Source organism: Hevea brasiliensis, chromosome 15 (genome assembly GCF_030052815.1).
Source record: "Hevea brasiliensis isolate MT/VB/25A 57/8 chromosome 15, ASM3005281v1, whole genome shotgun sequence".
In the NCBI taxonomy this organism is placed as follows: Eukaryota; Viridiplantae; Streptophyta; class Magnoliopsida; order Malpighiales; family Euphorbiaceae; genus Hevea; species Hevea brasiliensis.
In genome coordinates, this window is record NC_079507.1 from 19,976,148 (window position 1) to 20,048,236 (window position 72,089).

Here is a 72,089-nt window from a genome sequence, read left to right on the forward strand (position 1 = left end):
TTTAAATACTAGTAAAAATTTTTGTCCATTTTAATTTTGCCGCAATTTTTATAAAAATTTTGACAGAGTTCCATTTGTAATTAGAGAAAACAGTTCTTCAAATACCTAAGAAAGACACTTCCAAAGATTTTTCTCAACTCCCAACCTTCAATAAATCTCAATCAACTCAATTCAACGCACTTCAAAATAATTTCACAATACAAATCAAGATTTATCATCTCAAAATATTTAATATCTCCAATCACAAAGCATAGAGTAAGAAATTCATAAGTACAAATATTAATTTACAGAAGGAAATCCAAAAAATAATATTATTACAATTTATTTACAACTGCTCAACTTTATATTGATACATACAACATTTCAATATTTACATCAAAATTATCTACAAGGGTATAAAATAATACCCGTACAAAATGATCGATGTGGTCCACAATTCGATAGCAGCTCACTCTGCTGCTTTCTCCTTGCTCTTATCTGCGACAGCAAAATGAGCTATTGCTGAGTATAAAAATACTCAGTGGTGAATAATAAAAATTTAAAATGCAATACATAAATCATCCATTGATGAACACAATTTGAATAATTCTCAATCACATTTCACAAATATCAAAGCTCATAACAATTCCATTTAGTCAAATAATTTATTAAACATAGTGCCAAAATCATATACACAACTTAAGCCATGACACAAAATTTTCGATCAATGCCGTGTTGTACACCACGACAAAGCAATCTCAACCCCATTAATCGAAATCAATGAGGGAGGTGGCTAGCTAGCTAATGAGTACTCATCCGATCTCAACCTCAACTGGCAAGCCAGAGAGGGAGGAAAATAAACGATCTCAACCCCATAAATGGAGGAGGAATAATGTGATACTGTCATGCTAAGTGTGAACATAAAATCAATTCAAAACAATTTATTCAAACAATTTATGAGAAATCTGATCAATTTTCAAAGTCACATTTACGATTATAAAATGGCAACACAGTACATAATTAATCAAAGAAGTCAAATTTTTTAGATTAAAAAATTTAAACAATTACTATTGTGCACAAACCTGACGTGAGTCGCCTTTAGGCCTTGACTCAGTCTCTTCGAGTTTCCAAGTCTTTTTCAGCTGAAATACACAATTTCACAGTATTTCAGTACCATAACTTAGCATAAATCCAAAAATAAAATTCACTTCATTTTTACCTAGCTTTAATGTACTAATTTCGACGTTCTCGAAGTTTTTGTGTTTCGCGGTTACTATTCACTACACTATTCAAGTCAAATTGTTGACTTTTTAAGGCTTAATAGGTATGGGAACTCCAACTTCACCCACATACCACATTTTGGTCATTAAATTTGTTGGTTTTGGTCATTTTCTCAAAGCTTAAGTCCTTTTGGCTAAATTGTCAAATTTTTAGTTTTGGTGCTCCTAGTTGCATTGTTCCATTGGCAATTTAACTGTTGGAATTTGGTAAAACTTCCTTCATAGAAAATGTTCCTTAATGTCTTAAGTTTATTCTCATTTTTTGATCACCTCAATTGGAGTTTTGTAGCTCAAGTTATGGCCATTTGAACTAGGGCTGCCGGATTGGAAACAACCCAGATTTTCTGGGTAAATTTGGTGCTGGCAGATTTGAGTCACCAACTTGGGGTGGCCAAATGACTTGGTTGCTAGCAGAATTTGGACTTGTGTTCTTCATGAAAGTTTTAGGTCTATATCTCATCTAACCACTGGTAAAAGTTCAGGTCATTTTGACCTGCCTAGCTCGAGTTATGACCAAATGAACAAACACTGTTCATTTGGTCAGTTTGTACAGTGGCAGCCTGCTCTTATGCAACTTTGGTCAATTGGTTCACTAAGTTTTGGTCACTTTTTGGGCATGGTTCCTAAATAAATTGTGTCATTTTATGTCTATTTTCATCCCCAATTGGTACCATATCAATTGGACTTGTAAAATTTCAGTTTTGGTCCTTCAAAGTTGACTTGGTCATGCTGCCAGCAGCATGACCATTCAACCTCCGAATTTGGCTTCACTTCCAACAATTCAAACACAACTCATTTGGTCACAAATTGACCATTTTTCACTTCACAATAGGTCAAATATGCCATTTACTCATTTCTTGCATTTTTTGTTCATAAACCCTAAGTCCCAAAACCCTAACTCACTTAATTGTTACAATTAATCGCATTTATGCATTTCCATCTTACTACCATACTCATGTAAGTTTACTAACACCTTTAATTCATTCTAAACACATCAAACCACACAAAATCATACTCCCCTTCAACAGGCCAAAATTTCAGTTTGGTCCTTCCCCCCCGCCCCATATTTGTTTTCATTTCATTAGTTCCAAGCTCATTTCAACAACCAATTAGGCATTTAAAATGGAAAAATGACAAGTTAACATACTAACCTCAACTTAAACACCAAATCTTCAATTATTCTCCTTCTTTCTTCTTTCTTTCTTGTTCTTAAATTGAGATTGCAAGCTCTAGTAAGGTTTTTGAGGGAGTTATGAAGGTTGGGTAAGGAAAAATTAAGCTTAGTGTAAGCTTAAAGAAAGAGCTTTCATGGAGGATTTATGGAGGAAGTGGGGCGGCACAAAGGAAGAAGAAAATGAGGTTTTTAATTTTTTTTTTCTTTTCTTTTATCTTTATCTTATGGAAGACCACAAAAAAAAAATCAAATTAATTAATTTATTAATTAACACTTATGGCATCATGCATGATGTCATGCATGATGTAATCACCTTTTTACTTTTTGATTTTCCTCTCTTTTTTTTTCTATTAGTTCTTTAATTTAATTCTCGATTCGGAAATTTTCTTTTCTCAGATTTTATTTGACAGTTAGGTCAGGAGTCAGCTCTCGGGGTCAATTGACCAAATTACCCCCCACCGGTTCATCCCGGTTTGCAAATAATTCCATATATCTTCCGGCTCCCTGACCTAATTATTTGACTGGCTTAACAGTTCTTTTTCGTGATTTTCTCTTTTCCACTATGTTCGTAATGGTCCTAAGGACCGCAGCATCACATTTTACGGTTTGAACTTTGAGTTTAAAATGACTTCGCAGTCATTCCCGAGGAGGTCACCCATCGCTGTGACTCTCGGCTCGTTTAACTTCTTATGTTCTGTTTTTCTTATTTATACTTAACTAATTGAACATTACTAATTATTTGTGTTTATGGTTTCTCTAGTTGTCTTAAGTATGGTTCTAATCCCCTTAATTGTCCGGACCGACACTCCACCGAATAATGAAATATACCAGGCTATACAAATAGGGGTGTTACAATTCTCCCCCCCTTAAATAAATTTCGTCTCGAAATTTTACCTGGTATCAATCTCTGAACAGCTGTGGGTGTTGTCTCCTCATGTCCTCCTCTCGTTCCCAAGTAGCTTCTTGGCCCGAATGATGGTTCCACAGCACTTTTACCAATGGTATCTGCTTGTTCCGTAGCTGCTTCACCTCATAAGCCAGAATCTTTATGGGTTCTTCTTCATATGTGAGGTCTAGATTTACTTCAATTTCTTCCACTGGTAGTACATGAGATGGGTCTGATCGATACCTCCTCAACATAGACACATGAAAGATATTATGTATCTTCTCCAACTCTGGAGGTAGTGCCAAACGATAAGCTAAAGGACCCACTCTTTCCAACACCTCATATGGCCCGATAAAACGAGAACTTAGTTTCCCCTTCCTGCCAAATCTCATAATCCTCTTCCAAGGAGAAACTTTGAGGAACACTTTCTCACCCACTGCATACTCAATATCCCTTCTTTTCAAATCAATATAGGACTTCTGATAGTCTGATGCAGCTTTAAGTCGACCTCTGATCACCCTGATTTTCTCTTCAGTCTGTTGAACAATTTTGGGTCCAATCATTTTTCTTTCACCCACGTCATCCTAACACAACGAGGTTCTACATTTTCTGCCATACAAAGCTTCATATGGAGGCATCCCAATGCTTGATTGGTAGCTGTTGTTATAAGCAAACTCAATCAAAGGAAAGCGTGTATCCCAACTACCCTCAAACTCAATCACACAAGCCCGTAGCATGTTCTCCAAGATCTGAATTACCCTCTCAGACTGGCCATCTATTTGTGGGTGGAATGCAGTACTGAAGTTCAATCTAGTTCCTAGGGCTCTCTGAAGACTACCCCAGAATCTAGAAGTGAACCTAGGATCTCTGTATGATACGATGGATACTGGCACTCCATGAAGTCTCACAATCTCATCAATGTATAACCTGGCCAATCTGTCTAGACTATAGTCCATTCGGACTGGCAGAAAATGAGCAGACTTAGTTAGTCTGTCGATAATGACCCATACTGCATCATGACTCTTCTGTGTCCTCGGAAGTCCCATTACAAAATCCATAGTTATTCTTTCCCATTTCCATTCTGGCACTGACAGTGGATGTAATAACCCAGTTGGTACTTGATGCTCTGCCTTTACTTGCTAACAAGTTAGTCATTTGGATACAAACTTTGCCACGTCTCTTTTTAAACCCATCCACCAGTAATGCTCCTTTAGCCCTCTATACATTTTTGTACCACTAGGGTGCATAGCAAAAGGAGACTCATGTGCTTCCTTCAAAATGATCTGCCTCAAATCAACATCATTAGGAACACACATTCTACCCTGGTGTAGCAATAAACCATCATTTCTGATTGAGAACTCTGGTTTCTTGCCCTGTCGAACTTCTTCCAACAGCTTCTGATACTTTTCATCATTCTGAGCAGCCATTTTGATCTGATCAATTAACACTGGCTGTACATGCCATGCAACTGCTGTCTGCCCCTCATCATTAATCTCTAAGCTGGCATGCAGTGACCTTAACTCACGCACCAAAGACAAGGGAGTAACTTATAGACTTGCCATAGTCTTGCAACTCAGGGCGTCAGCCACAACATTAGCTTTCCCTGGCTGATAGTCTATCAGACAATCATAGTCTTTTATTAACTCTAACCATCTCCTCTATCTCAAATTCAACTCTTTTTGGGTGCCCAAATACTTCAAACTTTTATGATCTGTGTAGATGTAACACTTCTCCCCATACAAATAATGTCTCCAAATCTTAAGAGCAAACACAATAGCTGCAAGCTCCAAGTCATGTGTCGGATAATTCCTCTCATGCGGTTTTAGCTGGCGTGATGCATAGGCAATGACATTTCGATCTTGCATCAACACACAACCTAACCCATTGTGAGAAGCATCGCTGTAAACTGTATACTCTTTACCTGGTGTAGGTAAAGTCAGGACTGGAGCCTCTGTCAAACATCTCTTCAATTCATCAAAACTTTGCTGGCATTTGTCCGTCCACTGAAATGTCACATCTTTTCTAAGCAGCTTGGTCAATGGAGATGCCAACATGGAGAATCCCTTCACAAATAGACGGTAGTATCCAGCTAACCCCAGAAAACTACGAATCTCCGTGACATTTCTGGGTGGCTTCCAATTAAGGACAGCTTTAATCTTGCTAGGATCTACCTTAATACCCTCTGCTGATACTACATGCCCCAAGAAAGATATCTCCTTCAGCCAAAATTCACACTTCGACAATTTGGCATATAGTTGTTTCTCTCTCAAAGTCTACAGTACAATCCGCAGATGTCTATCATGCTCTTCTGTATTCCTCGAATAGACCAATATATCATCAATAAATACCACAACAAACTGATCGAGGTATGGTCTGAAGATAGTGTTCATCAGATCCATAAAAGTAGCCGGAGCATTAGTTAACCCGAATGGCATGACCAAGAACTCGTAATGGCCATAGCGGGTCCTGAAGGCAGTTTTAGGAATACTCTGCTCTTGTACTTTCAGCTGATAATAACCTGATCTGAGGTCAATTTTGGAGAACACAGCTGCACCTCTCAACTGATTAAATAAGTCATCAATGCGGGGCAATGGGTTTCTATTCTTTATTGTCACCTTATTCAACTACCGATAGTCAGTGCATAACAGGAGAGTGCCATCCTTCTTCTTTACAAACAACACCGGCACTCCCCAAGGTGAAACACTAGGGCGAATGAAGCCCTTATCAAGCAGCTCTTGCAACTGTATTTTCAATTCTTTTAGTTCTGTTGGTGCCATTCTGTATGGTGTTATGGAGATTGGGTCCACACCAGGCATAACATCAATTTCAAACTGCACTTCTCTTTCTGGAGGTAATCCTGGCAATTCATCAGGAAACACATCCGGAAAGTCACATACAGTAGGAATGTCCCTCAGTGTTGGACTCCCCACTTGGGTGTTTATCACATGTGCCAAGTATGCCTCACACCCTTTCTTAATCATTTTCTTGGCCAGTGCAGCTGAAATGATGTTTGAAGGTAATAACTGTCTCTCCCCATGTATTACTACATCACCATACTGAGGAAGACCAAAAGTGATTGTTTTCGCCATACCAATCATCGCATGATGCCTGGCTAACCAATCCATGCCCAAGATAATGTCATAATCTCTAAAGGGCATTTCAATTAAATCAGATAGAAAAAGTATGTCCTTGGATCACCAAAGGACAGTCCCTATACAGCCTATTTACCCTGACCTCTTGGCCTAATGGGCTAGTTACTAGCACATCATAATCCATTGGTACACACTGAATAGCAGTAGAACACATCACCCTAGCACTAACATACGAATGTGTGGAGCCAGGATCAAATAACACATACACATCTTGGTCAAGGATGGAAAAAATACCAGCTACTACATCTGATGTTTCAGCTTCCTCCCTCTGACGCATAGTATACACTCTGACTGGTGCGCTACTGGATACTGGCTGGTTAACAGTGCTTTGACTTCCAGGAGTGCTACTAGGACCCCTACCTCGGCCTTTACCTCTAAGTGCAGAGACTTGGGCTGATCCTTCGGATGTAGCAAAAGATCCAGACCGACGCGGACTAGTGCAATCTTAGCAAAATGTCCGCTCCCTCCACAGTTAAAACATGCTCCGGTGGCCTTGAAGCAAACCCTACTATGAGTTTTACCACAAGTTTCACACTGCCGGACTGATAGAACTCCTCGAGAAGCTTGTTGGCCTACCGACTGCATCGGGTGGTCTTTAGCCAGAAAATTTGCCTCTGCCGGATTTACGGGAGTTGGATCCCCCAAACTGTTTCCTCTTGCCAGAACCACTTTCAGATGCTTGTCCAGTAGTCTTTTCAGTCTTATCTTTTTCTTGTGTACCTTTCTTCACTGCCCCTTCAGATTCTATCCTTTCCAGTTCCAGGGCCTGTGAGATCAATTTAGCAAAATTCTGATGTCGAAAATCCATGACTTGCATTCTCAGATTCGGCCTTAACCCGGACTCAAACCTCTTGCATCTGTCTCTGGGGGTGGAGACTAAGCTTCCAACATAGTGGCTTAGCCTTGAGAAGTCTCTCTCATATTCTGCTATGGTTCTGTCCCCTTGTTTCAAACTCAAGAATTCTTGCAATTTCTTATCTACATATGCATCAGGAACCCATTTCTGCCTGAATTCCCTCAGGAAGTCTGTCCATGTCAGCACAGGTGGCTCAACCAGGCTGTGAGGGATGGTCTTCCACCATCCATATGCATCCCCTTGTAACAAGGAAACAGAATACTCGAACTTCATCTCTTCCGTACACTGCAGTTTTTTGAAAACTCGTTCCATTCTTTCCAACCACTGTTCTGCCTCCAGTGGATCCACAGTGCCTTTAAACTCGGTGGCCCCAAATTTCATCAACTTTTCATATTGCCGAGCTGAGGGCTGTGGTTGTGCTACAGGTACTGGCATTTGAGCTTGGGGTGGCACATTACCCGCCATTTGCTGGAAGAATGCAGCCATCTGCTGTACAAATTGAGCAGGAATCGCGGTCTTTGGCAGGAGCTGGAGTGGCTGACCCACTCACGTTCTGGAGTGCTGGGGCTTCCCCTTGAACCTCAGCCTCAACAGATTGTTCTTCAGAATGATCTCCTCCTTCCATTCCGTTTTCTCAAAATTTGTACTTCCTGAGATTAAACACAAGGAGGTTGACCTCCGTTAGTGCATATTCATGATGTAAATACGTCATATGTATCAATTTAAAGACACTTGAGCAGTTGTACTTATCAAAGAAATATTCACATGCATAGTCAAAATTTATTGCAAAACCATGCTCTGATACCACTAAAACTTGTCACACCTTACCCCTCCGTAAGGCATAACATGATCCCGTAGAATACTTAATGAACTACCGAACTTCACCTACCGATAACTCATTAAGTACCTCACAAGGGATTTTAAAACAATTTTCTTACATTTTGGAGGTGATGAGCATTTTGGTAGAAATTAAAAACCATTTATTCAAAGTTTAAATACTATTAAAAATTTTTGTCCATTTTAATTTTGCCGCAATTTTTATAAAAATTTTGACAGAGTTCCGTTTGTAATTAGAGAAAACAGTTCTTCAAATACCTGAGAAATACACTTCCAAAGATTTTTCTCAACTCCTAACCTTCAATAAATCTCAATCAACTCAATTCCACGCACTTTAAAATAATTTCACAATACAAATCAAGATTTATCATCTCAAAATATTTAATATCTCCAATCACAAAGCATAGAGTAAGAAATTCATAAGTACAAATATTAATTTACAGAAGGAAATCCAAAAAATAATATTATTACAATTTATTTACAACTGCTCAACTTATATTGATACATACAACATTTCTATATTTACATCAAAATTATCTACAAGGGTATAAAATAATACCCGTACAAAATGATCGATGTGGTCCACAATTCGATAGCAGCTCACTCTACTGCTTTCTCCCTGCTCTTATCTGCGACAGCAAAATGAGCTATTGCTGAGTATAAAAATACTCAGTGGTGCACAATAAAAATTTAAAATGCAATACATAAATCATTCATTGATGAACACAATTTGAATACTTCTCAATCACATTTCACAAATATCAAAGCTCATAACAATTCCATTTAGTCAAATAATTTATTAAACACAGTGTTGCCAAAATCATATACACAACTTAAGCCATGACACAAAATTTCCGATCAATGCCGTGTTGTACACCACGACAAAGCAATCTCAACCCCATTAATCGAAATCAATGAGGGAGGTGGCTAGCTAGCTAATGAGTACTCATCCGATCTCAACCTCAACTGGCAAGCCAGAGAGGGAGGAAAATAAATGATCTCAACCCCATAAATGTGAAGGAACGGAAGCGTGAAAAACACAAGTTTATACCATTGAATTCAAAAATTTTCACTTAGGGTCACATGCATCATTCAAGATTTATTTTTATCTATTTGATTTCAATGATAAAAAACATATTAAAACTCTTTTAATATGTTTTTGGATCTGTATTTGCCATTTAAGATTTTTAAAATTAATCAGATTAATTTTAGAACCCTAGATTAAATCAAGAACGATTACACTAACCTCTTGATGCACTGCAGCGTGTCTGCGCCTTTGAGATTCGTCTTCAGGACACCAGATGTTGTGCCTCTAGCTTGTCCACACCAAGAACACCTATGGCAGCCCTTGAACAGCTTCTAAAGCCTTTTCTATTAATTAGAAATTCAAGTTCTGCCTTTTAAGAGATTAGAGATGTAAACATGACACTAGAAACAATTTCTAGTGTTCTTAATTCAAGAGATTGATGGCTAATCTCTTTGAATTGATGAGAGATGAAGAAGAATAGAGGGAGGGCTGCAAAATGGCGTGACCAAGGAGTGTGGCTGCTGGTTGTATTTTGTTTTCTCATAACAACACTTAAATAGCTAGGTTAACACATTAAACCCTTGCCACATGTCACCCTTTGATTAGCTCTAGGTTTAAGTGACCCAATCACATTGTGCCAAGTGTCAAACCTATATTTAATCTTGATTTTAATCATCTTACATGATTAAAAACATTTGGCAAGCTTATGTGTTATGCCATGTGTCACCATCTCACGGTGCCACGTGTCACCGCAAAATGACCAAAATGCCCCTATGTCTTAATTTTGAGTTCTCAACCCAAAATAATTATTTTCTTCTTCTAATTAATTTATATCAAATATAAATTAATTAATTAATCTCTATTAATTAATTTCTCATTAATTAAATTCATATTTAAACACTTTAAATATAAATTTAACTTATATTATACATCCAATAATCTAGATTTGGTTTCAAGTCATGCTAGGGACTTTGCAATCTAATTGCAAACCAAACCTATTTAATTAATCAATTAAACTCTTTAATTAATTAATTAAATCATATTTAATTAGGTGATAACTTGTGTATGTGTGTGACTTACTAGGCTCATCACTAATTGGCAATGAGACATGATATCAACTCTTAATATCATCAGAACTCTTTCTTACCATAAATGATTTCTCTAAATTATTTTATGAACCTCATAGACCATGGTTAACACCTAGCATAGCATGCCATGGTCACCCAATTAGTAATAAGGTTTACCTTAAATGAACCTATAATCATATGTTACCATGCACTAGAATCTCTCTGTTACAAAATCCCAACTCAAGCTGGAGTCATGGTTTATGTCAAACTCCATTTGCTATGAATATTATGTTCTATTTTAATTCCAGTTCTTGATTAAAAGATTTTCTCATCAGAAACTCTTTTCTGAATAAATCTATCTGTCCTGGCCAGGAACTTGAAACATCAAGAACAATTAAATGAACATAGGATTTTATCTCTATTTACTTAGAGGAACAGATTCTGTGACACCCCTTACCCGTGTACAGTATACCCGAGTAAGTAATGCCACCTGGTGTACCGGCACACTCTAATATTCCTCAATTAATTTAGACAATGCTTTTGCATATAATTTATGAAATACAATTTATTTAAACCATTTATCAAAAGTATCATTCATTTAAGGTTCCGAAAATTTTAAAGAAAATCCATGAGTACCGGCTAAAAATGGAGAAAACCATTCTTCGGAACCTGTTAAAAACACTTCCAATATACAATTTCATTCATTCTCAACTCCAATATCATCACAAAACTCAATATCAAGATATCAACAATTTTTCAATTTCAGGTCTCAACAACCTTTTCATTGCTCAAAACATCCCTTTCTCAGGGTTCTCATATATAAACAACCATTAAATACTCAAATTAACACCATACATGACCATAAATCTTTATTATTTACAATAAGCTCAAAATACATTACATAAATCCCAAATACATATGAGAAATAAAAATTTAATTACAAAATGACAAAATGACATCTAGTGTCCTACCAATGCAATCGCAGTGACGAGGTGACACGGACATCGAGCGAATCGCCGGATGGACTCACCCGATCACGTGGTCTACTGGGCTCGCGATCGGGATCTATAGTACCTACGTGTGGCAAAAGCAACGCGCTAAGCAATAATGCTTAGTGGTGCAATAATATAATAAAAGAAAATAGCAAGAAAATAAATGTGTATAGAATGTGTATGCTTTCTTTGTTTGGTATTGATATATTCATTGTTTCATTTACGTTGTTCACTTTTATTCATTTGGTTGCCCCAAGTAACCTACACTAGATGACTGGACTGGATAACGGGTAAACTGGCACTGGGTACCTAGTACCTCGGGCCGTCACACCATCAGTCACATACGTATCTCCCGGTGTGCAACAGAACAGCTAACAAGCTGTAAATAATATCCGGCACAAGGCCAAGTCCCAATACAAAGTCAGAATGGCTAAAAGCCATGAAATCATAGAATGGCATTTTTGCCATGTGTAGTACTGCTAACTGAACCCTATTGGCATGCCAAACTATCCAAACCAATCTTGTTAGGTATACTAGGCCATTTGAAACTCTTAAATTTGTCAATTTGTGAATTTCAACTTTTTTTGGTGTCACTATTCATCATTGGTCAACAAAAATGTTGACTTTTAGAATAAAAATGTGTACATCAACTTTGGCACTCCCAACATACCACATTTGGTGTTTAAAGCTTGTTGGCATTAAGTGTTTTTGCCATTCCAAAGTGTAACTCAACACAAACAGATTTTTCAATTTTGGTGAGTCAACTTCACTGTTCCATTGGACATGTTACTGTTGGAATTTGAGGAAATGTAAAACATGAAAGTTGTTCCTTATTTTGTCTAGTTGAATTTCCTTTTTTGAATCACTCCATTTGGAGTTTTGTAGCTCCAGATATGGCTCAAAAACCCAAGCTGTCCGGATATGCATTCTGCAGAAATTTACCATATCTACAGTGTATGAACAGTAACTTGAGTCACTTGGTTGAATGGGTTCTGGCCATAATTTGGGGTAGGTTCCTTCATGAAAGTTGTTTGTCTATGTCTTAACTTGTTGCTGTAAAACTTTCAGGCCAATTGACCAAATCTACAGTGAGTTATGGCCAAATGAACAGTTACTGTTCATTTGGCAAATTCTGCAGAATTCAGTGCAGGGCATCCGGATTGTGGCTGAGTTTTGACCCTTTTGCTTTGGTCTTTTGGGCATGGTTTCTTCAGCAAAAATGTGCCATTATAAGCCTAGTTTCATGTCCAATTGGCCAAACTTCAATTGGACTACCACTGCCCAAGTTATGGCAGTGCAAAGGGACTGAAATTTCAGTCCCTATGCTGCTGTCCATAGGGCAGCCTGCAACCTCACCTTGCCATAGTGTTTTTCAGTCCCATTTATGGTCAACACATCTAAAATGGTCACTAATTGACCATTACAATGTGCCCTAACAATTTCCTAAGCCAAGTCACACTTTCACCTTTCCAAACCCTAATTTCCATATGAATTTTTACAACATGCTTTAATTAACTATCTCATTCCATAATCACATGCATACATGGTTTAATCTTGATCTCTAGTCCACTTTAAGTCCATCAAAACACTCATTCCTTTTTATTCAATAGGGCTGCCAAAACCTAGGGCATGGATAGACATAGATTTCATTCATTTTAGTCACAAATTCCTACTTATTCCAAGTCTCTAACATAGAATTTAAAAAGCTTTAGATGTATATATGCACTAACCTTGTTTGGGCAGAATTTTCCCAAGCAATTCCTTCACTTTCTTGGCTTTTCTTGGCTGCCAAAGGCTTTAGCAAGGTGCTAGGGCAAGTTTTAGTGAAGCTAGGCTAGGATTTTATGGTGAGACAAGGTAGGAAATCAAGCTTGCTTGGTTGAGCTCCAATGGAGGGTGGAAGGGAAGGGTTCACGTTTTGGTGGAGAAGAAGGAGAAGAAGAGCAGCTGGTTTTTAATTCCTTTAGCCCATTTTTAGTCTCTTTTATTGGTTAACTAATTGGTTATTTTATTGTGATTGGAGGGAATTTTTAAATGACATCATAATTTGTCATAATTTGCTTTTTATTTCATTTTTCTTTTCTTTTCTTTTCTACCACATTTCAATTTAATTTTTAGCAATATTTATTCATATTTTGAGTCATAATAATTATTTACTTAACTGGACAAGTCGGCCAAAATTCACCTCTGAAGGCGAAATGACCAAAATGCCCTCCGTTTGGCTTAACGGGTCAAAATTAATTGGTCAGATTGAAAAATTTTTCTAGGTATTTTCTTGGAATTCTAATGCCATGGGAACCTCAATTACCCTTCTCTGGAGTCCCAAAAATTATTTTATAAATTTTCCCCCGGGTTTAGGGCTCCTCGTTGGGAGAACCGCAACTTCCCTCCGGTTACCCATCGCTAGGGCACCGGCTCGTTTAACTTGATTGTATTTTATTTCTAAAATTTTTACTAAATTTTTCTTGTTAATATTTGAGTTAATTATGGTTCCTGACTTTAGTTTGAATATTTTTCCGGACATTCTAGCTGTCCGGACCGACACCGGTCACCGGAACAGTAGGATGTACTGAGTGGTTATCGGGAGGGTGTTACAACTCTTCCCCTCTAATTTAAATTTCGTCCTCGAAATTTACCTGATGCAAACAGTTGAGGGAACTGTTGCCTCATCGTCTCTTCACTTTCCCAAGTTGCCTCCTCGGTGTTGTGGTGCCTCCATAGCACTTTCACCAATGGAATTTGGTTGTTTCTCAACTCTCTCACTTCCCGAGCCAAGATCCGTAGAGGTTCTTCTTCGTATGTCAAATCCGGCTGTATTTCAATTTCTTCTCTGGAGATGACATGTGAAGGATCTGAGCGGTATCTTCTGAGCATGGACACGTGGAACACATTATGGAGCTCAATTGGTAAGAGGCAAAGCAAACCCGTGAGGTGATATGGGTTCGAATCCTAGCTCTGCAGGGCGAAGGGATTGAACTCCACCAAAGCGGACAGTACCTTGTGAGTCGCACCGCCGGCCTCTAGGGGGGTACGCCGGCAAGATGGCCACCCAGAGAGGGGCTTGAGCTGGGGCCCGCTAAGTCAGGATGTGACAGATTCCATCTTGATCAACACCTACCTCCATATATAACTAGTAGGAGCCAACACATGCCCATATACCCATACACAGTACAAGTATGAAATCAGTATCAAACTCAAACTACCTATATACAAGATAAATGTGCTATCTCAGGTCTAAAGATTATATGCACTGATATGATTTATGACAAAACATTGACAAGAGTAAACTCCATGTGCTTGTCATAAGTGTCACTGGTTCAGCCTACTTATCATTTATAAGTGCCTATCATGTTTGTTATATGGCATGAGACTCACCATTCCATCTTATTTATATCTCATATAAATAACTTGGGAACAAACATTAATACAATCTTTCTGCATAAGTCATGTCCTTATTATGAAGTATCCTTGATTGTGAACCTATTTATGATACTTCGTGCTAGAAATATTGTCACTCATATTCTTAACAACTTAAGAATAATATTTCTAACAAAATATCAATGGACCTTTTCTATTACACATAAATATATTATGTAAACGGAAAAGTGAAAATGCCTTTTATTAATAAAAATATGTACAAGATACATACTAAATGATATGCTCTAGGGCATACTACTAACAATCTCCCACTAGCACTAGAGCCATTCATTACAATACCTTAGACCTATCTTCTCAAGATGTCAGTCTAATCGAAGTGCGTGACAAAGGCTTAGTGAATGGATCAGCTGGATTTTCAGCTGATGCTATTTTCTGCATGGCTACATCGCCTCGCCCAACTATTTCTCTGATAATGTGGTAGCGCCTTTCTATGTGTTTGGATTTTGGGTGAGACCTTAGTTCCTTAGCCTGTATGACTGCTCCATTATTGTCACAATGTATTGGAACTGCTGACTCAATGGAAGGAACTACTGTAAGTTCTGTCACGAACTTCTTTATCCAAACAGCTTTCTTTGCGATCGATGCAAAGAATATACTCGACCTCTGTAGTGGAATCTGCGATCGTGCTCTGTTTGGAACTCTTCCAATCGATCGCACCTCCATTACAAATGAACACATATCCAGAGGTAGACTTTCTATCATCGATATCTGATTGGAAATCAGAATCAGTATAACCATCCAATTGCAAGTCTCCACCTCCATAAATCAAGAATAAATCCTTAGTTCTTCTCAAGTACTTAAGAATATTCTTGACAGCTATCCAGTGTTCCAAACTTGGATTGGATTGATACCTGCTAGTCAAACTAACAGCATATGCGATATCCGGCCTAGCATACAACATTGCATACATTAAACTTCCAATAGCCGAAGCATATGGAATCCTGGCCATCTTATCTCTTTCTTCAGGTGTCTTTGGAGACATCTCTTTAGAAAGATGAATACCATGTCTCACTGGTAACAATCCTCTCTTGGAATCAAGCATGTTAAACCTCTTTAACACCTTTTCCAAGTATAGACTTTGGGATAAATCAATTATTCTTTTCGCTCTATCTCTATAGATGCGAATTCCAAGAATATAGGTTGCCTCCCCTAAGTCTTTCATGGAGAATGTATTTGACAACCATATCTTTATAGTCGTCAACATACCTGTGTCATTACCCATCAACAGTATGTCATCCACATATAAGACAAGGAAAGTGATAGCATTGTCACTAACCTTTTTATATACACATGGCTCATCCTCATTTTTAATAAAACCAAAGGATTTAATGGCTTCATCAAAACGGATGTTCCAACTTCTCGAAGCTTGTTTCAACCCATAAATGGATCGCTTTAGCTTGCATACCTTGAAACCATCTTGGGATTCAAATCCCCTAGGTTGTTCCATGAAAATGTTTTCTTCAATGTATCCATTGAGAAAAGCTGTTTTGACATCCATCTGCCAAATCTCATAATCATAGTATGCAGCTATCGCTAATAAAATCCTAATTGATTTAAGCATGGCAACAGGCGAGAAAGTCTCCTCATAGTCGATTCCTTGCCTTTGGCGAAACCCTTTCGCTACTAGCCTTCCCTTATAGGTCTCTACCTTTCCATCAGAACCAATTTTCTTCTTGAAAACCCATTTGTTCCCTATTGGTATAATACCTTCAGGTGGGTCAACAAGATCCCAAACTTGATTCTTATACATGGAATCAATCTCAGATTTCATAGCATCAATCCATTTTGAAGAGTCTATATCTGATATAGCTTCTTCATAGGTAAGTGGATCATCTCCATGATCTACTTCTTCATGAGTAGACAACTCTTGTTCTTCTTCATGAAGAAAACCATATCTCACTGGTGGGTGAGATACCACAGTTGTTCTACGAGGAACAGTGTAGATGTTTCATCAACGGGTATTGGTTGACTAGATGGATTTATATCCATCTGATCTGTTGATTGGTCAGACTTCTCCAATTCTAACTCGATTTGCCTTCCGTTGCCTCCTTCTTGAACAACCTGTGGTTCAAGAAATGGGGCATCTCTACGTATCACACCCTGGTGTGAAGTAGGCAAATAAAGTAATATCCAAAACTATCTTTTGGATATCCAACAAATCGACCTTTTACGATCTGGTCTCCAATTTATCGTTGTTCACTTTTGATATAATTTGGACAACCCCAAATCTTAACATGCTTAAGACTTGGTTTTCTTCCATGCCATATCTCATAAGGTATGGAAGAAACTGATTTTGATGGAATCCTATTCGAATATACAAAGTGATTCTAATGCAAATCCCCAAAGAAGATTGGCATATCGGTATAGCTCATCATACTATGTACCATATCCAATAGGTACGATTTCTCCTTCGGATACACCATTCATTTGTGGCGTTCTGGAGGAGTTAGGCGAGAAACAATGCCATGCTCTCTCAAGTATTCATCAAATTCAGTACTCAAATATTCACCTCCACGATCTGATCGAAGAGCTTTAATATTCTTTCCTGTTTGATTTTCTACTTCAGATTTAAATTCTTTGAACTTTTCAAAAGATTTATGTTTGTATTTCATCAAATACAAATACCCAAACCTTGATTTATCATCAGTAAAGGTAATAAAATAATGAAAGCCCCCTCTAGCCATTTCTTTAAATGGACCACATACATCACTATGTATTAGCTCCAAAATATTTTCAGCTCTTAGCCCTTGTCCAACAAAGGGTGATCTAGTCATTTTACCCTGAAGGCAAGATTCACAAGTTGGAGTAGGCTCAGAGCCCAATGAGGATAAAATCCCCATTTTCTCCAATTTTGTAATCCTATCTTCTGCAACATGACATAACCTTAAGTGCCAAATATATTTTGAACTTGAGTTGGTTTTCACCATGGCATTGCATTCATTTATATTGCTATACTCTGGCCAGTGGAAACATTTTCTTACTAGAAATGGAAACACTTTCCTGTTTTCAATGGAAAAACTTTCCTGTTGGCAGTGGAAACACTTTCCTTTGCCTTTGTCAGCTTTGGTCTTCCTTTTCTGTTTAGCTATTTTCTTGGAAGGACTAGGAATCTGAGGTTTCTTTTTCTTATTGCCCTTCTTCTTGTTGGACTTTCCAGCAGAAGAAGATGCAACCAAAGCTACCTCTTTTCCTTTATTGCCCGGCATATTCTTTTGGGCAATAACCAGCATGTTGAGTAAACTAGCTAAGGTGCATTGCTGTTTAGTCATATGGAAATTTGTCACAAAATTCCCAAAAGACTCAGGAAGGGACTGAAGGATCAAATCCGTCTGTAGTTGGAAATCCATGTTGAAGTCAAGATGTTCCAACTGCTCAATCAGCCGAATCATCTTGTGGACATGATCCCCAACATTCTGTCCCTCAGACAACCTCATACGGAATAGCTGTCTAGATATCTCATACCTAGCATTCCTGCTGTGCTCACCATACAACTCTTGTAGGTGAAGGAGGATCTCACTCGCACTCTGCATGTTCTCATGTTGCTTCTGTAACTCATTACTCATGGAAGCAAGCATGTAACACTTAGCTCTCATATCATGCTCCTTCCACTTATCCAAAGTATCATGTTCCTCTTGTGTGGCCTCTGGAGGTAAGGGACCAGGAACATTTGAATCTAGAACATATCCTATATGTTCAAGGTTCAGGACAAGCTTCAAATTTCTTAGTCAATCAGACAGATTTAGTCCTGTCAACCTATTGTGATCAAGTATGCTTGCAAGGATATTGGATGGTGGTGGTTGTTTTGTGCTCATTTTTATCAGAAAATTAACTGCAGAAAATAACAAGATTAATTAGTAAATGTATCATGTAATTAACCAAAATGATTATGGTCTTTTAATCAAATTGGTCCTCCCACTAACTTAGCGAATCCTACACTTCCAAAGTAGGAAACGGAAATCCTAGTTGGATGGATTTCTAGTGGGTGATTGAATTCTTATAATTCTATTGATCATCCTCAGGTACATCCATTATTGGAATTACAATAAACTATAAGTGAGCAACTCCTTGCCCATCACATCTCATGTGAGGTTCAATCCTTTACCTAGCCCCTAATGCTCAAAATCTCAGGTACATCCATTATTGACTTATCTTGCATTAGTTAAGTTGATCCCATTGAGCCAGTAATTATGCAAATAATTTTAATGTCCTCAGGTACATCCAATATTGGCCACCAAACCATTTACATATTTACAACATCTCATGCTTAACAATTATTCTTAAGAAAATCTCTTAAATTAATTGCATCTCATGCAACTATTTAAAATTTCTTAAAATAATTGCCCCAATGGAGGGCCTATGTTATAATTACTTTAATTATAGCATATCCAACTTAATCATTTGTTTGGAAGATTTTATGGTCATTCTAATTACTATTAAGGTCTCACTTTGCACATTATCCATTTAGCATGCATATATCATATAATTGCATACATTCCCATACATCTCATGCATTCATGGATAAGCGATAAATATGGTATGATCATGGACTTTCTAAGGGATTCAATTCTGAGCCACCAAGAATTGAATCAGGGCATTCCTAGGTGCATTTCATTCATTCATTTTACAAGAGTTGCTGAAGGAGTACATAATCAACACTTGATCTTGAATTCCTCCCACTGGTCCCACCAATGCTCTTGACCTCCTTGAACTTCTTGCAATTCAATATTACATAGTAATCCTTGGCATACCAAGGCGAATTTACAAGAACTTAAATAAATGAAATTACAACCCAAAAATTATTACAAACTTAATAATACATGCCCAAAATAAATTAAAATAAATTAACTAATTTACAATCCCAAAGAAACATAAAAGAAATAAATCCAATCATATTGGTCTTTTATAGTCCATGATCATCCATCATGCATATCACTATTTAACAATTAAATAAAACATACATACTTAAATTAAATTGAATATCTCATATTCAACTTAAAAATCCAGATTTGAATATGATTCAAATAAATTTAAAAATTCAGATTTGAATCTCATTCAAACAAATTTAAAAATTCAGATTTGAATCACATTCAAACAACTTTAAAAATTCAGATTTGAATCACATTCAAACATTTTTTAAAAAATCAGATTTGAATCACTTTCAAACATTTTTTTAAAAATCAGATCTGAATATTATTCAATCAACTTTAAAAAATCAGATTTAAATATGATTCAAACAACTTTTAAAATTCAAATTTGAATCACATTCAAACAATTTTTAAAATTCTGATTTGAATCATAATTTTATTGTGTGATAAAAACTACTAATTAAACACTTTAATTAGTCAAAGAATAGGCCTTAGATCATACAACAATTGCAGAATTAAAAGCCAAACCTTAAACCACCCATGGAAGCCAAACCATACGCACCATTGATGGTGTTTTTTCAAGTATGCTGCCACACCTCCATTGCAACCAGCAATGGATCAATCATCTCATGATCAAATCACAAAATTAAATCATATAATCAACAATCTAAATGGCAAATATAGTGGCTCTGATACCAATTGAAGGAACGGAAGCGTGAAAAACACAAGTTTATACCATTGAATTCAAAAATTTTCACCTAGGGTCACATGCATCATGCAAGATTTATTTTTATCTATTTGATTTCAATGATAAAAAACATATTAAAACTCTTTTAATATGTTTTTGGATCTGTATTTGCCATTTAAGATTTTTAAAATTAATCAGATTAATTTTAGAACCCTAGATTAAATCAAGAACGATTACACTAACCTCTTGATGCCTTTGCGGCGTGTCTGCGCCTTTGAGATTCGTCTTCAGGACACCAGATGTTGTCCCTCTAGCTTGTCCACACCAAGAACACCTATGGCAGCCCTTGAACAGCTTCTAAAGCCTTTTCTATTAATTAGAAATTCAAGTTCTGCCTTTTAAGAGATTAGAGATGTAAACAGGACACTAGAAATAATTTCTAGTGTTCTTAATTCAAGAGATTGATGGCTAATCTCTTTGAATTGATGAGAGATGAAGAAGAATAGAGGGAGGGCTGCAAAATGGCGTGACCAAGGAGTGTGGCTGCTGGTTGTATTTTGTTTTCTCATAACAACACTTAAATAGCTAGGTTAACACATTAAACCCTTGCCACATGTCACCCTTTGATTAGCTCTAGGTTTAAGTGACCCAATCACATTGTGCCAAGTGTCAAACCTATATTTAATCTTGATTTTAATCATCTTACATGATTAAAAAATATTTGGCAAGCTTATGTGTTATGCCACGTGTCACCATCTCATGGTGCCACGTGTCAACATCTCATGGTGCCACGTGTCACACTGCAAAATGACCAAAATGCCCCTATGTCTTAATTTTGAGTTCTCAACCCAAAATAATTATTTTTCTTCTTCTAATTAATTTATATCAAATATAAATTAATTAATTAATCTCTATTAATTAATTTCTCATTAATTAAATTCATATTTAAACACTTTAAATATAAATTTAACTTATATTATACATCCAATAATCTAGATTTGGTTTCAAGTCATGATAGGGACTTTGCAATCTAATTGCAAACCAAACCTATTTAATTAATCAATTAAACTCTTTAGTTAATTAATTAAATTATATTTAATTAGGTGATAACTTGTGTATGTGTGTGACTTACTAGGCTCATCACTAATTGGCAATGAGACATGATATCAACTCTTAATATCATCAGAACTCTTTCTTACTATAAATGATTTCTCTAAATCATTTTATGAACCTCATAGACCATGGTTAACACCTAGCATAGCATGCCATGGCCACCCAATTAGTAATAAGGTTTACCTTAAATGAACCTATAATCATATGTTACCATGCACTAGAATCTCTCTGTTACAAAATCCCAACTCAAGCTGGAGTCATGGTTTATGTCAAACTCCATTTGCTATGAATATTATGTTCTCTTTTAATTCCAGTTCTTGATTAAAAAGATTTTCTCATCAGAAACTCTTTTCTGAATAAATCTATCTGTCCTGGCCAAGAACTTGAAACATCAAGAACAATTAAATGAACATAGGATTTTATCTCTATTTACTTAGAGGAACAGATTCCATATTGATCAACACCTACCTCCATATATAACTAGTAGGAGCCAACACATGCCTATATACCCATACACAGTACAAGTATGAAAGCAGTATCAAACTCAAACTACCTATATACAAGATAACTGTGCTATCTCAGATCTAAAGATTATATGCACTGATATGATTTATGACAAAACATTGACAAGAGTAAACTCCATGTGCTTGTCATAAGTGTCACTGGTTCAGCTTACTTATCATTCATAAGTGCCTATCATGTTTGTTATATGGCATGAGACTCACCATTCCATCTTATTTATATCTCATATAAATAACTTGGGAACAAACATGAATACAATCTTTCTGGATAAGTCATGTCCTTATTATGAAGTATCCTCGATTGTGAACCTATTTATGATACTTTGTGCTAGAAATATTGTCACTCATGTTCTTAACAACTTAAGAATAATATTTCTAACAAAATATCAATGGACCTTTTCTATTACACATAAATATATTATATAAACGGAAAAGTGGAAATGCCTTTTATTAATAAAAATATGTACAAGGTACATACTAAATGATATGCTCTAGGGCATACTACTAACAATCTCCCACTAGCACTAGAGCCATTCATTACAATACCTTAGACCTATCTTCTCAAGATGTCGGTCTAACTGAGTCTGTGACATAGGCTTAGTGAATGGATCAGCTGGATTTTCAGCTGATGCTATTTTCTGCATGGCTACATCGCCTCGCCCAACTATTTCTCTGATAATGTGGTAGCGCCTTTCTATGTGTTTGGATTTTGGGTGAGACCTTAGTTCCTTAGCTCTTTGTATCGCTCCATTATTGTCACGATGTATTGGAACTGGCGACTCAATGGAAGGAACTCTTTGTAAGTTACATCACGAACTTCTTTATCCAAACAACTTCCTTTGCGACATCGATGCGAGAATATACTCAGCCTCTGTAGTGGAATCTGCAGTCGTGCTTTGTTTGGAACTCTTCCAACTGACTGCACCTCCATTACAAATGAACACATATCCAGAGGTAGACTTTCTATCATCGATATCTGATTGGAAATCAGAATCAGTATAACCATCCAATTGCAAGTCTCCACCTCCATAAATCAAGAATAAATCCTTAGTTCTTCTCAAGTACTTACGAATATTCTTGACAGCTATCCAGTGTTCCAAACTTGGATTAGATTGATACCTGCTAGTCAAACTAACAGCATATGCGATATCCGGCCTAGTACACAACATTGCATACATTAAACTTCCAATAGCCGAAGCATATGGAATCCTGGCCATCTTATCTCTTTCTTCAGGTGTCTTTGGAGACATCTCTTTAGAAAGATGGATACCATGTCTCACTAGTAACAATCCTCTCTTGGAATCAAGCATGTTAAACCTCTTTAACACCTTTTCCAAGTATAGACTTTGGGATAAACCAATTATTCTTTTCGCTCTATCTCTATAGATGCGAATTCCAAGAATATAGGTTGCCTCCCCTAAGTCTTTCATGGAGAATGTATTTGACAACCATATCTTTATAGTCGTCAACATACCTGTGTCATTACCCATCAACAGTATGTCATCCACATATACACATGGCTCATCCTCATTTTTGATAAAACCAAAGGATTTAATGGCTTCATCAATACTCAGTGGTGCACAATAAAAATTTAAAATGCAATACATAAATCATTCATTGATGAACACAATTTGAATACTTCTTAATCACATTTCACAAATATCAAAGCTCATAACAATTCCATTTAGTCAAATAATTTATTAAACATAGTGTTGCCAAAATCATATACACAACTTAAGCCATGACACAAAATTTCCGATCAATGCCGTGTTGTACACCACGACAAAGCAATCTCAACCCCATTAATCGAAATCAATGAGGGAGGTGGCTAGCTAGCTAATGAGTACTCATCCGATCTCAACCTCAACTGGCAAGCCAGAGAGAGAGGAAAATAAACGATCTCAACCCCAAAAATGGAGGAGGAATAATGTGATACTGTCATGCTAAGTGTGAACATAAAATCAATTCAAAACAATTTATTCAAACAATTTATGAGAAATCTGATCAATTTCCAAAGTCACATTTACGATTATAAAATGGCAACACAGTACATAATTAATCAAAGAAGTCAAATTTTTTAGATTAAAATATTTAAACAATTATTATTGTGCACAAACCTGACGTGAGTCGCCTTTAGGCCTTGACTCAGTCTCTTTGAGTTTCCAAGCCTTTTCAGCTGAAACACACAATTTTATAGTGTTTCAGTACCATAACTTAGCATAAATCCAAAAATAAAATTCACTTCATTTTTACCTAGTTTTAATGTACTAATTTCGATGTTCTCGAAGTTTTTGTGTTTCGGGTTACTATTCACTACACTATTCAAGTCAAATTGTTGACTTTTTAAGGCTTAATAGGTATGGGAACTCCAACTTCACCCGCATACCACATTTTGGTTATTAAATTTGTTGGTTTTGGTCATTTTCTCAAAGCTTAAGTCCTTTTGGCTAAATTGTCAAATTTTTAGTTTTGGTGCTCCTAGTTGCACTGTTCCATTGGCAATTTTACTGTTGGAATTTGGCAAAACTTCCCTCATAGAAAATGTTCCTTAATGTCTTAAGTTTATTCTCATTTTTTGATCACCTCAATTGGAGCTTTGTAGCTCAATTTATGGCCATTTGAACTAGGGCTGCCGGATTGGAAACAACCCAGATTTTCTGGGTAAATTTGGTGCTGGCAGATTTGAGTCACCAACTTGGGGTGGCCAAATGACTTGGTTTCTGGCAGAATTTGGACTTGTGTTCTTCATGAAAGTTTTAGGTCTATATCTCATCTAACCACTGGTAAAATTTCAGGTCATTTTGACCTGCCTAGCTCGAGTTATGACCAAATGAACAAACACTGTTCATTTGGTCAGTTTGTACAGTGGCAGCCTACTCTTATGCAACTTTGGTCAATTGGTTCACTAAGTTTTGGTCACTTTTTGGGCATGGTTCCTGAATTAAAATTGTGTCATTTTATGTCTATTTTCATCCCCAATTGGTAGCATATCAATTGGACTTGTAAAATTTCAGTTTTGGTCCTTCAAAATTGACTTGGTCATGCTGCCAGCAGCATGACCATTCAACCTCCGAATTTGGCTTCACTTCCAACAATTCAAACACAACTCATTTGGTCACAATTGACCATTTTTCACTTCACAATAGGTCAAACATGCCATTTACTCATTTTTTGAATTTTTGGTTCACAAACCCTAAGTCCCAAAAGCCTAACTCACTTAATTGTTACAATTAATCACATTTATGCATTTCCATCTTACTACCATACTCATGTAAGTTTACTAACACCTTTAATTCATTCTAAACACATCAAACCATACAAAATCATACTTCCCTTCAATAGGCCGAAATTTCAGTTTGGTCCTCCCCCCCCCATATTTGTTTTTATTTCATTAGTTCCAAGCTCATTTCAACAACCAATTAGGCATTTAAAATGGAAAAATGACAAGTTAACATACTATCCTCAACTTAAACACCAAATCTTCAATTGTTCTCCTTCTTTCTTCTTTCTTTCTTGTTCTTAAGTTGAGATTGCAAGCTCTAGTAAGGTTTTTAGGGGAGTTATTAAGGTTGGGTAAGGAAAAATTAAGCTTAGTGTAAGCTTAAAGAAAGAGCTTTCATGGAGGATTTATGTAGGAAGTGGGGCGGCACAAAGGAAGAAGAAAATGAGGTTTTTAATTTTTTTTTCTTTTCTTTTATCTCTATCTTATGGAAGACCACAAAAAAAATCAAATTAATTAATTTATTAATTAACACTTATGGCATCATGCATGATGTCATGCATGATGTCATCACCTTTTTACTTTTTGATTTTCCTCTCTTTTTTTTTTCTATTAGTTCTTTAATTTAATTCTCGATTCGGAAATTTTCTTTTCTCCGATTTTATTTGACAGTTAGGTTAGGAGTCAGCTCTCGGGGTCAATTGACCAAATTGCCCCTCGCTGGTTCATCCCGGTTTGTAAATAATTCCATATTTCTTCCGACTCCCTGACCTAATTGTTTGACTGGCTTAACAGTTCTTTTTCGTGATTTTCTCTTTTCCATTATGTTCATAATGGTCCTAAGGACCGCAGCGTCATAATTTACGGTTTCTCTAGTTATCTTAAGTATGGTTCTAATCCTCTTAATTGTCCGGACCGACACCGGTCACCGGAACAGTGAAATATACCAAGCTATACAAATAGGGGTGTTACAGTTATGGCCAATCACTTTTACCATGTCCAGAATTGGTTACCCAGATTTGGCCAATTTTAAGGTCACCCTAAATTTGTTTTCTGGGCAAGGTTTCTTCATCAAAGTTGTGCAATTATGTGTCTAGTTTCATGTACAATTACCCTTGCACCAATTGGACCTACACAACTCAAGTTATAGCTGCCCAAACTTGCTGGACTCACATCCAGCCCTGCAGGTCGCCTAACGCGACATACCTAACCTTAATTCCATTGGCATAAATCACTTCAATTCCTCATCAAATATAGCCAAATGGTTACTAATTGAACATTAGGACTCCAATTCCACAACACATGAACAAAACCCTAACTTCATGCCTCAAACCCTAATTTTCAAATGTCCATTTCATACAACCCATGCAAAACTAACATTCTAATCATATACACACACTAAACAACTCCAATAATCACAATTTATTTCATTCAAATTGATCAACTCCCTTAACTCATGAGCTGGCTAAAATTTCTCTTGAATTAAACATGAATAATTTCTCAATTTCTCTTGAATTTCTTTCCATTTTCCTACTTAAGTTCAAGTTTAAAGAAGAAAAAGGGAAGAAGGTAGCACAAACCTTTAATTAGCTAATTCCCAAGGCTTGAAAACTCCACTTTTTCTCTTTCTTTTTGCTGCCTAAGTCTTGTTTTAGGTGTGAGGAGGAGTTTTGGTAAAGGGAACTTTTGATTTTATGGTGAATTTTCAAGAGTTTTTTTAGTGAGAAGATGAAACAACAATGGAGGTTGGCAAGGGAGATGGGTCTCAGCTGGAGAGAAGGAAGAAACCAGAAATTTCTTTTTGAATTTTGACTCATTTTTCCCTTTTTAATTGGTTTAAGTGTGCTTGTTGAAATTTGATTGGTGGAGACCTCACTAATGACATCATGTGATGTCATATTTCTAATTTTCTTTTCTTTTCTTTTCTTTTCTTTACTACTCACTTTTAATTAAATTTTTAGTAATATATATTCATATTTTATGTCATAATAATTATTTACTTAACTGTACAAGTTGGTCAAAAATCGTCTCTGAAGGCGAAATGACCAAAATGCCCTCTATTTGGCTTGAGGAGCCAAAATTGTCTGTACCGATTGATAAAATTCCAGAAGCATTTTCTTAGCATTCTAATGCCATCGAAACCTCAATGACTCCTCTCTGGAGTCCCAAAAATTATTTCATGAATTTTCTCCCTGGTTTAGGGCTCCTGGCTGTGAGGACCGCAACTTCCCACTAGGTTACCCATCGTTAGGGCACCGGCTCTTTTAACTTGGTTGTATTTTATTTCTAAAATTTTTCCTAAATTTTCTTATTGATATTTGAGTTATTTATGACTCCTCACTCTAGTTTACATTTAGTTCTAGTCATTATAGTTGTCCAGACTGATATTGGTCACCGAAACAGTAGAATGTACGGACTAGCTAAAGTGAGGGTGTTATAATTCTTCCCCTCTAACAAAAATTTTTTTCTCGAAATTTACCTAATGTACATAGTTGAAGATCTACATTAGTGTCACCTCGACTCATATGCATGTTATGCACACGATCTCATTCTATCTATCGATGCCTAAGAACGCCTAAACCGTGCTCTGATACCAATAAATGTGACACCCCTTACCCGATTACAGTGTAGCCGAGCAAGACATGTCACACTTAGTACTAGAGCATCCTATTTTATCTTATTTTATTCCTTTAAAAATTTTATTCTCGTTATATTTTAATATCAATTATCTTTCTATGGAGAAACCAGCGGAGTTTCCCCTGTTTCTATTACCATTTGGCATATTTCACTATTCACCTATTTGAAATTCAACAATATTTTCAAAATAAAATCTCATAATCATCTCATATTTCAATATCATCCTTGTATTTCAATTCTCATATTCATTTCCATGCACTTTCCTTCACACTCCATTCACATATCAAAATTTTCATATTTCCATTAATCTACATAATTTGCAAACTAATTGAATAAATTTACAATTTACATGATATACAAATTAATTACATATGAACTAATCAATTTATTAATTTACATCTCATAAATATTACTTACAAATTCTTAGTTTACATTACAACATTCTTGCAATTCACATACTTATTTGAATAAATTCATTCATGCTTATTACATATATCAAAACTCTTAATTTCATTAGTTTACATAATTTGCAAACTAATTGCATAAATTTATAATTTTGCATTAGGTGCATATTACATACAATTTCCTAATTTTCATTTCAATACATTAAATAATTATAATGCACAAATTACATAATATGACTAATGTGAGGCCTATCTACATGCATTGCGAAGGAGGTGACAACCTTGAACCCTTCTGACACTTCTGTAGATCTGGACTTCAAAATCCTAGTCTAATATCCACTGGGTTTTGTCTTCAGTATCTGCGCGAAGGAAACAAATACATCTCGCTAAGCATTTCTGCTTAGTGGTGCAATAATATAACAAAAAATAATATATACAAATAAAGAAAGAATCAAGCATTCTAAATATTCAAGTATCAATTTGATTTAAAATGACATTTCTAGTATTAACTATCTTATATGCTAATTCGTTCCTCTTTGGAAATACTGAGTTTATAGCCTTACAGTAATAACATTCAATATACATTTTATTCTAGGAGTATTATATTTGAGGTCTCTCTACGATTCTCCAAATTGTATTTTTGTTATGTTTCTATTGCTAATCTCTTTTTCACATTTTATTTAATACTTTCTAATGTTTTTAATTGCTAATATGCTTAAATAATTTCAATAATTTACACTATCCAGGTAACCTATGACAGGCTGACTAAACTCGATAACAGGTCGTTGGCACTGGACACCGCGGTGCCTTGGGCTGTCATACCATGGGACGCGGAACGTCAATTACGTATGCAGTCAGTATGGATAAAAAGCCATGAAAACACATAATCGGGCATAAAAGCCATGAGTGCGGGCATAAAGCCATGAGTGCGGGCATAAAGCCATGAATACAGGCATAAAGCCTTTCGCAGTACTGCTAAAACTGTAACCACCCTCACTCGTCTACAGAATAGCTGAGCAAGGCATGCTACACGGCGTGCCGGAACACCTACTCTATGATTATTTCATTTCCTGAGCTCAATTTGATTTTAAGAAGTCTTTTATGTAATATTCATATTATACTAATATTATTTTCATACTTTAATAAAATCAGTGTTTCAAGATTGGTAACAAAAATTTGGCAAGGTGCCGTCTATATTTCGAACAAACTGTCCTTCCAAACTTGTTGAAAACAGTTTAATATGATAATATAAAAATCTCAAATATTTCACAGTCTCTATTTCCCTGTAAAGTCAATAGACTTTTACAATCATTAAATAGTTTCATAATACAGTCCATAATAATTCAAATATATCCAGAAAATCTCCATGTTATTTAATATATACAAAATATTACAAACTTTAGAGCTTTCATAACATTACCAAATACAAGGCTGAATTTCAAAAATACAACAGAAGTATAAAATACAAGATATCCTAAGTCCTACCATGTATGCAATGCAGTTCAGATGACTCTGGACTCCGGTGCAGATCTGATGTCTCACCCGGTCGTAGGTCTGCTGGGCTCCCCAGCTGTGTCTCCAATACCTACGCATTACAAAAGCAACGCACTAAGCAATTTTGCTTAGTGGTGCTAAATATAAAGAAATATACACTAAAATAAAGTAAATAAAGTGTTTACGAATTTTTGGTGGTGCTGTATGTTAGTAGACTGGATTAGGTATTTGAATTAAATAGTACTTGAATTACTGCCCGTGTAGCCTATATACTAACCAGACTGGATAAACGGATATACTGGCACTGGGTTCCTAGTACCTCGGGCCATCACACCATCGGTCACAAAGTGTCTCCCGGTGTTCAAATAGCATAGCTAAAAAGCCATATAGTCAATCTGGCGATAAGCCAAAAATAAATACACAATATGTATAGCCGTAGGCTATTAAAATCACAGTGCGGCATAATAAGCCGTAAAAATATAGTATGGCATGAAGCCATTTATAGAACAGCTATCAGAATCCTATTGGCATGCCAACCTATCCAAACTAGTCAACTATGCAAACTAGGGCACATTATAAATTAATTGTTTAATTCTTCACTTTTAGAGTTTACTAACTATTATGTAATTCATAAGTCAATGCATATGTTGACCTTTTTAGGTACTATGGCTAAGTTGTTTCTAGCATCAACATGTCACATATTGTAATTCAATATACTACCAATATAGTGCAATTTACCATTTTCTACAAGTTGGTATTCATGGCCAAATTGCTTCAAGCATCATTGTATGTAAATGTCAAATTCTCAATTTTTGGTGTGCTAGATTAATCTAGCTTAAAGTCCTATTTCTCTTGGTTTTTAGCCTCTGGTCAAAGAAGAAAAATTGTAGCTCTATGTCTTATTGCACGTGGGGCAAAATTTCAGGTCATTCAAAGTTGTATAGACCATGATATGATCAATTTACTAAAGCCGGACAGTTTGCACCTTTAGTGCAAAATTTGGTCAATTTTAGGTCACTTTTATTTCTGGCAGTTTTGGTGCCCGAAATTGTGCAAGCTATTTGACTTGGTTCTGGTCATTTCTGGGCTTTGGTGTCTTCATAAGAAATGTAGCTATATATCTAAGCTATCCATGGTAAAAATTTCAGGTCACGTGGACCTGTTTTCAGTGAGTTATGGTTATCCTAATGATTACTGTTCATATGGTCAAAAATCTGGGTTGCAAGGTTGCCATTTCGGGTTTGGTAATTTTTAAGGTCAGTTTCTAGGCAGAATTTTGGCAACATTTCTACATGAAAGTTGGCCTATTTGGTGTCTAGTTTCACTCCCCATTGGCCTCATACCAATTGGGCTCACAATATTGCACTTATGACCTAATTTAGGTGCTGCCTTTAATACACAACCTGCACAAAGAATATACACTTCCAATTTGATATTCCTTCTCCTCCTCCTTACTTCAATATTCAATCAATGACACTTCTATATATATATGGTACACAATTATAGCAACAATTTTGGGCAGAATATTCAAATGCTCAATGCACACAATTCACCATTAAGTTCAACATTCACTTCCACCAAAATTGAATATATCTCAATGTCAATATTACACATACACTTCAACATAATCATACTTCAATATCACTTACACATACTGCCTACAATTTAACACTAGCATATTTCATTAATAAACTATATATTCACACACAAATTCATGATTTAATAGGCTGCCAAACATGGCAGTTTGCCCAAAGTATCAAAATCCCATTTCAAACTCTTAAATCAAGCATTAGCATGCATATACTTGGATATAAACTTACTACAACTTTCATTTGAATTAATCAACTTTCATTTCCATTCATTAGAAGTAAAAATAACTCAAGCTCAACAAAGGTTCATGGCTGTCGAAAATGGACAAGTCCATATCTCACTATTTTTTTCATTTCTCTTCACCAAACTACACATCTCAACCTAAACACAACTTTTACTAAAGGTAGGAGAGGTTTTGGAAACTTACCACTTTTGAAGCTTATCAAAACTTCACCAAATCTTGTTTTTCTTGTTGCCAATATCTTCCCCAAGGTGAGTAAACAAGTTTTAATGAAGGAATCAAGAGGAAAGGATGGCTTGATCAAGGTTGCATGGAAGAAGAGTTCATTCGGCCATGGTGGACTTCAATGGTGGAATTCACTTCGACTAGCTTTCTCTCAAGGTTGAAGATGACCCATTTCTACCCACTAATGGTTATTTTATGTACCTTATAATGTAGTTAGTGGAGCACTAATTAGTTGTTTAATGTTTAATTATACTAAGTTTCCTTTATTTATACATTTATCTCCTTTCTTTCACAATTTACATACTCAACTCAACTCAACTCAACTAAGCCTTTATCCCAAAAATTTGGGATTGGCTATATGGATTCGCTTTCTCCACTCTGAATGATTTTGGGTTAAATCCTCAGAAATATGTAATGCTTCTAGGTCATGTTGTACTACTCTCCTCCAAGTCAATTTAGGTCTTCCCCTTTTTTTCTTTCTATCCTCTAACCTAATATGCTCTACTTGTCTAACTGGAGCCTCCGTATGTCTACGCTTCACATGACCAAACCACCTCAATCTCCCTTCTCTCAACTTATCTTCAATTGGCACCACTCCTACCTTTTCTCTAATACTCTCATTACGGACTTTATCTAGTCACTGGCCGCTCATCCACCTTAACATTCTCATCTCTGCAACTCTTATCTTAGATGCATACGACTCTTTCAATGCCCAGCACTCACTACCATATAACATAGCCGGTCGTATGGCTGTACGGTAAAATTTTCCTTTCAATTTATTGGGAATCTTACGATCACATAAAACTCCCGTGGCACGTCTCCACTTCAACCATCCGGCTTTAATCCTATGACTAACTTCCTCCTCACATCCCCCATCTACTTGAAGGACTGAGCCTAGATATTTAAAGTGATTAATTTGGGACAGTACTACTCCATTCAAACTAACTCCTTCCCTATCACCAATTTGGCCTTCACTGAACTTGCAATGCATGTATTCTGTCTTCGTTCTACTTAACTTAAAACCTTTGACTCTAGAGTACTTCTCCAAAGTTCTAGCTTTCTATTGACTCCTTCTCATGTCTCATCTATCAGAACAATATCATCCGTAAATATCATGCACCAAGGAATACTCTCTTGTATATATTTCGTCAATTTATCTAAAACTAATGTAAAAAGGTAAGGGCTTATGGCTAATCCTTGGTGTAATCCAATTGAGATCGGAAAATCTCTTGTGTCCCCTCCCACTGTGCGCACAATAGTAGTTGCTCCTTCATACATATCTTTCAATACTTATATGTACCTAATAGATACCCTCTTTTGTTCTAACACATTCCATAAGGCCTCTCTTGGAACACTATCATAAGCCTTCTCCAAATCAATAAAAACCATGTGTAGATCTTTCTTCACATCTCTATTTCTCCATCAAGCTTCTAATGAGAAAGAACGCTTCCATAGTTGAAGAATCGGGCATGAAACCAAATTGATTGAGAGAGTTAGAAGTATCATGACGTAGTCGATGCTCCACAAGTCTCTCCCACAACTTCATAGTATGGCTCATGAGTTTAATTCCCCTATAGTTTGAGCAACTCTGTATGTCTCCCTTATTTTTAAAAATAGGTACTAAAATACTCTTCCTCCTTTCATCAGGCATTTTCTTTGAGTTTAGAATCTTATTAAATAATTTATTTAACCATGCCACTCCCATATCTCCCAAATACTTCCACACTTCAATTGGTATTTCATCGGGTCCACAGGCTTTACCCACTTTCATTCTCTTAAGTGCTTCCTTTACTTCTAAAGATCTAATCCTTCTAGTATAATTCACATTCTTTTCTATTGTTCTATAATCTATATTCACACTATTACCATTTTGACTATTATTAAAGAGATCATTAAAATAATTTCTCTATCTTTCTTTAATGTCCTCATCTTTCACCAACACTTTTCCTTCTTTATCCTTAATGCACCTAACTTGATTGAGATCTTGACATTTCCTTTCTCTTCTCCTTGCTAATCTATAAATATCTTTCTCCCCTTCTTTAGTTCCAAGTTTCTCATATAACTTTTCAAAGGCCTGTGCTATTGCTTGACTAACTGCCTTTTTTGCCTCTTTCTTTGCTATCTTGTACTGTTCATATGCCTCATTATTATCATATTTAGGTAATTTCTTATACCATTCCCTTTTTCTCTTCACTGCCTTTTGTACTTCCTCATTCCACCACCATCTCTCTTTTGAGGGTGGTCCATGTCCTTTAGACTCTCTAAGTACTTTTCTAGCTACTTCTCTAATCTTTGATGCCATCTGTATCCACATATCATTGGCCTCCATATCCAGCTTCCATATTTCAGACTCGAGAAGCTCATTTTTGAACTTCACTTGCTTTATTCCTTTGAATTCCCACCACTTTGTTCAAGCTACACTATTTCTTCTGACCTTACTTGAATTGTTCCTAAACTTGACATCCAAGACCACCAGCCGATGTTGACTTGTTAAAGCCTCTCCTGGAATGACCTTACAATCCTTGCATAGAGCTCTATTTTTTTCCTGGTTAAGAGGAAGTCGATTTGGCTTTTATGTTGCCCACTTTTGAAAGTCACTAAATGTGACTCTCTTTTTATATAGTAGGTATTTCCTAGTATTAGGTTGTATGCCATAGCAAAATCCAGGATGCTTTTTCCCTCCTCATTTCGACTGCCAAAATCAAAACCTCCATGAACATTCTCATAACCTTATCTATCACTTCCTACATGTCCATTCAAATCTCCACCAATGAAAACATTCTCTTTATTCGGTATGCTTTGCATTAAATCATCCATATCTTCCCAAAACCTTTGTTTACTCTCACTGTCTAGTCCTATTTGTGGGGTATAAGCACTAACTATATTTATTGTTTCTCCTTCTAGTACTAGCTTTACTAGTATAATTCTATCTTCTACTCTTTTCACAGCTATTACTGTGTCTTTCAATGTCCTGTCTATGATTATGCCCACTCCGTTCTTGTTTCTCTCCTTTCCGGTAAACCATAGTTTGTACCTTGAATTACCTACTTCCTTACTTTTCTCTCTTACCCATTTAGTCTCCTGAATGCAAGCAATATTCACCCTTCTCCTTTTCAAGGTATCCACAAGCTCTATTAATTTTCCTGTAAGTTATCCAACATTCCAAGTACCAACCCTGATCCTCCTCTAATCCTGCTCCTTCCTAATTGGTCTCCTTCTATGATATCTTCTATTGTTTTCTATGTCCATCTTGTGGTCTGTTCCACTATTTATTCTACTATCTGTCCTATGGACTAACTTTTTTACCCACACCCGTCCATGATGTGGGAACCCTTGCTCACTTAACACCACACCTGGGCATCGGCATGGCACGTCACTTTCGGTGAATGCCCTACACCCTTGCATATTTCTCACTACCCCTGGGCTCCGATACAGCGCATCATTAGTAGAGGATGCCCCAACATTTATATCATTTGAATCCATATCATAGGGTGTGATGAAATTTTTACGCTGGTTTTCACCTACCGCAACCCTCCTCCTTTATCCGGGCTTGGGACCGGCTAAGAGCAAACTACTTAGGCGGAGTTTCACAATTTACATAATGTATCATAATTTAATTTTTCATGACATTTCTAAAGTGTAATATCATTTATTTTTAATGGACATTGAGGTCAAAAGGCAACTCTAGGTGTCAAATAACCAAAATACCCCACTTCGGGTTATATTCCTGATTTTTCGGTAAAACCGATTTTTGTCTGTTTCTCGATTTTTCATTTTTCTTTATACTAATTTATTAATTTTTCTTTGATATTTCTAGTGATAATTACATTTCAATAAACCTTTATTTATGTCTCAAAATTAAATTCTGAGGGTTCCCCACGGTCCTGAGGTCGGCAATGGCCTTCCCAGTGTGGTCACCCATCGCTGTGGAGCCGGCTCGTTTAACTTAGCTTCATTTTCTCTCTTTCAATTTTCTTTGATTTTTCTTGTATTTTCTTTTTATTTATTTCATCATTATATGTCTGTTCACTATCACCGAAGTGTAGTTCTAGACATCCTGACTTGCCTGGACTGATATTTGGCCACTGGAGCAACAGAACGTACAGAACACGTACAGTGGGGATGTTACAACTCTTCCCTTCTAAATAAAAATTTCGTCCTCGAAATTTACGTGATGTGAAGAGCTAAGGGAACTATTATCTCATTGTCTCCTCGCTCTCCCATGTTGCCTCTTCCGTGTTGTGGTGTCTCCATAGGATTTTCACTAGTGGAATTGTCTTGTTTCTGAGCTCTTTTACATCTCATGCCAAGATTTTAATTGGTTCTTCTTCATATGTCAGGTTAGGCTGTATTACAATTTCTTTTGCTGAGATGACATGTGAAGGATCTAATCTGTATCTTTTAAGCATTAAGACATGGAACACATTATTTATCTTTTCTAGCTCAGGTGGTAAGGCTAATCGGTAGGCTACTGGTCCCACACGTTCAATAACTTCATATGGGCCAATAAACCTAGGGCTTAATTTTCCCTTTTTCCCGAATCTCAACACTTTCTTCCATGGTGATACTTTGAGAAATACCTTCTCACCCACTTCATACTCAATGTCTTTTCTCCTCAAGTCAGCATAAGATTTCTATCGCTCTGAGGCAACTTTCAAATTGGCCTTTATCAGTTTCACCTTTTCCTCTGTCTGTTTTATCAGGTCTGGCCCCACTAGCTTATCTTCACCCAATCCAGTCCAACATACAGGTGTTCTGCATTTTTGCCCATACAGTGCTTCATAGGGTGCCATTTGTATGCTAGCTTGATAGCTATTATTATATGCAAATTCTGCCAGTGGAAGGTATCTATCCCAGCTTGCTTTAAACTCAATAACACAACTTATCAGCATATCCTCGAGGACCTATCACATATATTCAGTTATTATTATCATTATCAGTTTAATTATCGTTTACAATAACTCAATGAATTTCAGAATTTACCTGGATTATTCTTTCTGACTGTCCATCCGTCTGAGGATGAAAAGCCTTACTAAAATGGAGTTGTGTGCCCAAGGATTCTTGTAATTTCTTCCAAAATCTAGATGTAAACCACGGGTCTTTATCAGATATAATGGAAAGTGGAATTTCATGTAGTCCAACTATCTCACTGATGTACAATTCTGCTAGCTTTTCCAGTGAGTAGTCAGTTCTGACTGGCAGAAAATGTGCTGATTTGGTCAACCTATCCATAATCACCCATACTGCATCATGCTTCTTCTGAGTGAGAGGTAGACCACTGACAAAGTCCATAGTGACTCAGTCCCATTTCCATTCAGGTATGTTTATGGGCTGTAACAAACCTGATGGAACTTGATGTTCTGCTTTGACTTGTTGACATGTCAAGCATCTAGTTACATAGTCAACTATGTCCTTCTTCATACCTGGCCACCAGTATCGGAGTTTCAGGTCATGGTAGATTTTTGTGCTTTCTGGGTGCACAGCATACACACTGTTATGTGCTTCTCTCAGAATACTGGTTTTCAATTCTTTATCATCTGGAACACATACTCTTTCTTTATAGTACAGGCAACCATTTTCTTTCACTTCATATTCAGTTTCCTTCACTTCAATGATTTTGCCCATAACAGTCATTAATTTCACATCTGTCTTCTGCCAATCCTATATCTGTTGTAACATATTCGGCTTTACTTGCAACTCAGCTAAAATAACTCCATCATGAGTTAAGGACAGTTGGGCATTCAGAGATCTTAATGCTATAATAGATTTTCTGCTTAAAGCATCAGCGACTACATTTGCCTTCCCAGGGTGGTAGTCAATCACACAATCATAATCTTTCAGGAATTCAATCCATCGCCTCTATCTCAAATTAAGTTCCTTCTGGGTTGGCAAATACTTTAGACTCTTATGGTCTGTGTATATGTAGCATTTTTCTCCATACAAGTAATGCCTCCATATCTTCAATGCGAAGATAATTGCTGCTAACTCTAAATCATGAGTAGGGTAATTCTTTTCATGTGGCCTTAACTGCCTGGAAGCATATGTGACCACTTTCCCTTCTTGCATGAGTACACACCCTAACCCATTATGTGAGGCATCACTGTAGACTACAAAGTTTTTTCCTGACACTGGCTATGTTAACACTGGTGCCTCTATCAACATAGCCTTTAGCCTCTCAAAACTGGCTTCACACTTGTCATTCCAGTCAAATTTCATATTCTTGTGTAGTAATTTGGTCATTGGAGCAGCTATCAGGGAAAATTCCTTTACAAATCTTCTATAATATCCAGCTAACTCCAAGAAACTTCTTATATCAGTTGTATTTCTGGGAGGCTTCCATTCCATCACTGCTTCAATCTTCTTGGGATCCACTCTAATCCCTTCAGTTGATACTACATGTCCAAGGAATGCAATCTCATTCAACCAGAACTCATACTTGGACAATTTGGCGTACAATTTCTTCTCTTTCAGAGTTTGCAGAATAATTCTCAAATGTTTATCATGTTCTACTTTATCCTTGGAATACACCAGGATGTCATCAATGAAGACCACTACAAACTTATCTAAGTATGGATGGAAGATATGGTTCATCAGGTCCATGAATGCTACTAAAGCGTTTGTTAACCCAAATGGCATCACTAGGAATTCATAATGCCCATACCGGGTTTTAATGCAGTCTGAGGCACATCTGCATCCTTAACCCTTAGCTGATGATACCCTGATTTGAGATCAATCTTAGAAAACACACCGACTCCCTTCAACTGATCAAATAGATCATCAATTCTAGGCAACGGATACTTGTTCTTCATTGTTACTCTATTTAACTGTCGATAGTCAACACATAACCTCAGCGTCTCATCTTTCTTCTTTACAAATAGTATCAGAACTCCCCACGGTGACACACTGGGGCGTATGAACCCCTTGTCTAGTAATTCTTGTAGTTAGATTTTTAACTCTTTCAATTCAGCAGGTGCCATCCTATACGGAGTAATTGAAATCAGAGCTGTACTCGGCACAATCTTAATAGCAAATTCAACTTCCCTTTCTAGTAAACTAGGTAATTCCTCAGGAAATACCTCAGAGAAATCCCTTACTGTGGGTATGTCAGACAAGTTAAGTTTACCCTGTTTAGTGTCAACCACGTGTGCCAGATAGGCTTCACACCCTTTTCTCTACCATCTCCTTGCAACTGTAGCTGAGATGACATTGGACAAGAAATCTGTCCTTTTACCCACAACTCTTATTTCTTCGTTCTCAGTAGTTTTCAAAGAGATTCTCTTCAATTTAAAATCTACTATTGCCTGATGATGGGATAACCAGTCCATTCCCAAAATCACATTAAACTCATGGAAAGGCAGTTCGATTAAGTCTGCTGAGAACTCTTTCCCTTGAATCTTCAATGGACAGCCCTTATACACCTTGTTTACTACCACACTGTGGCCTAGCGGATTTGTGACCAGGATGTCTTGGTCACTTTCCTCTACTGGTATTCCCTTTTCTATGGGCAGCTTGATACAAATATATGAATGAGTAGATTCAGGATCCACTAATGCATGCACAAAAGTATTATAGAGGAGGAACGTACCCTTGATGACATATAGAGCATCCTGTTCCTCCTGTGCCCTTATAGCATAGGCTCTAGCTAGTTTTCTACCTTCTGCTCTCTCCACAGATTCTGATACAAGTTTCTATGAGGTACTGGCCGCCTCAACCTTACCCGGCTTTCTACCCCTTAGAGCTGGAGGGGTAGGCCTATCAGTTGATACCGGAGTGGATGTAGCAGTTTTGCGAGGACAATCTCGGACTAGGTGGTTTGTAGACCCACACCGTAAACAAGCACCTATCATCCTCCAAACATTCACCCTTATGCCATTTTTGGCAATGTGGGCAAGCAACAGATACTATTGGGGCTGGTCCCCTAAATCCTGTCCCTTGAGAGCTAGGCATTAAAGGTGTGGACTGGCCTCTCCTTGGTGTAAACTGAGATTTGGGCCTTTATGACTGACCCTGACTTGGTGCTCTACTGAAACTCTAAGTAGGTGAACCTCTGAATTTCTTACTAGGAGCAGAAGATGTTGTTAGTAGTATGCCCTAGAGCATATCATTTAGTATGTATCTTGTATATATTTTTATTAATAAAAGGCATTTCCACTTTTCCCTTTACATAATATATTTATGTGTAATAGAAAAGGTCCATTGATATTTTGTTAGAAATATTATTCTTGAGTTGTTAAGAATATAAGTGACAATATTTCTAGCACAAAGTATCATAAATAGGTTCACAATCGAGGATACTTCATAATAAGGACATGACTTATCCAGAAAGATTGTATTCATGTTTGTTACCAAGTTATTTATATGAGATATAAATAAGATGGAATGGTGAGTCTCATGCCATATGACAAACATGATAGGCACTTATAAATGATAAGTAGGCGAACGGTGACACTTATGACAAGCACATGGAGTTTACTCTTGTCAATGTTTTGTCATAAATCATATCGAGGCATATAATCTTTAGACTGAGATGGCACAGTTATCTTGTATATAGGTAGTTTGAGTTTGATACTGCTTTCATACTTGTACTGTGTATGGGTATATGGGCATGTGTTGGCTCCTACTAGTTATATATGGAGGTAGGTGTTGATCAAGATGGAATCTGTTCCTCTAAGTAAATAGAGATAAAATCCTATGTTCATTTAATTGTTCTTGATGTTTCAAGTTCTGGCCAGACAGATAGATTTATTCGTAAAAGAGTTTCGATGAGAAAATCTTTTAATCAAGAACTGGAATTAAAAGAGAACATAATATTCATAGTAAATGGAGTTTGACATAAACCATGACTCCGGCTTGAGTTGGGATTTTGTAATGTAGAGATTCTAGTGCATGGTAACATATGATTATAGGTTCATTTAAGGTAAACCTTATTACTAATTGGGTGGCCATGGCATGCTATGCTAGGTGTTAACCATGGTCTATGAGGTTCATAAAATGATTTAGAGAAATCATTTATGGTAAGAAAGAGTTCTGATGATATTAAGAGTTGATATCATGTCTCATTGCCAATTAGTGATGAGCCTAGTAAGTCACACACATACACAAGTTATCACCTAATTAAATATGATTTAATTAATTAATTAAAGAGTTTAAATTGATTAATTAAATAGGTTTGGTTTGCAATTAGATTGCAAAGTCCCTAGCATGACTTGAAACCAAATCTAGATTATTAGATGTATAATATAAGTTAAATTTATATTTAAAGTGTTGAAATATGAATTTAATTAATGAGAAATTAATTAATAGAGATTAATTAATTAATTTATATTTGATATAAATTGATTAGAAGAAGAAAATAATTATTTTGGGTTAAGAACTCAAAAATTAAGACACAGGGGCATTTTGGTCATTTTGCAGTGTGACACGTGGCACCATGAGATGGTGACACATGGGATTACACATAATGTCACACCCTACCCCTCTGTAAGGCATAACATGATCCCGTAGTATACCTAATGAATTACCAACTCCGTCTACTGATAACCCATTAAATACACTACAAGGGATTTTAAAAACTTTTCTTACTTCTTTTACAGTGGTGAGCACTATTTACAGGTATTAAAAACTTTGGTGAACTGAAGTGAAACAACTAACTCATTTGGTTTATTTGGAATTCCTGTAAAAATTTTGGCAAAGTGCCATCTGTATTTTGGACAAAATAGTTCTTCAGAAAACCTGTAAAAAGCACTTCAAAAATTTTCCAAATCTCAACTCCAATACATTTCTCAACACAACAATTTATCAACTCAATTCCATAGAAATTTTTCAAAGTCTGAGATAAGGAAATATAATACAATTTTTTTACAAGTCAAATAACTCATAATTAATTTACAACTTCAAGGTACAATTTGAATTTACAACTGCTCAAACCAATAACAAAATATACATACAGTGAATATATATTACAGTACAAAATGCCAAATGTGGTATACTCACTATACCCAAAAATCTCTCGCTGGTGGTGCTAGCAGCCTAGTCTGCTGCCCTGTCCGTCTCTCTATCTGCGACAGCAATAAAAAGCTATCGCTGAGACAATGTCTCAGTGGTGCACAACATTAACCAAATACAAGTTTAAATCACAATTCATAAACCATTTAAATAATGGATACGTAAAACCATAATTAAATTCAAGACAATAAATGTCATAAAGAATTTAACACAATATCACATTAAATCTCAGTAATCGAAACATAGTTAAATTCAAAAGACAGTAAATGTCAATAAGAATTTAAACTCCATTTCACAAATTATCAAATCGCATAATAACACAATTTAGTCAAATAATTTAAGAATACAGTGTTGCCAATTCATTCACATCTTAAGCCATGACACAAATTTTCGATCAATGCCGCGTTGTACATCACGACAAAGCAATCACAACCCCACTAATCGAAATCAATGAGGAAGGGAGCTAGCTATATAATGAGTACTCATCCGATCACCTCAACTGGTAAACCAGAGTGGGAAAAATAAACGATCACGACTCCATAAATGGAGAAGGAAATAAACGATCACAACTCCATAAATGGAGAATGAATGATATGATACTGTCATGCTAAGTGTGAATACAAAATCAATTCCAAACATTTTATTCAAATGATTCGTGAGAATCCAATAATTTCCCAAGTCATAATTTCATTCACAAAATGGCAACACAATTCATAATTAACTTCGATTTTCACAAATCACACTAAACCAATTTTTCCACAATTTCAAACCATTTACAATGCTTTTTAAGCAATGAGTATCCATCAATATCATTCAAACAATTTCTCACAGTTTCAAATCATTTACAATGCTTTTCAAGCAATAAATATCCATTCAAACACATTTCCACGATTTAAAACAATAATGTACAAATAGTCAATATTTATTTCAATTGAAAAATTCAAAAGAAATAGTTATTGTGCACAAACCTCTGATGACTGTCTCCCTGGTCTGGACTCAGTGTTTCCTTCCCTTTCGCTGAGTCCTTGTTAACTGAGAAACACAATTTCAAGTGTTTCAGTGCTAAATTAATTTACCTCTAACGATAATGTTCGATAAACAATTCACTGAATACCTTTATTTGCTTAATCACCTAATATACCGACCCTCGACGTGTTCTAGGTAAATTAGGTCTTAGTGTCATTAATATGTCATATTCGATAGGGTTTTAGGGTTGGTACGTTTTACCAAACTCGTTTCTATGTATACTGCGTTTCCTTGCATTTTATTGCAAACTGCTGGATTCCGGGATACTAGTTTTACCTAGCCGGACGGCCTAGTTCCCTCGGTTTTCAGGTTTCGGTCAAAACTACAAACTTGTAGATCTATGTCTTATGGACCTCGGTGCAAAATTTTAGGTCAATCCGAATTAAGTAGACCAAGTTATGGTCATTACACTATTGCTGGTCAAATGGCATCAAATTAGGTCATTTTTTTGGTCAATTTGGTCAACTTTGGTCGGCCAGTTTTTGGACTCGAACTTGTGCAAGCTTTTTGACTTGCTTATGGTCATTTCTGGGCTTTGGTGTCTTCATAAGACTTGTAGGTATGGGTCTTAACTATTCATGGTTAAACTTTCAGGTCAATTGGACCTGTTTTGAGTGAGTTATGGCCTAAACACTCACTGCTGCCCAATTGGTCATTTTTCAGGTCCTAATTGCACCTAATCCGAATTGGTCATTTTCTTAGGTCACCTTGCAAGCAGAATTTTGGTATATTTTCTCAATGAAAGTTGGCACATTTTGTGCCTAGTTTTACCTCCAATTGGTCTCATACCAATTGAGGTTACACATTTAAACTTATTGGTCTATTTGCACACTGCCCTCTATATGCCTTTCAAACCCCAATTCAAACACACATTTAACTTGCTCTACTTTAAATCCCCATACCTAATTCTGATTTTATACCATTCCATATTCATTTATCACTTCTTACTATGGTCAATTTGGACAGAATACAAATATTCTCAATATATCAAATACAACCTTAAACCACAAAGCCCAAATTTAGCAATATATGTACATAAATACACCTACTCATTACATATAATTTCCACTACTAATTTACATACACATTCATCAATTCTTCTATGTCAACATTCTGCCAACACTTCCATGAATATATACATTTATTCAAGTGTCCCCAAGTTGCCGAAAATCTTCTTCAACACCAAATTGCCCTACAATTCATCAATTCTCATCCAAGTGCCAAAAATCACCATATAAATATGAAGTAATTCACTAGGTTTATTAAATCATCATAACTAACATAATTCTCATCAAATATATGTACAATTACTTCATCAATACATGATTACATGGCTGCCCAAAAATGGATATCTCAATACTCTTCAAACTTAAAAATTTCCTTCACAAAACCAACACCCATAACATGTATACAAAGTTTATCAAAGAAATCTTCAAAAATGCTAACTTACCTTATGGTTGGAGCTTGTTAAACCTTGCTTAAACTTCTTAAATTTGGAATCAAACTCTTCCTTGTGATGTGTAGACAAACTTTAATGAAGAACCCTAGGTGATTGGAGTTGAAATGGAGGAGTGCATGGAGCTTGGTTGAAAAATGGCCATGGAGGATTTTTCTTCTTCAATTCGGCAACTTTGAGAGGACCTTGAGGAAGATGAAGTTCAGCTGGTTAGTGGACTTACATCAGCCCCCATTTAGTGTTTAATTAATCCATTAGTGGTCCACTAACTCCAAATAATTATATGATATGTTAAATTCCCACTTATTCCACATTTAACCCATGATTTTAGCTATTTACTTTAGGTACCACCAAATTAATTTTTTATTTTATTTTCTAAGTGTAATACTATTTATTTTTAATGAAAATTTAGGTCAAAAGACAATTCGGGATGTCAAATGACCATAATGCCCCTGTTCGGGTGGCATTCCCGATTTTTCGGTAATACCGGGTTTTGTCCGTTTTTCGATTTCTCACTTTTCTTTGTACTAATTATTTAATTTTTCTTTGATCTTTCTAATGATATTTATTCTTCAATAAGGTTCTATTTAAGTCCTAAAAATGTTTTCCAGGGTTCCCATGATCCGAGAGCTAGTCAACGGTCCACGCTGGTAGCTTCCTCTTGATCACCCATCGCTAGGGTTCTGGCTCGCTTAACTTGGTTACATTTCTTTGCTATTATTTTTCCTTTGTTTTTCTTGTATTTTCTTTTCTTGTATTTCATTATTTTATGTCTCCTCACTCATATCAAATGCAGTTCTAGGCATCCTAGGTCATCCAGGACAACAGTCACCGGAGTAGTAGAACGCACTACCGAACTTAGGGGTGTTACACATAAGCTTGCCAAATGTTTTTTAATCATGTAAGATGATTAAAATCAAGATTAAATATAGGTTTGACACTTGGCACAATGTGATTGGGTCACTTAAACCTAGAGTTAATCAAAGGGTGACATGTGGCAAGGGTTTAATGTGTTAACCTAGCTATTTAAGTGTTGTTATGAGAAAATAAAAAACAACCAGCAGCCACACTCCTTTGTCATGCCACTTTGAGGGTTTTTATCTCTTCTTCTTCATCTCTTATCAATTCAAAGAGATTAGCCATCAATCTCTTGAATTAAGAACACTAGAAATTGTTTCTAGTGTCCTATTTACATCTTTAATCTCTTAAAAGGCAGAACTTGATTTTCTAATTAATAGAAAAGCTTTAGAAGCTATTCAAGGGCTGCCATAGGTGTTCTTGGTGTGAACAAGCTAGAGGGACAACATCTGGTGTCCTGAAGACGAATCTCAAAGGCGCAGACACGCTGCAGTGCATCAAGAGGTTAGTGTAATTGTTCTTGATTTAATCTAGGGTTCTAAAATTAATCTGATTAATTTTTAAAATCTTAAATGGCAAATGCAGATCCAAAAACATATTAAAAGAGTTTTAATATGTTGTTTATCATTGAAATCAAATAGATAAAAATAAATCTTGCATGATGCATGTGACCCTAGGTGAAATTTTTGAATTCAATGGTATAAACTTGTGTTTTTCACGCTTCCGTTCCTTCAATTGGTATTAGAGCCACTATATTTGCCATTTAGATTGTTGATTATATGATTTAATTGTGTCTTTGATCATGAGATCAAAAGTTCATTGCTGGTTGCAAAGCAAGTTGGCGGCATACTTGAAAAAACACCATCAATGGTGCACATGGTTTGGCTTCCATGGGTGGTTTAAGGTTTGGCTTTTAATTCTGCAATTGTTGTATGATCTAAGGCCTATTCTTTGACTAATTAAAGTGTTTAATTAGTAGTTTTTATCACACAATTAAATTATGATTCAAATCAGAATTTTAAAAATTGTTTGAATGTGATTCAAATCTGAATTTTAAAAGTTGTTTGAATGTGATTCAAATCTGAATTTTTAAAGTTGTTTGAATCATATTTAAATCTGATTTTTTAAAATTGATTGAATAAAATTCAGATCTGATTTTTTAAAAATGTTTGAATGTGATTCAAATCTGATTTTTTAAAAAATGTTTGAATGTGATTCAAATCTGAATTTTTAAAGTTGTTTGAATGTGATTCAAATATGAATTTTTAAATTTGTTTGAATGAGATTCAAATCTGGATTTTTAAATTTATTTGAATCATATTCAAACCTGGATTTTTAAGTTGAATATGAGATATTCAATTTAATTTAAGTATGTATGTTTTATTTAATTGTTAAATAGTGATATGCATGATGGATGATCATGGACTATAAAAGACCAATGTGATTGGATTTATTTCTTTTATGTTTCTTTGGGATTGTAAATTAATTAATTTATTTTAATTTATTTTGGGCATGTATTATTAAGTTTGTAATAATTTTTGGGTTGTAATTTCATTTATTTAAGTTCTTGTAAATTCGCCTTAGTATGCCAAGGATTACTATGTAATATTGGATTGCAAGAAGTTCAAGGAGGTCAAGAGCATTGGTGGGACCAGTGGGAGGAATTCAAGATCAAGTGTTGATTATGTACTCCTTCAGCAACTCTTGTAAAATGAATGAATGAAATGCACCTAGGAATGCCCTGATTCAATTCTTGGTGGCTCAGAATTGAATCCTTTAGAAAGTCCATGATCATACCATATTTACTGCTTATCCATGAATGCATGAGATGTATGGGAATGTATGCAATTATATGATATATGCATGCTAAATGGATAATGTGCAAAGTGAGACCTTAATAGTAATTAGAATGACCATAAAATCTTCCAAACAAATGATTAAGTTGGAAATGCTATAATTAAAGTAATTATAACATAGGCCCTCCATTGGGGCAATTATTTTAAGAAATTTTAAATAGTTGCATAAGATGCAATTAATTTAAGAGATTTTCTTAAGAATAATTGTTAAGCATGAGATGTTGTAAATATGTAAATGGTTTAGTGGCCAATATTGGATGTACCTGATGACATTAAAATTATTTGCATAATTACTGGCTCAATGGGATCAACTTAACTAATGCAAGATAAGTCAATAATGGAAGTAACAGAGATATTGAGAATTAGTGGCTAGGAAAAGGATTGAACCTCACATGAGATGTGATGGGCAAGGAGTTGCTCACTTATAGTTTATTGTAATTCCAATAATGGATGTACCTGAGGATGATCAATAGAATTATAAGAATTCAATCACCCACTAGAAATCCATCCAACTAGGATTTCCGTTTTCTACTTTGGAAGTGTAGGATTCGCTAAGTTAGTGGGAGGACCAATTTGATTAAAAGACCATAATCATTTTGGTTAATTACATGATACATTTACTAATTAATCTGGTTATTTTCTGCAGTAAATTTTCTGATAATAATGAGCACAGAACAACCACCACCATCCAATATCCTTGCAAGCATACTTGATCGCAATAGGTTGACAGGACCTAATCTGTCTGATTGGCTAAGAAATTTGAAACTTGTCCTGAACCTTGAACATATAGGATATGTTCTAGATTCAAATGTTCTTGGTCCCTTACCTCCAGAGGCCACATAAGAGGAACATGAAACTGTGGACAAGTGGAAGGAGCATGATATGAGAGCTAAGTGTTACATGCTTGCTTCCATGAGTAATGAGTTACAGAAGCAACATGAGAACATGCAGAGTGCGAGTGAGATCCTCCTTCACCTACAAGAGTTGTATGGTGAGCACAGCAGGAATGCTAGGTATGAGATATCTAGGCAGCTGTTCCGCATGAGGATGTCTGAGGGACAGAATGTTGGGGATCATGTCCACAAGATGATTAAGAAGAATCAGTAGTTGGAATAACATGACTTCAACATGGATTTCCAACTACAGACGGATTTGATCCTTGATCCCTTCACAGGTCTTTTGGGAAATTTTGTGACAAATTTCCATATGACTCAACAGAATGCACCTTAGCTGGTTTACTCAACATGCTTGTTATTGCCCAAAAGACTATGCCAGGCAATAAAGGAAAAGAGGTAGCTTTGGTTGCATCTTCTTCTGCTGGAAAGTCCAACAAGAAGAAGGACAATAAGAAAAAGAAACCTCAGATTCCTGGTCCTTCTAAGAAAATAGCTAAGCGAGAAAGGAAGACTAAAGGCGATGAAGGCAAAGGAAAGTGTTTCCACCGCCAACAGAAAGTGTTTCCATTGCCAATAAGAAAGTGTTTCCATTGCCGATGAAAGTGTTTCCACGGCGAGTATAACAATCTAGATGAAAGCAATGCGTGGTGAAAAACAACTCAAGTTCAAAATATATTTGGCACTTAAGGTTATGTCATGTTGCGAAGATAGGATTACAAAATTGGAGAAAATGGGGATTCTATCCTTATTGGACTCTGAGCCTACTCCAACTTGTGAATCTTGCCTTGAGGCAAAATGACTAGATCACCCTTTGTTGGACAGGCTAAGAGTGAAAATATTTTGGAGCTAATACATAGTGATGTATGTGGTCCATTTAAAGAAATGGCTAGAGGGCTTTCATTATTTTATTACCTTCTTGATGATAAATCAAGGTTTGGGTATTTGTATTTGATGAAATACAAACATGAATCTTTTGAAAAGTTCAAAGAATTTAAATCAAGTAGAAAATCAAGCAGAAAGAGTATTAAAGCTCTTCGATCAGATCGTGGAGGTGAATATTTGAGTACTGAATTTGATGAATACTTGAGAGAGCATGGCATTGTTTCTCAGCTGACTCCTCCAGGAACACCACAACTGAATGGTGTATCTGAAAGGAGAAATCGTACCCTATTGGATATGGTACGTAGTATGATGAGCTATACTGATATGCCAATCTCCTTTTGGGGATTTGCATTAGAATCAGCTTTGTATATTCTGAATAGGATTCCATCAAAATCAGTTTCTTCCACACCTTATGAGATGTGGCATGGAAGAAAACCAAGTCTTAAGCATGTTAAGATATGGGGTTGTCTAGCTTATATCAAAAAGCTTAACATTGATAAATTGGAGACCAGATCAGAAAAGGGTCGATTTGTTGGATATCCAAAAGATAGTTTTGGATATTATTTTTATTTGCCTACTTCACAAAAGGTTGTGATAAGTAGAGATGCCACATTTCTTGAACAACAGTTTGTTCAAGAAGGAGGCAAAGGAAGGCAAATAGAGTTAGAATTGGAGAATTCTGACTAACCAACATATCAGATGGATATAGATCCATCTAGTCAACCTATACCCGTTGATGAAACATCTACAGCTGTTCCTCGTAGAACAACCAGGGTATCTCACCCACCAATGAGATATGGTTTTCTTCATGAAGAAGAACAAGAGTTGTCTATTCATGAAGAAGTAGATCATGGAGATGATACACTTACCTATGAAGAAGCTATATTAGATATAGACTCTTCAAAATGGATTGATGCTATGAAATCCGAGATTGATTCCATGTATAAGAATCAAGTTTGGGATCTTGTTGACCCACCTGAAGGTATTGTACCTATAGGGAACAAATGGGTTTTCAAGAAGAAAATTGGTTCTGATGGAAAGGTAGAGACTTATAAGGCAAGGCTAGTAGCGAAAGGGTTTCGCCAAAGGCAAGGAATCGACTATGAGGAGACTTTCTCGCTGTTGCCATGCTTAATTCAATTAGGATTTTATTAGCAATAGCTGCGTACTATGATTATGAGATTTGGCAGATGGATGTCAAAACAGCTTTTCTCAATGGATACATTGAAGAAAACATTTTCATGGAACAACCTAGGGGATTTGAATCCTAAGATGGTTCCAAGGTATGCAAGCTAAAGCGATCCATTTATGGGTTGAAACAAGCTTCGAGGAGTTGGAACATCCGTTTTGATGAAGCCATTAAATCCTTTGGTTTTATCAAAAATGAGGATGAGCCATATGTATATAAGAAGGTTAGTGACAGTGCTATCACTTTCCTTGTCTTATATGTGTATGACATACTATTGATGGGTAATGACACAGGTATGTTGACGACTATAAAGGTATGGTTGTCAAATACATTCTCCATGAAAGACTTAGGGGAGGCAACCTATATTCTTGGGATTCGCATCTATAGAGATAGAGCGAAAAGAATAATTGGTTTATCCCAAAGTCTATACTTGGAAAAGGTGTTAAAGAGGTTTAACATGCTTGATTCCAAGAGAGGATTGTTACCAGTGAGACATGGTATCCATCTTTCTAAAGAGATGTCTCCAAAGACACCTGAAGAAAGAGATAAGATGGCGAGATTCCATATGCTTGGCTATTGGAAGTTTAATGTATGCAATGTTGTGTACTAGGCGGATATCGCATATCTTTGTTAGTTTGACTAGCGGTATCAATCCAATCCAGTTTGGAACATGGATAGTCACAAGAATATCCTTAAGTACTTGAGAAGAACTAAGGATTTATTCTTGATTTATGGAGTGGAGACTTGCAATTGGATGGTTATCGATTACGATTTCCAATCGGATATCGATGATAGAAAGTCTACCTCTGGATATGCATTCATTTGTAATGGAGGTGCGATCGGTTGGAAGAGTTCCAAGCGAGCACGCATTGCAGATTCCACTCTGAGTGAGTATATTCTTTGCATCGAGATCTTTGCAAAGGAAGCTGTTTGGATAAAGACGTTCATGACAGAACTTACAGTAGTTCCTTCCATTGAGTCAGCAGTTCCATTACACTGTGATAACAATGGAGCAGTCATACAGGCTAAGGAACTAAGGTCTCACCCAAAATCCAAACACATAGAAATGCACTACCACATTATCAGACATATAGTTGGGCAAGGCGATATAGCCATGCAGAAAATAACATCAGCTGAAAAAATTCAGCTGATCCATGCACTAAGCCTTTGTCACAAGCTCAGTTTGACTGACATCTTGAGAAGATGGGTCTAAGGTATTGTAATAAATGGCTCTAGTGCAAGTGGGAGATTGTTAGTAGTATGCCCTAGAGCATATCATTTAGTATGTATCTTGTATATATTTTTATTAATAAAAGGCATTTCCACTTTTCCCTTTACATAATATATTTATGTGTAATAGAAAAGGTCCATTGATATTTTATTAGAAATATTATTCTTGAGTTGTTAAGAATATGAGTGACAATATTTCTAGCACAAAGTATCATAAATAGGTTCACAATCGAGGATACTTCATAATAAGGACATGACTTATCCAGAAAGATTGTATTCATGTTTGTTACCAAGTTATTTATATGAGATATAAATAAGATGGAATGGTGAGTCTCATGCCATATGACAAACATGATAGGCACTTATAAATGATAAGTAGGCCGAACCAGTGACACTTATGACAAGCACATGGAGTTTACTCTTGTCAATGTTTTGTCATAAATCATATCAGTGCATATAATCTTTAGACCTGAGATGGCACAGTTATCTTGTATATAGGTAGTTTGAGTTTGATACTGCTTTCATACTTGTACTGTGTATGGGTATATGGGCATGTGTTGGCTCCTACTAGTTATATATGGAGGTAGGTGTTGATCAAGGTGGAATCTGTTCCTCTAAGTAAATAGAGATAAAATCCTATGTTCATTTAATTGTTCTTGATGTTTCAAGTTCTTGGCCAGGACAGATAGATTTATTCAGAAAAGAGTTTCTGATGAGAAAATCTTTTTAATCAAGAACTGGAATTAAAAGAGAACATAATATTCATAGCAAATGGAGTTTGACATAAACCATGACTCCAGCTTGAGTTGGGATTTTGTAACAGAGAGATTCTAGTGCATGGTAACTTATGATTATAGGTTCATTTAAGGTAAAACTTATTACTAATTGGGTGGCCATGGCATGCTATGCTAGGTGCTAACCATGGTCTATGAGGTTCATAAAATGATTTAGAGAAATCATTTATGGTAAGAAAGAGTTCTGATGATATTAAGAGTTGATATCATGTCTCATTGCCAATTAGTGATGAGCCTAGTAAGTCACACACATACACAAGTTATCACCTAATTAAATATGATTTAATTAATTAATTAAAGAGTTTAAATTGATTAATTAAATAGGTTTGGTTTGCAATTAGATTGCAAAGTCCCTAGCATGACTTGAAACCAAATCTAGATTATTAGATGTATAATATAAGTTAAATTTATATTTAAAGTGTTTAAATATGAATTTAATTAATGAGAAATTAATTAATAGAGATTAATTAATTAATTTATATTTGATATAAATTGATTAGAAGAAGAAAATAATTATTTTGGGTTAAGAACTCAAAAATTAAGACACAGGGGCATTTTGGTCATTTTGCAGTGTGACACGTGGCACCATGAGATGGTGACACATGGGATTACACATAAGCTTGCCAAATGTTTTTTAATCATGTAAGATGATTAAAATCAAGATTAAATATAGGTTTGACACTTGGTACAATGTGATTGGGTCACTTAAACCTAGAGCTAATCATAGGGTGACATGTGGTAAGGGTTTAATGTGTGAACCTAGCTATTTAAGTGTTGTTATGAGAAAATAAAAAACAACCAACAGCCACACTCCTTTGTCACGCCACTTTGAGGGTTTTTATCTCTTCTTCTTCATCTCTTATCAATTCAAAGAGATTAGCCATCAATCTCTTGAATTAAGAACACTAGAAATTGTTTCTAGTGTCCTGTTTACATCTTTAATCTCTTAAAAGGCAGAACTTGATTTTCTAATTAATAGAAAAGCTTTAGAAGCTATTCAAGGGCTGCCATAGGTGTTCTTGGTGTGGACAAGCTAGAGGGACAGCATCTGGTGTCCTGAAGACGAATCTCAAAGGCGCAGACACGCTGCAGTGCATCAAGAGGTTAGTGTAATCGTTCTTGATTTAATCTAGGGTTCTAAAATTAATCTGATTAATTTTTAAAATCTTAAATGGCAAATACAGATCCAAAAACATATTAAAAGAGATTTAATATGTTGTTTATCATTGAAATCAAATAGATAAAAATAAATCTTGCATGATGCATGTGACCCTAGGTGAAATTTTTGAATTCAATGGTATAAACTTGTGTTTTTCACGCTTCCGTTCCTTCAGATGTACCGGTCGACCACGACCTCTTTTACGTATGCGTCCCTTACATTACGCTCATTCATTCTAATTTTTCAACCTTGATCAGCTTCCACTAATTTGGCAAACTCTGTAATCCCCAAAGCTGTAATCATTACTTTAATGTTATCATTGCGTCCTTCCTCAAATCTCTTGCATCTCTCTGCCTCATTAAGGACTATTTCCCACCCATAGTGGCTCAGTCTGACAAATTCTCTTTCATATTCAGCTACTGTCAGCTGTCTTTGGCATAGGGTAATAAACTCCCTTCTCTTCTCTTCCAGGTATACACTGCCCACATACTTCTTTCTGAACTCAGTGAGAAAGAAATCCCAAGTTATTTGTTCTGGTGGCACCTCACTAGTTACTGTATCCCACCACTGGTATGCATCATCTTGCAGTAGTTATACAACAGCTTCCAAATTCTGCTCTAGAGTACAATGAAGTTGTTTCAAAACTCTTCCAGTTCTGTCCAACCAGTTTTCAGCTGTGACAGAATCATCTTCCCTTTTGCCCAAAAAATCCACTGCCCTGAACTTCCTGAGTCTCTCCATATTAGATTTTTGATGTGGAGGTGGTGGTGGCATAACTCCTTCCATCTATCTAAAAAACTCAGCCATTTGCTGAAATGTGGCTGGTGCACCTGGTACTGGTGGAGCAGGTTCCCTCCTGTCTCCTAGTTCAATCATAGATGGAGCATGACTTTCCACTTCCTCATCGACTGCTCTCTGTGATGTGGAGTTCATATTCTGATCAAAATAACAAATCAAAAGATCTGCATTAGAGTCATCTTAACACTTACAATGCAATGCATGATATGCAAACTATCTAGGTCCAGAAACACCTAAACCATGCTCTGATACCACTAAATGTAACACCCCTCACTCGTCTACAGAATAACCGAGCAAGGCGTGCTACACGGAGTGCTGGAACACCTAGTGTGTGATTATTTCATTTCCTGAGCTCAATTTGATTTTAAGAAGTCTTTTATGTAATATTCATATCATACTGATACTATTTTCATACTTTGATAAAATCAGTGTTTCAATATTGGAAATAAAAATTTGGCAAAGTGCCGTCTATATTTCGGATAAATTGTCCTTCCAAACCTATTGAAAATAGTTTAATATGATAATATCAAAATCTCAAATATTTCACAGTCTCTATTTCTCAGTAAAGTTAATAGACTTTTACAGTCATTAAACAGTTCCATAATATAGTCCATAATAATTCAAATATATCCAGAAAATCTCTATGTTATTTAATATGTACAAAATATTACAAACTTTAGAGCTTTCATAACATTACCAAATACAAGGTCAAATTTCAAAAATACAATAAAAGTACAAAATACAAAATATCCTAAGTCCTACCATGTATGCAATGCAGTGCAAATGACTCTGGACTCCTGTGCAGATCTGATGTCTCACCCGGTCGTAGGTCTGCTGGGCTCCCCAGCTGTGTCTCCAATACCTACGCATTACAAAAGTAACATGCTAAGCAATTTTGCTTAGTGGTGCCAAATATAAAGAAATATACACTAAAATAAAGTAAATAAAGTGTTTACGATTTTTTGGTGGTACTGTATGTCAGTAGACTGGATTTAGGTATTTGAATTTAATAGTACTTGAATTACTGCCCGTGTAACCTATATACTGACCAGACTGGATAAATGGATATACTGGCACTGGGTACCTAGTACCTCGGACTATCACACCATCAGTCACAAAGTGTCTCCCGGTGTGTAAATAGCGTGGCTAAAAAGCCATATAGTCAATCCGACGATAAGCCAAAAATAAATACACAATATGTATAGCCGTAGGCTATTAAAGTCACAGTGCGGCATAATAAGCCATAAAAACACAGTATGGCATGAAGCCATTTACAGAATAGCTGTCAGAATCCTATTGGCATGCCAACCTATCCAAACTAGTCCACAAGGCAAACTAGGGCACATTATAAATTAATTGTTTAATTCTTCACTTTTAGAGTTTACTAAATATTATGTAATTCATAAGTCAATGCATATGTTGACCTTTTTAAGTACTATGGATAAGTTGTTTCTAGCATCAACATGTCACATATTGTAATTCAATATGCTGTCAATATAGTGTATTTTATCATTTTTTATAAGTTGGCATTCATGGCCAAATTGCTTCAAGCATCATTGTATGTAAACGTCAAATTCTCAATTTTTGGTGTGCCAGATTAGTCTAGCTTAAAGTCCTATTTCTCTTGGTTTTTAGCTTCTGGTGAAAGAAGCAAAATTGTAGCTCTATGTCTTATTGCAAGCGGGGCAAAATTTCAGGTAATTCCTAGTTGTATAGACCAAGATATGGTCAATTTACTAAAGCTGGACAGATTGCACCTTTAGTGCAAAATTTGGTCAATTTTAGGTCACTTTTATTCCTGGCAGTTTTGGTACCTAAATTTGTGCAAGCTATTTGACTTGGTTCTGGTCATTTCTGGGCTTTGGTGTCTTCATAAGAAATGTAGTTCTATATCTAAGCTATCCATGAAAAAAATTTCAGGTCACTTGGACCTATTTTCAGTGAGTTATGGTCATCCTAATGATTATTGTTCATATGGTCAAAAATCTGGGTTGCAAGGTTGCCATTCCGGGTTTGGTAATTTTTAAGGTCAGTTTCTAGGCAGAATTTTGGCAACATTTCTATATGAAAGTTGGCCTATTTGCTGTCTAGTTTCACTCCCTATTAGCCTCATACTAATTGGGTTCACAATATTGCACTTATGACCTAATTTCGGTGCTGCCTTTGAAGGAACGAAAGCGTGAAAAATACAAGTTTATACCATTGAATTCAAAAATTTTCACCTAGGGTCACATGCATCATGCAAGATTTATTTTTAACTATTTGATTTCAATGATAAACAACATATTAAAACTCTTTTAATGTGTTTTTGGATCTGTATTTGCCATTTAAGATTTTAAAATTAATCAAATTAATTTTAGAACCCTAGATTATATCAAGAATGATTACACTAACCTCTTGATGCACTACAACGTATTTGCGCCTTTGAGATTCGTCTTCAGGATGCCAAATTTTGTCCCTCTAGCATGTCCAACCAAGAACACCTATGGCAGCCCTTGAACAGCATCTAAAGCTTTTTCTATTAATTAGAAATTCAAGTTTTGCCTTTTAATAGATTAGAGATGTAAACAGGACACTAGAAATAATTTCTAGTATTTTTAATTCAAGAGATTGATGGCTAATCTCTTTGAATTGATGACAGATGAAGAAGAAGAGAGGGAGAGCTTCAAAATGGCGTGACAAAGGAGTGTGGCTGCTGGTTGTATTTTATTTTCTCATAACAACACTTACATAGCTAGGTTAACACATTAAACCCTTGCCACATGTCACCCTTTGATTAGCTCTAGGTTTAAGTGACCCAATCACATTGTGTCAAGTGTCAAACCTATATTAATCTTAATTTTAATCATCTTACATGATTAAAAGACATTTTCCAAGCTTATGTGTAATGCCATGTGTCACCATCTCATGGTGCCACGTGTCACACTGCGAAATAACCAAAATGCCCCTGTGTCTTAATTTTGAGTTCTTAACCCAAAATAATTATTTCTCTTCTTCTAATTAATTTATATCAAATATAAATTAATTAATTAATCTCTATTAATTAATTTCTCATTAATTAAATTCATATTTAAATACTTTAAATATAAATTTAACTTATACTATACATCCAATAATCTAGATTTGGTTTCAAGTCATGCTAGGGACTTTGCAATCTAATTGCAAACCAAACCTATTTAATTAATCAATTAAACTCTTTAATTAATTAATTAAATCATATTTAATTAGGTGATTACTTGTGTATGTGTGTGACTTACTAGGCTCATCACTAATTGGCAATGAGACATGATATCAACTCTTAATACTATCAGAACTCTTTCTTACCATAAATGATTTCTCTAAATCATTTTATGCACCTCATAGACCATGGTTAACACCTAGCATAGCATGTCATGGACACCCAATTAGTAATAATGTTTTCCTTAAATGAACCTATAATCATATGTTACCATGCACTAGAATCTCTCTGTTACAAAATCCCAAATCAATATGGAGTCATGGTTTATGTCAAACTCCATTTGCTATGAATATTATGTTCTCTTTTAATTCTAGTTCTTGATTAAAAAGATTTTCTCATCAAAAACTATTTTCTGATTAAATCTATCTATCCTGGCCAGGAACTTGAAACATCAAGAACAATTAAATGAACATAGGATTTTATCTCAATTTACTTAGAGGAACAGATTCCATCTTGATCAACACCTACCTCCATATATAACTAGTAGGAGCCAACACATGCCCATATACCCATACACAGCACAAGTATGAAAGCAGTATCAAACTCAAACTACCTATATACAAGATAACTGTGCTATCTCAGGTCTAAAGATTATATGCACTGATATGATTTATGACAAAACATTGACAAGAGTAAACTCCATGTGCTTGTCATAAGTGTCACTGGTTCGGCCTACTTATCATTTATAAGTACTTATCATGTTTGTCATATGGCATAAGACTTACCATTCCATCTTATTTATATCTCATATAAATAACTGGGGAACAAACATGAATACAATGTTTCTGGATATGTCATATCCTTATTATGAAGTATCCTCGATTGTGAACCTATTTATGATACTTTGTGCTAGAAATAATGTCACTCATATTCTTAACAACTTAAGAATAATATTTCTAACAAAATATCAATGGACCTTTTCTATTACACATAAATATATTATGTAAACGAAAAAGTGGAAAAGCCTTTTATTAATAAAAATATGTACAAGATACATACTAAATGATATGCTCTAGGGCATACTACTAATAGCCTTCAATACACAACCTGCACAAAGTACATACACTTCCAATTCGATATTCCTTCTCCTCCTTACTTCAATATTCAATCAATGACACTTCCATATATATATGGTACACAATTCCAGCAACAATTTTGGGCAGAATATTCAAATGCTCAATGCACACAATTCACCATTAAGTTCAACATTCACTTCCACCAAAATTCCACATATCTCAATGTTAATATTAAACATACACTTCAACATAATCATACTTCAATATCACTTACACATACTGCCCATAATTTAACACTAGCATATTTCATTAATAAACTACATATTCACACACAAATTCATGATTTAATAGGCTGCCAAACATGGCAGTTTGCCCAAAGCATCAAAATCCCATTTCAAACTTTTTAAATCAAGCATTAGCATGCACATACTTGGATATAAACTTACTACAACTTTCATTTGAATTAATCAACCTTCATTTCCATTCATTAGAAGTAAAAATAACTCAAGCTCAACAAAGGTTCATGGCTGTCAAAAATGGACAAGTCCATATCTCATTATTTCTTTCATTTCTCTTCACCAAACTACTCATCTCAACCTAAACACAACTTTTACTAAAGCTAGGGAGAGGTTTTGGACACTTACCACTTTTGAAGCTTATCAAAACTTCACTAAATCTTGTTTTTCTTGTTGCCAATATCTTTCCCAAGGTGAGTAGACAAGTTTTAATGAAGGAATCAAGAGGAAAGGATGGCATGATCAAGGTTACATGGAAGAAGAGTTCATTCAGCCATGGTGGACTTCAATGGTGGAATTCACTTCGGCTAGCTTTCTCTCAAGGTTGAAGATGACCCATTTCTGCCCACTAATGGTTATTTTATGTACCTTATAATGTAGTTAGTGGAGCACTAATCAGTTGTTTAATGTTTAATTATACTAAGTTTCTTTTATTTACACATTTATCTCCTTTCTTTCACAATTTACATAATGTATCACAATTTAATTTTTCATGACATTTTTAAAGTGTAATATCATTTATTTTTAATGGACATTGAGGTCAAAAGGAAACTCTAGGTGTCAAATGACCAAAATACCCCACTTCGGGTTATATTCTAGATTTTTTGGTAACACTGATTTTTGTCTGTTTCTTGATTTTTTATTTTTCTTTGTACTAATTTATTAATTTTTCTTTGATATTTCTAGTATTAATTACGTTTCAATAAACCTTTATTTATATCTCAAAATTAAATTCTGAAGGTTCCCCGCGGTTCTGGAGTCGGCAACGACCTTCCTAGTGCGGTCACCCATCGCTGCGGTGCCAACTCGTTTAACCTAGCTTCATTTTCTCTCTTTCATTTTTCTTTGATTTTTCTTGTATTTTCTTTTTATTTATTTCATCATTATATGTCTGTTTACTATTACCGAAGTGTAGTTCTAGACATTCTGACTTGTCTGAACTGATATTTGGCCACTGGAGTAATAGAACGTACAGAACACGTACAGTGGGGATGTTACAAAAACAATACCCTATTGGCATGCCAATCTATCCAATCTGACACACATGTCTAGGCAACAAATGGGCACATAGTACCATTAAATGTTAATATATTGTGTTTTATGACTTCATTATTTCATGACAAATTTCATAATATATACATTCATTTGATAATTTATATGATCACAATTCTCATCAATGGTTCTCATGCACCTTTGTTTTTAAAACATTCTTCTATGTTTTAGGGTCACTTAAATTCAAAAATCACAATTCACTAATCATATTATATATTATCAATCATAATGACTTCTTTAATTTCTTTTATTATCTCTTATGTTTTTGGGGTTACTATTTAAACATTACCATTCACTCAATTTGTTAACTTTTTTATACATAATATGTATACAAATTATAGATACATAATTATACCACATTTTGGGTTCTAGATTTATTGGTATTGATTGCCAATACCATTTCAAAGCTTATTTTATGTTATTCAAAATTTTCAGATCTTATGCCTTAAGTTTACTGTTCCATTGGTCATTGTTATAGTAGAATTTTGAAAAAACTTTCTACATCAAAGTTGTTCCTTTATGTGTCTTCTTTAATTCCCTTTTTCAATCACTCCATTTAGAGTTTTGTAGTTCAAGTTATGGCCATTTTAACATAACTGGCCAGATTGACTGTACTGAGAATTTCTGGGTAATTTGGTTCTGTCACACCCTACTCCCCCGTAAGATGTAACATGATCCCGTAGTACACCTAATGAATTACCGTACTTTGCCTACCGATAACCCATTAGATATACTATAAGGGATTTAAAAACAATTTTCGTGAAATTTAAATCATCGATTAAAATCTAGTGTTATAAAAATTTTTTCAAAATTTCGGCAAAGTGTCGGCTGTGTTTTGAGAAAATAGTTCTTCAACCTGAAAAGGAAAAACACTCCCAATATGTTTTCTCAAATACAACTCCAAAAAACTTCATTTCATCTCAAAATTCAATCTCAATAATCAATCATTTCATTTTCAAAAAACCTCATCATAAAAGAAACATTTCATTGATTACAAGACTCAAAAATTAATATTACAAAACTATTCAGGTAAATGAAACTTCAAATTTACATTTACAATAGTTTACATTTAATTAAATACCAAAATATTTTACAAGAGTTTTCTACAACTGCTCAAATAATTTACATACATATTATTACATACATACATCAAAACCTGTGTACAAGGGTCTACCTGGAGCTGATCTGAATGTCTCTTTAAAGAAGCTTACTCAATTGCTCTATGCTCTTTTCACCTGTGACAGTATACAAAGCTATCGCTGAGTGGTGAACTCAGTGGTGCACAACTATAATTTAAAACATAGTACAATATAGATTGACAAAATTTACAGCAAATAATTTAGAAATCTGAATACTCATCAAATTCCAAAACTCAAAATATTCATTGCCAATAATATAAATCATTTGTATAAAATGACTTTGATCACGAAATTCAATTTATCAAATCATAACTAACCATTTAAGGTAATTCCAACAAAATCAATTATACATAAATCATAATTGAAATCACAATTCTTTACTATTCAAAAACATGTTTTATCTTGAAAACTATTTTTTATCTCACTAACTATGCAAGACTAATCCACAAGAGCCATCTTCAGGGTGATTCTAACTCCCTATGGTCGGAGAGTTCGAATCGGATTCTAAATCCCTATGATCGGGGAGGTCGAATCATCGTGCACAGTATACACCACAATAGTGAATCTTCCGAAAGGGCCATAAGATAAAAACTTAGATCTAACCTCTATTAAGAGAAGAATCTTAGCCTGTGCATGTACCATGGTAATCAAAACACAACTAACTCCATTGTCTTCTCAATAAATGAGAGAGACGGGTAATAACCTAGTCAAGCATCTATGGTGAGATATAAAACAATATCACAATCCTTTTAGTGAACATAAATCACAATACAATTCGATTCAAAGTCAATTCTAATATCTAATAATTTTTATGATCATCACAATTCAAATCATAAATTTGCATTTTTCCATGCAAATTGCCCATCACAATTCAAAACATGTTCTATCACAATTTTCGAAAACATAATTTATTCAATTCACAACAATGCTTAATACTTGTGGAAATACCATTTCAGAAAGCTAAATTCATACATACTATCACAATTTCAATAATCATTGAATTAAATCCAATGCTTGTTAAACATAATACATAAGAAAAATATGTCATTTAATCATATGAAATATTCAGAACAAAATCAGTTAAAAATTAGTTGTGCACAAACCTGATTTGTGTCACCCCTAGCCCTTGACTCAATGTTCCTTATGCTTCTCAATATCCTTTTCAACTAAAACACACAATTTAAAGTGTTTCAGTACTCAATGAATTTGTTTCTAACAATAAAATACATTATTTAAATTTTCTTGGTACTATTTCCTTCAATTCATTTTATTAGTCAACCTATAATGTTGACCCTTGATGCACTCTAAGTGAGCCAATTCTAATGTTACCAATATGTCACATTTTAGAGCCCTTTAGTGTTGGTATATGTTACCAATTTCATTTCCAAGTGTATTGCATTTTATTGTAATTTACCAGATTTAGGTGTACTATTTTGACCTAGCCAGATGACCTAGTTCCCTCAGTTTTCAGGTTTCGGTCCAAACTACAAACTTGTAAGTCTATGTCTTATTGCACGCGGGGTAAAATTTTAGGTCTTTCTGAGTTGTGTAGACCAAGAAATGGTCAATTTACCGATGTTGTACAGAATGCACTAAAATGGTAGGCTTAAGTCATTTTTAGGTCACTTTTGGTTTGGCTAGTTTTGGTACCTGAATTGTGCAAGCTATTTGGCTTACTTCTGGTCATTTCTGGGCTTTGGTGTCTTCACAAGAATTTTAGATATATATCTAAACTATCCATGGTAAAAATTTCAGGTCAATTGGACTTGTTTTAAGTGTGTTATGGCCAAAACACTAACTGCTGCCCAAATGGTCAATTTTCAAGCTTTCAAGTCACTAATCCGGATTTGGTCATTTTTAAGGTTACTTTCTGGACAGAATTTAGGTAAGCTTCCTTCATGAAAGCTGGCACATTTTGTGCCTAGTTTCACCTCCAATTGGTCTCATACAAATTGGAGTCACACACTTAAGGTTCTAAGCTAAAATGTACATTGCCCTATTACACATTGTTTATCCTTACCAATTACACATCCAACACTTACCAAATTTACCTTTCATGCCAATTCTAATTTCGCACCATAACATTAACACACTTTACATCACATTTTGGTCATTTTGGGTAGCTTGTAACCACTCTCAACATACACATTATAACTCAAAAATTTCAAAGTCCAATTACAATAATTTAACCACATGAACATACTCCATTTACATGTCCAAATCCAAACAATTATTCACATACACATACTGCCACCATAAGCAACATAATTCAACAATATTTCATGAACTTAAACACTTCAATCTTCTTCATGAGGCTGCCACAAGTTTACACATACCCATCAACTTCCATTTTCACTTTTCAAGCTTACAAATCAAACTTTACACATAGAATTCAACTTCAATACAATTAAACATTTAAATCAACATCCAAACAACCATTTACATGCAAGGAGAAGCTGTTCATGGTGGGGTTTCATGGCTGCCAAAATGCTCAATCACCAATAATTCATCAAACCTCAAATTTCTTCCATAATTCAACTACCCACAACCTTAGTTACACTTTTAATGAAATAAGAATTGAAAATAACCACTTACCTCTTTTGGACTTCTTCAAAACTCCACCAAAGGTTATCTTTTTTGCTCCCAATAATCTGCATAAGAGGTATACACCACTTTTAATGAAGAAATTTGCAAGAAACCATGGCTTAATCATGGTAGATGGAGCTTGTGGTATAGTGCAGCCATGGAAGAATTTTTTGAGAGAATTTGGTTTGGCTTGGAGAAGAATGTAGAAGAAGAAGAAGATGGAGTTAGTGGAGTTTGCTGTCTACTTAAGTGATGTTAGTGGAGCACTAATTGATTAAAAATCTATTTTAATGTTAAACTTTCTAATTTTTGCAATTTGGCCACCACACTTTCACTATTTACATAATGTATTTCATTTTAATTTTTCATGGTATTTTCAAAGTTTAATATCATTTATTTTTAATGGACATTTAGGTCAAATGGCAACTTAGGGTGTCAAATGACCACAATACCCCTATTCGGGTTGCATTCCCGATTTTTCGATAACACCGAGTTTTGTAGTTTTCTCGATTTCTCATCTTTCTTTGTACTAATTAATTTATTTTTCTTTGATATTTCTAATGATATTTATACTTCAATAGATGTTTATTTAAGTCTTAAAAATATTTTCTAGGGTTTCTCGCGGTTCAGGGCTAGTCAACAGTCCACGCCGCAACTTTCCAATGCAGTCACCCATTGCTATGGTTCTCGGCTGGTTTAACTTGGTTACATTTCATTACTATTATTTTTCCTTTGTTTTTCTTGTATTTTCTTTTCTTATATTTCATTATTTTATGTCTCTTCACCATTATCTAAGTGTAGTTCTAGGCATCCTAACTGTCTGGACAACACTGGTCACTGGAACAGTAGAACACACTATCGAACATAGGGGTGTTACAATTCTCCCCCCCTTAAAATAAATTTCGTCTTGAAATTTTACTTGGCATCAGTCTCTGAACAGTTGTGGGTGCTGTCTCCTCATGTCCTCTTCACGTTCCCAAGTAGCTTCCTGGCCTGAATGATGGTTCCATAGCACTTTAACCAAGTGTATTTGTTTATTCCTCAGCTGCTTCACCTTATATGCCAGAATTTCTATAGGTTCTTCGTCATATGAAAGGTCTGGATTTACCTCAGTCTCTTTAATTGATAGAATATGAGATGGGTCAGATCTGTACCTCCTTAACATGGGCACATGGAAGACACTGTGTATCCTTTCTAACTCTGGAGGTAATGCTAACCGGTATGCCAAAGGACCCACTCTTTCTAGAACCTTGTATGGTCCGATAAAGCGAGGACTCAGTTTTCCCTTTCTGCCAAATCTCATAATCCTTTTCCAAGGAGAAACTTTAAGGAATACCTTATCACCCACTGCCTATTCAATATCTCTCCTTTTCAGATCAATATAGGACTTCTGATGGTCTGATGCAGCCTTGAGTCTATCTCTGATCAATCTGATCTTTTCCTCTGCCTGCTGAACAATTTCTAGCCTAATCATCTTCCTTTCACCTACTTCATCCCAACATAGGGGAATTCTACACTTTCTGCCATATAAAGCTTCATATGGAGTCATCCAATGCTTGATTGGTAGTTGTTGTTATAAGCAAGCTCAATCAAAGGCAAGTGTATATCCCAATTACCTTCAAACTCAATCGCACAAGCCCATAGCATATCCTCCAATATCTGAATTACCCTCTCAGACCGGCCATCTGTCGATGGGTGGAATACCGTACTGAAGTTCAATCTAGTTCCTAGGGCTCTCTGAAGACTACCCCAGAATCTAGAAGTGAACCTAGGATCTCTGTCCGATACAATCGATACTGGCACTCCATACAGTTTTACAATCTCATTTATGTACAATCTGGCTAATTTCTCCAACTATAGTCCATCTGGATTGGCAAAAAGTGAGCAAACTTGGTTAGTCTATCAACTATAACCCATACTACATCATGACTATTCTATGTCCTCGGAAGTCTCATCACATAATCCATAGTTATCCGTTCCCTTACAATGTTTCATAGGGTGCCATTTATATGCTAGCTTGACACTTATTATTGTATACAAATTCTGTTAGTGGGAGGTATCTGTCCCATCTCCCCTCGGATTCAAGGACACAAGTTCTCAGTATATTCTCGAGGGCTTATTACATTTTACAGGTTATTATTATCATTTCATTTCATTATTTACACAAACTCAATGAGTTTCAAAATTTACCTGAATTACTTATTTTGACTGTCCATCCGTCTGAGGATAATAAGTCATACTGATATCTCTAAACTTATAACAATTACTGTGGTACAGGCAGTTCACATTATTGTAACCGAGTTGTTAACTCCAGCTACCTTACAAGTGTAGTCTTTCGACAAGCTAGTTCTGAAGTTAAATTTCTGACTAAAATTTTCACATTTATTTCCCATAATAGTACTCTATTCGGGCATAACTATATCAATTTGTAGATTACTTACAAATATTCTTATTTTATTGTACCACGAGGAAGCACGTAGCTCTATACAATAATCCTGTGTCGGTACTGTAATCTGCAGCTTACAATACAAACATCGAGAACATTACATAGTCACTATGTTATAACCTCATGGACTAGATTTTCTAACATCTTATCTTTCTCGAATCCACTAATATCCTAAACTGATTCTGATTACAATATCCCTTGACAATTACTAACAGTAACATATTTGCCCTTATTTAGAGCAATTCTGTTACTGTAACTTACTTTTAAGTCCTCTTGCCTTACATTAAGTAGGCTTACCGTTTAGCTTTATAATTTATGGTGTGTTAGAAAATACTTTTCGCTGATAAACTCTTCTAGAACTTATTTCACTTATTATCACATTCCTTATGTAACACCCCTATTTGTATAGCCTGGTATATTTCACTATTCCGGTGACCGGTGTCGGTCCGGACAATTAATGGGATTAGGGCCACACTTAAGACAACTTGAGAAGCCATAAACACAAATAATTAGTAATGTTTAATTAGTTAACTATAAATAAGAAAAACAGAACATAAGAGGTTAAACGAGCCGAGAGTCATAGCGATGAGTGACCTTCTCGGGAACGACTGCGAAGTCGTTTTAAACTCAAATTTCGAACCGTAAAAAGTGACGCCGCAGTCCTTAGGACCCTTATGAACACAGTGGAAACGAAAAAATCAGGAAAAAGAACTGTTAAGCTAGTCAAATAATTAGGTCAGGGAGCCGAAAGAAATATGGAATTATTTACAAATCGGGTTGAACCGGCGAGGGGCAATTTGGTCAATTGACCCCGAGAGCTGACTCCTGACCTAACTGTCAAATAAAATCGGAGAAAAGAAAATTTCGGAATCGAGAATTAAACTAAAGAACTAATAGAAAAAAATAAATAGAAAAAAAAAGAAGAAGATGGAAAAGTCAAAGGTGATGACATCATGCATGATGTCATAAAGGATTAATTAATTTATTTTATTAAATTGGGATTTTTGGTCTTCTAAAAGGGGATAATTACTAACAATTAAAAAGAAAAAAAAATCACTTTCTTCCTCCCCATGTCCAACCATCCATCTCTCTCACCATTTCTCTCAAAAAATCCTCCATTGATGAATATTTGAAGCTCATAAAACCCTAAATTTTCTTCATAATTCCCATAATTCCCAACACCAAATCTTGATATTAGACCTTGGTTAAGAACTTAGAAGCAAAGAAAGGAAGAAAAAGTGAAGAGATTGAAGTTGGGAAAAGCTTCATCAAAGATAAGTCTCCCTCTCCTAACTTAAATTAATTTATACTTATGAAAATGATGTTGAGTAAGTGAAAATTTAATGAAAAAAAGAAAGAAATATTGTGTTGAGGGAAAAAGGGAAATTCAGCCAACTTGATGGGGGTTAGGGTTTGATGGAATTGATAGAATTGAACATGTAATTGAGGTTTGATGCATTAGAATGAGTTTAAAAGCTTTAATTAGTTGAATGGTTAAGTTGAAATTCTTAAATGTGATTAATTGCAACAAAGTAGTGAGATTAGGGTTTTGAGGCAAATTTTGGAGAAATGAATAAATGATGACTTTGGTCTATTGTGAGATGAAAAATGGTCAATAATGACCAAAAGAGATGTGTGGAAATTGTGAGAATGGAAGTTAAATTCGTAGGTCAAATGGTCATGCTGCTGGGAGCATGAGGAAACCAACTTTGAAGGACCAAAACGGAAAGTTTACAAGTCCAATTGATATGTCACCAATTGGAGATGAAAATAGACATAAAATAGCATAATTTTCATTAAGGAACCATGGCCAAAAACTGACTAAAACTTGGTGAACCAATTGACCAAAGTGAAATGAGAGCAGGCTGCCACTGCACCAAACTGACCAAATGAACAGTAACTGTTCATTTCGTCATAATTCGAGCTAGACAGGTCAAATTGACCTGAAATTTTACCAGAAATTAGATACGATATAGATCTAAAACTTTCATGAAGAACACCAACCCAAATTATGCCATTAACACATTCAAATTATTGAGAAAAGTTGAGTTACTGTACCTGCAAAACTGCAGGATTGCCATTTGAGCAGTAATGTTTGAATGGCTATAACTCTCTCTAGAAAATTCTGATTTAGGTGATTCTTAAACCGATGGAAACCTAAGACATATTAGAACATTTCATATGAAGAAAGTTAGATCAAATTATGAACTTAACTTGATCAAATTACTGAACAAAGTTGGATAAAAAAACCTGCCAGAACCATAGTTGCAGTATGAACAGTGCACGTGAACAGTAACTGTATTTTGGCTATAACTTGAGCTACAAAACTCCGATTGGGGTGATCCAAAAATGAGAATACACTTAAGACAATAAGGAACATTTTCTATGAAGGAAGGTTTGCCAAATTCTAACAGTAGATTGACCAATGGAACAGTGCAACTTCGGAGCACCAAAACCGAAAATTGGCAATTTTGCCAAAATGACCTAAGCTTTGAGAAAATGACCAAAACCAACAAGTTTAGTGACCAAAATGTGGTATGTGGGTGAAGTTGGAATTCACATACCTATTAAGCCTTAGAAAGTCAACTATTTGACTTGAATAGTGTAGTGAATAGTAACCCGAAACACAAAATCTAAAGAACTTCGAATTTAGCACGTTAGAGCTAGGTAATTGTGAAGCTAAATTTATTTTGATTTTATATTAAGTTCTAGTACTGAAACATTGTAAAATTGTGTGTTTCAGTTGAAAAGAATATCGGAAAGGAACCCGAGGAACCGAGTCGAGGCTAAGGGATGACTCGCTTGAGGTTTGTGCACAATAAACCCTATTTAAGCATTTCATCCTTGAAAAATTGATTTAGTACGCATTATGAATTTATGAACTTTTGTGTTGCCACCTTGTGACCAAATTGTAACTTTGGAAATTGATTTGATTTTTGTATGCAATATTTGAATGAAATGTTTGAAATGGATTTTTGATTCACACTTAGCATGACAGTTACTTATTATTCCTCCTATATTTATGGGGTTGAGATCGTTTATTTTCCTCCCTCTCTGGCTTGCCGGTTGAGGTTGTAGATCGAATGAGTACTCATTAGCTAGCTAGCCACCTCCCTCATTGATTTTCATTAATGGGGTTGAGATTGCTTTGTCGTGGTGTACAACGCGGCATTGATCGAAAATTTTGTGTCATGGCTTAAGTTGTGTATGACTTTGGCAACACTGTGTTTATGAAATTGTTTGACTAAACTGTGTTTAATAGATTATTTGACAAAATGGTGTTATTAGGAACTTTGATAATTGTTGAAATGTGTTTGAGAAACATTTGAATTGTGTTTGGCAATGAATGATTTAATTATTGCATTTTAAATTTTTATTGTGCACCACTGAGTATTTTTATACTCAGCGATAGCTTATTTTCTTTATCAGATAAGAGCAAGGAAAAGCGCAGAGTGAGTCTTTGTTGAATCGAGGACTACTCTGACCATTTTGTACGGGTATTATTTTATACCCTTGTAGATAATCTTGATGTAAATATAGAAATATTATTTGTATCAATGTAAGTTGAGCAGTTGTAAATAAATTGCAACAATATTATTTTGGATTCTCTTCTGTAAATTTAATATTTGTTCATATGAATTTTCTGCTTTATGCTTTGTGAATGGAAATATTAAATATTTTGAGATGATTGAGTCATTGAAGGTTGGGAGTTGTGAAATATTTTTGGAAGTGCTTTTTACAGGTCTTTGAAGAACTGGTTTCTCAAAATATAGAGGGAACTCTGTCAAAATTTTTATAAAATTTGCGGCAAAATTAAAATGGACAAAAATTTTTATTAGTATTTAAACTTGAATAAATGATTTTAAATTCTTATCAAAATGCTCACCACTTCCAAAATGTAAGAAAATTGTTTTAAAATCCCTTGTAGGGTACTTAATGAGTTATCGGTAGGTGAAGTTCGGTAGTTCATTAAGTATTCTACGGGATCATGTTATGCCTTACAGAGGGGTAAGGTGTGACATGTTTTAGTGGTATCAGAGCATGTTTTTTTTTTTTTTATAAATTTTGATTATGTGTATGAACATTTTATTGATAAGTACAACTGCTCAAGTGTCTTTAATTGATACATATGACATATTTACATCATGAATATGTACTAACGGAGGTTAACCTCCCAGTGTTTGATCACAGGAAGTAAAAAAATTTGAGAAAATGGAATGGAAGGAGATCATTCCGAAGAACAATCTGTTGAGGCTGAGGTTCAAGGGGAAGCCCCAGCACTCCAAAACGTGAGTGGGTCAGCCACTCCAGCTCCTGCTCTAGCACTGGAGTTTCCTGCTCAATTTGTACAGCAGATGGCTGCGTTCTTCCAGCAAATGGCGGGTAATATGCCACCCCAAGCTCAGATGCCAGTACCTGCAGCACAACCACAGCCCTCAGCTTGGCAATATGAAAAACTGATGAAATTTGGGGCCACTGAGTTTAAAGGCACTGTGGATCCATTGGAAGTAGAATAGTGGTTGGAAAGAATGGAACGAGTTTACAGAAAACTGCAGTGCACGGAATAGATGAAGTTTAAGTATTCTGTTTCCTTGTTATAAGGGGATGCATATGAATGGTGGAAGACCATCCCCCACATCCTGGTTGAGCCGCCTGTGCTGACATGGACAGACTTTTTGAGGGAGTTCCGACAGAAATGGGTTCCCGATGCATATGTGGACATGAAGTTGCAAGAATTCTTGAGTTTGAAACAAGGGAACCGAACTGTAGCAGAATATGAGAGAGATTTCTCAAGACTAAGCCACTATGCTGGAAGCTTAGTCTCCACCCCCAGAGATAGATGCAAGAGGTTTGAGTCTGGGCTAAGGCAGAATTTGAGAATGCAAGTAGTGGGTTTCAGACATCAAAATTTTGCTGAATTGATCTCACAGGCCCTGGAATTGGAAAGGATAGAATCAAAAGGGGCAGTGAAGAAGGGTACACAAGAGAAAACTGAAAAGACTACTAGACAAGCATCTGAGAGTGGTTCTGGAAAGAGAAAACAGTTTGGGGGATCCAACTCCCGTAGATCTGGCAGAGGCAGATTTTCTAGCCAAAGACCACCCCGGTCTGGTCAGCAGACCCAGCAAACACCCCGAGGAGCTCTATCAGTCCGACAGTGTGAAACTTGTGGTAAAACTCATGGTGGGGTTTGTTTCAGAGCTACTGGTGCATGTTTTAACTGTGGAGGGAGCAGACATTTCGCTAAGGATTGTATTAGTCTGCGCTGGTCTAGATCTTTCACTACATCTGAAGGTTCAGCCCAAGTCTTTGCACCCAGAGGGTCACAGTCTGCTGCTAGAGGCAGAGGCAGAGGTAGGGGTCCTAGTAGCACTTCTGGAAGTCAGAGCACTGTTAACCAGCCATCACCCAGTGGCACACCAGTCAGAGTGTATACCATGCGTTAAAGGGAGGAAGCTGAAACATCAGATGTAGTAGCTGGTATTTTCTCCATCCTTGACCAAGATGTGTATGTGTTATTTGATCCTGGCTCCACACATTCATATGTTAGTGCTAGTGTGATGTGCTCTATTGCTATTCAGTGTGTACCGATGGACTATGATGTGCTAGTAACTAGTCCATTAGGCCAGGAGGTCAGGGTAAATAGGCTATATAGGGATTGTCCTTTGGTGATCCAAGGACACACTTTTCTGTCTGATTTAATTGAAATGCCCTTCAGAGATTATGACATTATCTTGGGCATGGATTGGTTAGCCAGGCATCACGCCATGATTGACTGTAGACTGAAGATAGTCACTTTTGGTCTTCCTCAGTATGGTGATATAGTAATACATGGGGAGAGACAGTTATTGCCTTCAAACATCATTTCAGCTGCACTGGCCAGGAAAATGATTAGAAAAGGGTGTGAGGCGTACTTGGCACATGTGATAGACACCCAAGTGGGGAGTCCAGCACTGAGGGACATTCCTACTGTATGTGACTTTCCGGATGTGTTTCCTGATGAATTGCCAAGATTACCTCCAGAAAGAGAAGTGCAGTCTGAAATTGATGTTATGCCTAGTGTGGACCCAATCTCCATAACACCATACAGAATGGCACCTGCAGAACTAAAAGAATTGAAAGTACAATTGCAAGAGTTGCTTGATAAGGGCTTCATCCGCCCTAGTGTGTCACCTTGGGGAGCGCCAGTATTGTTTATTAAGAAGAAGGATGGCACTCTCCAGTTATGCATTAACTATCGGCAGTTGAATAAGGTGACAA